This window comes from Ranitomeya imitator, chromosome 2 (assembly GCF_032444005.1).
Source record: "Ranitomeya imitator isolate aRanImi1 chromosome 2, aRanImi1.pri, whole genome shotgun sequence".
Classification (NCBI taxonomy): Eukaryota; Metazoa; Chordata; class Amphibia; order Anura; family Dendrobatidae; genus Ranitomeya; species Ranitomeya imitator.
In genome coordinates, this window is record NC_091283.1 from 34,266,441 (window position 1) to 34,338,006 (window position 71,566).

The 71,566-nt window shown below is 43.7% G+C and overlaps 2 protein-coding genes across 3 annotated transcripts; both read right to left on the reverse strand.

Moving 5' to 3' along the window:
• Positions 1-7,884: 7,884 nt before the first annotated feature.
• On the reverse strand, positions 7,885-22,046 carry LOC138661612 (mucin-22-like). Of its 2 annotated transcripts, none has more exons than XM_069746436.1 (3): positions 18,213-22,046; positions 13,083-13,183; positions 7,885-8,015 (listed from the first exon to the last, which is right to left on the reverse strand). In XM_069746436.1, exons 1-3 carry the CDS (start codon positions 22,006-22,008, stop codon positions 7,962-7,964), a joined length of 3,951 nt encoding a protein of 1,316 aa, XP_069602537.1. In that variant the 5' UTR covers positions 22,009-22,046; the 3' UTR covers positions 7,885-7,961. The 2 variants fall into 2 exon arrangements, with proteins under 2 accessions (XP_069602537.1, XP_069602536.1); XM_069746435.1 differs by having other exon boundaries at positions 17,931-22,046.
• Positions 22,047-22,184: 138 nt separating this feature from the next.
• On the reverse strand, positions 22,185-34,760 carry LOC138666197 (mucin-22-like). The gene is made up of 3 exons (XM_069754437.1): positions 34,570-34,760; positions 22,350-30,287; positions 22,185-22,267 (listed from the first exon to the last, which is right to left on the reverse strand). Exons 1-3 carry the CDS (start codon positions 34,673-34,675, stop codon positions 22,185-22,187), a joined length of 8,127 nt encoding a protein of 2,708 aa, XP_069610538.1. The 5' UTR covers positions 34,676-34,760.
• Between the last annotated feature and the right edge of the window lie 36,806 nt (positions 34,761-71,566).

Sequence of the window (71,566 nt, forward strand, 5' to 3'; positions counted from 1 at the left end):
CCTCTGATTTGGTGCCATTATTTTTCCAGCAAGTGGTTCGTTTACATGGTATCCCGGAGAACATCGTTTCTGACAGAGGTTCCCAGTTTGTTTCAAGGTTTTGGTGATCCTTTTGTGCTAGGATGGGCATTGATTTGTCTTTTTCCTCGGCTTTCCATCCTCAGACAAATGGCCAAACCGAACGAACTAATCAAAATTTGGAAACATATCTGAGATGCTTTGTTTCTGCTGATCATGATGATTGGGTGTCCTTTTTGCCGTTGGCTGAGTTCGCCCTTAATAATCGGGCCAGCTCGGCTACTTTGGTTTCGCCGTTTTTCTGCAATCCTGGTTTCCATCCTCGTTTCTCTTCAGGGCAGGTTGAGTCTTCGGACTGTCCTGGTGTAGATACTGTGGTGGATAGGTTGCAGCAGATCTGGACTCATGTGGTGGACAATTTGACATTGTCCCAGGAGAAGGCTCAACGTTTCGCTAACCGCTGGTGCTGTGTGGGTCCCCGACTTCGTGTTGGGGATTTGGTTTGGTTGTCATCTCGTTATGTTCCTATGAAGGTTTCCTCTCCTAAGTTTAAGCCTCGTTTCATTGGTCCGTATAAGATTTCTGAGGTTATCAATCCTGTGTCATTTCGTTTGGCCCTTCCTGCTTCTTTTGCCATCCATAAAGTGTTCCATAGGTCGTTATTGCAGAGATACGTGGCGCCTGGGGTTCCATCCGTTGATCCTCCTGCCCCGATGTTGGTTGAGGGGGAGTTGGAGTATGTGGTGGAGAAGATTTTGGATTCTCGTGTTTCGAGACGGAAACTCCAGTACCTGGTCAAGTGGAAGGGTTATGGTCAGGAAGATAATTCCTGGGTTTTTGCCTCTGATGTTCATGCTGCCGATCTGGTTCGTGCCTTTCATTTGGCTCATCCTGGTCGGCCTGGGGGCTCTGGTGAGGGTTCGGTGACCCCTCCTCAAGGGGGGGTACTGTTGTGAATTCTGTTGTCGGGCTCCCTCCTGTGGTCATGAATGGTACTTCGGCTGGTTCTGTCCATGGACTTCCTCGGGTGGGTGTTTCTGAGTTTCGTTCCTCAGGTGACGAGGTTAATTCGTTAGCTGGCTGCTCTATTTAACTCCACTTAGATCTTTGCTCCATGCCACCTGTCAATGTTCCAGTATTGGTCTAGTTCACTCCTGGATCGTTCTTGTGACCTGTCTTCCCAGCAGAAGGTAAGTTCCAGCTTGTATTTCTTTGGTTTACTATTTTTCTGTCCAGCTTGCTATTTTATTGTTGTCTTGCTTGCTGGAAGCTCTGGGACGCAGAGGGAGCGCCTCCGCACCGACTCAAGGGTCTTTTTTGCGCCCTCTGCGTGGTCTTTTTGTAGGTTTTTGTGCTGACCGCAAAGTAACCTTTCCTATCCTCGGTCTGTTCAGTTAGTCGGGCCTCACTTTGCTAAATCTATTTCATCTCTGTGTTTGTATTTTCATCTTTACTCACAGTCATTATATGTGGGGGGCTGCCTTTTCCTTTGGGGAATTTCTCTGAGGCAAGGTAGGCTTTATTTTTCTATCTTCAGGGCTAGCTAGTTCCTTAGGCTGTGCCGAGTTGCATAGGGAGCGTTAGGCGCAATCCACGGCTATTTCTAGTGTGTTTGATAGGATTAGGGATTGCGGTCAGCAGAGTTCCCACGTCCCAGAGCTCGTCCTTTATTATCAGTAACTATCAGGTCATTCCGTGTGCTCTTAACCACCAGGTCCATTATTGTCCTGACCACCAGGTCATAACAGGAATCCCCACATATACTTATGCTGGCTATCAAATGTAAATCATTCAGCTGCGGCAATAAAAACTAAATCTCCGAGCACTAAAAAATACTCGGAGGACACCCGAGCATGCTCGAGAAATCTCGAGTAACGAGTATATTCGCTCATCACTAATGGCCACTCCAGAACCGTCACTTTGTTCTGCTGTAGCCAATGACAGGTCGACTTGGCTATGTGTTTTAGATCCCTTTTCTAACAGATAGGGAATTGTAAGGGTACCGTAGGGACAGCCATCATTGAGCGGGAGGAGCCATTTTGCGTTCAAGGTAGGGTGCTAACCTTGCAGTCAGGTAGGAGCACCTTAAGAAAAACAAAGGGTGAAATAGGGCACCCCATTTTTTGGTGATTAGAGTATACCATTGAATTGATTTATGACCTTTCTGTTTGGCCTGGCGTATAATAGGTAGATTGTTTGCTGTGTCACTATTTTTAATAAATTAGAATAAAAGGTGTTTTTTTTTTAAAGGTATTAGTTTTTTGTGTGCCAGGTACCACAGGCTCCCACACACTATAGTGTCTACCACAGGCCTGTATATAAAGTGTGATATCCACCAAAGTCCCCCATACAGCCTGATGTCCCCATAACCATCCCATACATCATGATGGTCACCACAGTCCCCAACATAGTATAATGTACCCCATAAACCTTCAAACAGTATAATTTCCACCACAGCCACTCCACACAGTATGATGTCAACCACAAGGTAAGATGTTCCCCCACAGCCACCCCACCCAGAATGCTAGATCCCCAATACACTATGAAGATACCCTATAGCCACAATACTGTATGACGGTCCCCCCACAGACCCCTATATAATATGATGGTCCACATCACAGGCCCCCTATATAGTATGATTAAACACAACCACAGAGACACCAAAGCACTATATACTTAATACTATAGAAGATCAATATATATCAATAAAATATCATACAAGTGATCAGTGCCCTGTGGACGAAAAGTGTGGACTACAACCACTATTAGAGAACAGAAACACCCACAACCAAGCTATAGATTAGTACCAGGTAAAACGCCAAGCAGAGATTAGATATAAAATGCCTTTATTATTTTATGACTGGCAATAGATATATAAACAATACATGATTGTGCGCACAAAAAACAAAGGAATAAATTAACAAAAATAAAAAAGTATATAATATATAAAACCAATGTACATATAAAAGGTAGAATAATATAGCGGACTGACCCAGGGGATAAACTAATTATGTTTATATACTACCAGGGGTAACCTCTAAAAATAATCCAGTGTCTAAACAGTATATAGCCAAAGATGTAAAAAATGGTCAAAAACCCCTATGCAACAAAAGCCACAGTAAAAATATAAGAATATATAGATATATGTATATAAAAAGTGCTAAAAAATCAAAAGAGGTGTATAAGGAACAATTATCCTACCATGTAAAAATATATAACATACTAAATCTGCTCAAAAAAAATATATATAATGTGCAAATCAAGCAATATTTAAATATAAAAGTGCAAATTTAGCAAAAAAGTGTATATAAAGGGGTGCATAGAACCACATCTAAACCTATTTGGCTCAAAAATACATGGTCAAGTAGCCAGTGATTAACCATGAATATATATACATATATATATATATATATAGTGCAATAGTTTATATAATACTAGGCTTCAAAAGAAGGGGTAAATAACGCAAATATACTATACAGACCAGTGGATAAGAGTACTCCCGTATAATATAAGATGTTAAGCTGAACTAAAAAGAGGCACCTAATGTCTTCCAATGAAACATATGAGGCATATCACTGACAGGCTTCTCTGGAATCACACACACTGCCGCAATAGAGCTCCAACAGGAGTCCCACCATAAGGTGCAGATTAGCATAAATAGTGTGGAAGCGTGCCGTACCTTAATCACGCAGAACACTCTGGGTCAGTCCGGTCCTTTGCTAGAGCGCACCCCGACGCGCGTTTCGGAACAAGTCCTTCGTCAGGGGGTCCTTCCTACAACCCCCTATATAGTATGACGGTCCCCCACGTCCCCTATAAAGTATGATGGTTAACATCACAGCCACCTTATATATTTTGATGGTATCTCCAACAATCCCCCATATAGTAAAATGTTTCACCTCCTAGCCCCCTATATAGTATTATGGTCCATGTCACAGCCCTGTATACAGTATGATGGTCCCTCCTACAACCCCTATATAGTGTGATGGTCCCCTTTAAAGTAAGATAGTACACGACATAGCTCCTTATATATTATGATGGTATCTCCAACAAAACCCCATATAGTATGATGTTTCACCTCACAGCCCCCTATATAGTATGATGGTCCCTCCAACAGTCCCCTATATAGTATGATAGTCCCCCAATTCTCCCCCATATACTACGATCGTACACCCCACAGCTCCTTATATAGTATCACAGTACACCTCACAGCTCCTATGTAGTATGATGTATTATGGTGCACCCAACATCCCCCCATATTATATGATGGTCCACCTCATAGTACCCTACATAGTATGATGATCCACCACTCAGTCCTCACTTTAGTATGATGGTCTTCCCAACAGCACCCTATGTAGTATGATTATCCCCCCAACAGTACACTATATAGCATGATGGTCCTCCCCACAGCCCTTTATATACTATGATGGTCCAACTCACAGCGCCCTACATAGTGTGATGGTCCCCCACAACCTCCAAAAATAAAAAAAATCCCTATACTCATCTATTCCAGACACCTCATACCTCACAGTGTCTGGCTCCTCTTCTATCCTTTCTCCCAGTGGATGCTGGGAGTGTGATGCAGTGATGTAATTGCACTTCCAAAGTCCTCTTTTGGTGATGGCCTTCGTCAGGTCTCAGGCATAAGGGAAACCCATGGCCTGCTGAGGTAATGGGTGGAATCGGCGACTTTGTGCTCCTTCGAAACTGTTAACAGTATGGGCTTCTTGAGGATTCTGATTCTGATAACAATGTAGCAGACAAGGTGACCCATGACCAGACAGGCCCTTCTGGCATTTGCCAGAATTGCCAGATGGACAGTCCGGCCCAGTTTACATTGGACTGTTACCAGAACCAGCTGTAGCTGACCAATGTGGGTGCCGAATGCTGGACTCTCAATGATCTGATATTTATGATCAAAACTAATAGATCATTAATATCATAGTAATGGACAACCCCTTTACATCCTGAACTTCTGTAGACCACCAAAAAGGTTGGAATTAAAATTAACAACTTTATGAACCTACAGTAGATGACCAGGAAAGTTGACATTATCACCTTGATTACTCTAGTCTGCTAGAGTAACATCTTTTCTTTATTTTCACTTGCCATCCAAACCTTGCTCCCCCTTAAAATCCAGTGCATCTTGGTGTATATTCACACAGCACAATGAATAAGGCAGTCATCAGAATCTGGCTTACAAATTCATACATATGATGCAGAAACAAACCCATTTTTTAGGTGTTAAAACTCAAAATGTGCTAAATAGCAAATGAAAACATGTTGATGACTGATGTAATACTGGCGATAAGAATGAAAACGCTACACACGCTTAGAATATCAGACAGCGCATGTCTCCCCCTACTGCCTATACAAGGTGTTGCATAAAACTAATGCACCAACTTTCTTCACTTTTTCATTCTTCGTACTTACACATTGTACATAAATTTGGCATTGCATGAATTACAAGGAAAAGACTGTAACGTTTGTTGCTGCATGAAGGGGTTAAAATATGATTGATTCCATATTTCTATAAAAATTTCCAATCTTGTTCATAGTCAGTAGCAATTACATTAATGTGGCAATACCTCAGATCACTTACACATACCCAGAGCATAAACAATAAGGATTTAAAGTGATACATACAGTATATACAGGGTGGGCCATGTATATGGATACACCTAAATAAAATGGGAAAGGTTGGTGATATCAACTTCCTGTTTGTGGCACATTAGTATATGGGAGGGGGTAAACTTTTCAAGATGGGTGGTGACCATGACGGCCATTTTGAAGTCGGCCATTTTGGATCCAACTTTATAAATGGCCCACCCAGGTGTATCCATATAAATGGCCCACCCTGTACTCTCCCACCACAGTCCGCACCAATCCTCCCATCAGCTCCAGTCTTCCCTCCACCCTGGTTTTCCTCCATGTCCCGACTGTTTTAGTCCTTCTACTCAGACCGATCCTCAAAATGTGATGAAGTCACCTTCATGTCATTTAGGGCTTAGCTAATCAGGTGTAGTCAGTGACAGCTTCATGATGTGTGGGGCAATGTCGTTATGTATTGAGGGCTAGACATATGTAGGGGCCAAACAAGCAGGAATACAGAGAAAGAAGACGACTGTAGACTCAACGGAGCCAAGACAGGAGCAGAGAGGGACTGAGCAGCTGGACAAGTAAGGGCCGAGGTGAGGAGAGTATTTTTTTTTTTCATTTTTACCCAATGCTTAGTATGCTCTGGGATTTGGAGAAATCTCACAGAAGGTTCACACACATTCAGTTCCACGTGAATCGGGTTTCCTGGCCAAATTTGAGCAAAAAAGTTGAGTGGAATTTCATCAAATTTTCTCATCCCTATCAATGAGCAGAGTATAATTCTTTGTTTCCTCTAGGATGTTCACATAGGAACATGCATGTAGAGGAGCAGCGGAGACACCATCACGTGTTTCTCAATGCAGGCAGTGAATAGCCAGGCCTTTCCCCGGGAAGGAACAACCAAGTGAAGGGCAGCATCCAATAAAGGAAAACATCCAATAAAGGAAAACCACCTATGCCAAGCATGGTATCCATCCACAGACAGCTGTTTCGGGGTTTTTGCCCCTCATCAGTGTGGAGTAGGAAACTGGCTATCAGGAGCAGTGCCTAGTAGAAAGTCTATAAAGGCATGGATGATTGACCTCGTGGAGACCAAAACATCCAACACCACGGAGACACCATCACGTGTTTCTCAACGCAGTGATCCAGAACACTGCCCCCAAATTTGGGGGCAGTGTTCTGGATCACTGCGTTGAGAAACACGTGATGGTGTCTCCGCAGTGTTGGATGTTTTGGTCTCCACGAGGTCAATGATCCGTGCCTTTATAGACATGGGAACATGAACATTTCTTGCAGAGCTCCTGAGGATTTGATCACTGATGGTGTCAAAATCTGATGGCTGGTGGTCAGCTCATCTTCAGAAGATCATTTTAATAGATATTGTCCAAAGTGGAAAACACCATTACCAAAGGGGTTTCAATGTTATCTCTTACCTGTAGGATTGGAGACAACTTTCTGATCGCTAAGGGCTGACTGCAGGGGCCTCTAGCAATCCCATGAACAGGACTCTACAGGGCAATGTCTGTTTGCCCAGAGTTTGACCCGAGTTTGACCACCTATCATTCACTGTCCTTGGAACTGCCCAAGAAAGATGAGTATAGTTATATTTCCTAGGGATAGGGGCTAACCTTGAATTTGGGGAAAAAGTATGTTTTGAAAAAAAAATCACTTACGTGAAGGTAGGAAGAACATAATAATTCCATGCAGAGGTTCCCTACTCAGTTTTGGATCCATGTGGCAAAACAACAGAGTTATCTGCCACGCCCCATTATATCACAAGCCATAAATGTCTTACCTTATAATTTCATGAATGACCATATGCAATGAAAAATAAAGGTAAAAATTGCTATCTATCTATATATATATAGACAGAAAAAATTGGAACAGCACAATGCTCACCGGTGGGTGCCAGGCCTCCTAGGTTAGACGGTCCATTCATCCACCCAAGTTACATACCAAAAAGAAGAAAAGAAGGCAGCACTCCAATTCCTTCCAGGAATTGGAGTGCTGCCTTCTTTTCTTCTTTTTGGTATATATATTTGGTATATATATATATATATATATATATATATATATATATATATATATATATACATATATATAGCAGAAATGAGTTTGCCATGTGGACAACTGTGCGGTGATATCAACAAAAATCAGGAATATTCAGTATGACTGAAGTCAAAATTTCAAAAACAAGACAGATAAATGACAAATTCGGTTCTGACACCTCTGTAGACTGTAATACAGGCAAGTAATAAAAAACACTCATAATCATAAACAAAATATTTATTTTTTGGAAGATGTAATATTCAGAAATTTCCTTGTAGTCCTCAGAAATACACCCTTCATGGCTCGTGTACAACATATATGTGGCGAAATCTCTTTTTACGCCGTATACACTGAAAGAAAATGAAAATATAGATTTATAATGTAAAGAAGCATAAATACAGTATATGTTACCATTTATATCACAATCAGGGCTCCTCCAGCAAGAAATAAGCCCTATGCTAACATGTGAGTGCCCATCTAGAAATAAATAATAGACATTCCCAAGTCAATACAAGGTATCTACAAGGGCTCATATGTCATGATGTGTCGCACTCAGATGTCATTCATAGAGATGATCGTACCTTTCAAGGATGGGTTCGGTTCACCAAACAGTTTGACAAATGTACCTGAACCCCATTAAATTCAATGAGAGGCCAAACCAAACGTATATACAACACCTTAAATGGAACCTGTCATCCCTATAATCGAAGGTGAGCTAAGCCCCCCCGGCATCAGGGGCTTATCTACAGCATTCCGGAATGCTGTAGATAAGCCCTCGATGTTACCTGAAAGATGAGAAAAAGAGGTTAGATTATACTCACCCAGGGGCGGTCCCGCTGCAGTCCGGTCCGATGGGCGTTGCGGTCCGGTCCAGCACCTCCCATCTTCTTACGATGACGTCCTCTTCTTGTCTTCACGCTGCGGCTCCGGCGCAGGTGTACTTTGTCTGCCCTGTCGAGGGCAGAGCAAAGTACTGCAGTACACAGGCGTTGTGAAAGGTCAGAGAGGCCCGGCGCCTGCGCATTGCAGTACTTTGCTCTGCCCTCAACAGGGCAGACAAAGTACGCCTAGGTTGGAGCCGAAGCATGAAGACAAGAAGAGGACGTCATCCTATGAAGATGGGAGGCCCCAGACCGGACCGCGGCGCCCATTGGATCGGACGGCCCACCCAGGGGAGTATAATCTAACCTCTTTTTCTCATCTTTCAGGATACATCAGGGGATTATCTACAGCATTCCAGAAATTTGCTAATGCCACAGCAGCAGTCAGCCATGTGCCATACATGAGGTATCAGGGTCTGGGCCAGAATTTACAGCTTTGAATTGAAGTTTAAACTAAGACCTGGTGGTTAAGGGAACGGTGTATGCCTTCTTTGCTGGGAGCCCTGATACCTCATGCAAAAGCTTTAATTTTTTTCCCAGCCACACTAACATAGCACAAACATCAGTTTCATAGACTACTATTGGTAGAAAAATGTAAGGATAGTAACACAGGTGGTTGAGTGAAAGTAGATGAAGTCCTGCCAGTCTGTGAGCCTAATTATACAGGCAACAGACATGATGGAGACCCAACTTGGATTCTCCACATTTCAAAAAATTATTCTCACACATTAATAAAGTGGCATCAATTTCCAGAGTAAAATTAGCATAATTGGCCTCTGACACATCTTCCACTAAAGGCAACACACCAGATGGAGACCCAATTTGGAGTCTCCACATTTCAAAAAAATGTTTGTAAGATCAGCAGCAGTAGCAACATCAGGCACAGAAAGCATGAAAAAGGTGTTACAGACTGCAAAAATGCAAGATTAATGCAGCTCACTAAAAACGACACTATTGCTAAGTCTGCGACTGGTGTGCAAAAGTCCTTGGAGATCCATGTCTTATTCATCTCCTGTACCTTCCCTAATTGTTTGTCTGGTACTATGAGCCCCATTGATAACTGTAATCCACCCTCCCATGGCACCCGACTGTATGACATCAATCTGGGACTTAGAGATATTGTTATTCCTTTGGTATGCTCTTGTGCTTCCACCTCTTCCTCTGGGACCACCCCCTCCTCATGCAGACTATTGAAAGTGTGCTCCAGCATGAAGATGACCGGAATAAAGATGCTCAAAATGACATTATCAGCGCTAACCATCTTACTAGTCATTTCGAAACTGTGCAGAATGGTGCAGAGGTCCTTCATCTGTGCCCACTCAGCAAGCGTGATTTGCACTATGTTTGTACTGCCTTGGCCCAGGCTATGAAAAAGGACATACTGCAACAGGGCTCATCGCTACAGCCACAGTCTCTGCAACATGTGGAGAGTGGAATGTTATGATGTCGGAACATTGCAAATCAAACTGTTAACTGGGAGGTCGAAAGACCTCTGTAGTGAAGCATGTCGATGGGTGCAATAGTCGGAAGTAAGCACACATCGACCGTGCTTTCTGTGGCAGCTCATCCAGGTCTGGGATAATGGTGGAGAAATCGCTGTACCACCAGGTTGAAGATGTGAGCGATGCAAGGCACGTGTGTGAGTTTGCCCTGATGTAGGGCCGCCACCAGGTTTACACTGTTATCGCACAAGGCCTTCCCTGGCTACCTGGATAGCTGTCCACAACTCTTGTGCCTGCGATCTCCAAAGAATATTAATTTGAACACTGCTGATTGACGAGAGCCCTGGCTGTGCAGTATGAAGGTGGGGGATACTCTCTGCACTGTTTGAACATGTGTCCCATTAAAGAAGAGGTTGAGCATGCAGGTGAAAGCCCTAGAGGAGGTTGAGGACCCAGAAGTAGTGGAGGAAGTGTTAGATACAAAAGTTTGTCCCGCAAGCCTTGACCGCCTGTCCCCACGGCCACCTTATTTAACTAGTACCCAGTCAGCGAAATCTAACGTCCCTGCCCATGTTTGCTCGTCCAGGTGTCAGTGGTGAAATGCACCCTGGCAGACATAGATTTTTTTTAGGTGAATGGGTGATTTTATCTGCGACATGCTGGTGTAGCGCAGGCACAGCTTTGTGGGGGACTGCGATGGCCATCAATTTTCAGAAACCATCGGTATCCAGCAGGCAGAAAAGCAGCATTTCTGTGGCCAACAGTTTGGAGATGGTGGGGTTGAAGCTCTTACCTTTGGCATGTGTAGGAGGAAACCCTCTTCTATGTGACCACAACTGCAGGACCGAAGGCTGGCTGCTGTGCTGAGATAAGGTGGAGTAGTGTGATCAGGACAAATTGCTAGACTGAGAGTCTAGTGCAGACATAGACGTTATGGTGGATTGAGAAAGATGTGTTGTGCTAGGTGACACAAAAACAGCAGGCATGTCCACTCTTGTAACAGCTGGTGGTGGGCTCTCATTCACCCAAACTATAGGGGTAAACAAGTGAAGTTTCTGCTGCCAGAGACCTGTGTCAGAACACTTGGCATGGTGATGGAGGAGGAAGAAGCAGCAAATATTTTTGATGGGATGGCTGATGGTTGGTGAGGATTGGTAGTCTACATTATAGGGCAGTAAGATTCCCATGCTTGAGCAGTAAGACATGTTGATCAAGCATGTGGTGGTTCATCCATGTAGTTACTGCAATTTTTAAATCTACTGAGGTTTTTTTTGGCATATGTGGCAGATAACGTGAGTTGGTTTATCCCTTGCAGTCTCAAAAAAGGCCCAAGCTAGGTAACCATTGCCACCCCTGCAAACTTCAGACTTGCCACCGATGCTAGCCTTAGCAAGAGTTGTGACTGAGGATGCAGTTCTTGTCATGGTTTCATCACTCCATGTGTGAGCAGGGAGCCACAATGTAACCTCTTTGTCTTCCTCATCCTCTACCTCCTCTGCTGAGCTACTCAGCTGCGTACCTCTGGGTTCACACTAAGTGGGATCTACAACCTCATCATCTTCCTCTCTGTTCTCCCACTTCTCACCCTGAGAATCACCCTCCTCATCTTCCTGCCCTGACACTGCAGTACAATCTGCTTGTGCCTTTGTTATCTGAGTCTCATCAGGATCACCTCCACCACCGGTGGTTAATGTCTGGTGATCAGGGTCTGGATTCTTCTCTGACTCTACTTCGTCCTGCTCCAGATCCAACATGAAAAAATGTTAGGCATCGGTGCAGATGCTTTCCTCCTCTGAATTCTGTGAATCTTTGGAGCAGACTTCTGATGCCCATGGAATAGATACAGGTGCTTCTCACAAACTCCTATAGTAGGCCTAACGATTTTTAAGAGGAAATGCGTCTTCCTGATTCCTCATTGCAACACAGTTTATTACCAATGATTGAGATTAGCAAATAGGGCCTCCTGGCTGAATCTTTATATTAAGCCTCATGTTTTTCAAGAGGAAATGAGGCCTTTTGATTCCTCAGTGCAAAACAGTTTTATCACATATGATTTGGATTAGCAAATAGGGCTTCCTGGCTGAACCCCTGTATTAGACCAAACGATTTTTCAGAGAAAATGACGCCCCCTGATTCATCACTGCAAAACAGTTTTATCACATGCAATTTGAAGAAGCAAATAGGATCTCCTGGCTGAACACGAAAATTAGGCCTAATGATTTTTAAGAGCTAATGGGGCCTTCTGATTCCTCACTGCAACACAGTTTATACCCAAACAATTTCTATTAGCAAATAGGGACTTCGATAGCCAATCGCAGAAGACTTTGTGTCATTACATTATGGATGGTTTCTGTGCCCTGATAGGCTGCTGGACTGTACACACATTAAGTTATTACAGAACAACAACAAAAAATTATGCTCCTCTGATCTAGACACCACCCTCTCCTCATAAAACACTTCCCCCCACTCTACCCGCTCATCATACAGCACCACTATCCTAGACAAAGTCAAAACAAAAGCATTAGTGGAAACACGAACATTTACTGATCTGTGACCGAATTTTGCTGACTTTGAGGAAAAATGCTCGGAAAACTGAACATGATTCCGATTGTGCTATGTTTGTACCGAAATTGAGATTGGCAACCAATTTCCAAGCAAATTCACTCATCTCTAGTCGTTAAGTCACAAAGATCTTGTGAATGCCAGAGGCGTACCGAATTCCAGTGTCGGCTCAACAATTTTGCAGGACACTGGTCCGACTGTTGCAGAGCACTAGTTCTATATTATAATCCATGCACCACGTGCGCAGATCCGTGCTGTCCCTTGAATACAACTCTTCGCTTTCTCATATAATTCAATAGAGGGACCAGATATTCACCACATGTTTCCTTTAGTGCATCGTATTAAAAAATAACCCACGTAGCCAGTTCACCATACTCGCCTTCTGTGTGTTTGTTTTCACACGATGCAAGAATGAAAACAATGAGGGCTATTTGGAGTCCTGCAAATTATTATGCTCATCTCTAGTATTTAAATGTCTTCTTCATCATCTTACACTATGAAACTCGCCATTGTATAAAAACTTAAGACTTACCCCAAAACAGATAATACAAGCTAATACTGTCCCGCAGGCTGTAGCCAGAGCAATAAGAAGGATACTCCAAGGCATGAGATCTTTTTGTGGATGTGCTTCCTCTAAAAATTAAAAAAAGTGACAAGTCATCTACCAAAACATAAAATGAAAACTCTGACGAAAAAGAGTCTAATTATTTATTAGGTTAATAAATGAAATGAGTGAATCTTTTGAAATTCGACATAGTCATCTTCACAGAATTGTCCCAGGAAATTCAATTTGCTGCAAATCAATTTGTCATCATGAATCAAAAGTACTCTGAAGCTTCCAATTGTTCTGAAAAGAAGTGTTTGGTACTGTTCTCTTCTCCTTAAGGTACCGTCACACTCAGCGACACTGCAGCGATATAGACAACGAGCCGATCGCTGGAGCGTCGCTGTTTAGGTCGCTGTAGAGACGTCAAACACAGCAGCTCCAGAACGATGCAGGAGCGATCCAGTGACGTAACGGCGACTCACTTCTCGTTCTCGCTGGTTGTTAGCTCCATGTCAAACAGCCGGAGTGTACCGATCCGACACACATCTAGGGGCCCTATGCTCGTTGCATTCGTCGTTGCTTTTGATGTCAAACATGACGATACACGCCGACCTGGCGACGAAATAAAGTTCTGGACTTCTAGCTCCGACCAGCGATGTCACAGCGGGATCCAGATCGCTGCTGCGTGTCAAACACAGCGAGATCGCTATCCAGGACGCTGCAACGTCACGGATTGTTGTCGTTCTCTTTGCAAAGTTGCTGAGTGTGACGGTACCTTTACACACTGTTGTGCTGTCACACACTATCTGTATAGTTTCTTTTATGGCTTTGTCTTCCTATCTCTATTGCTCGCTAAAAAATGGCTGCTGCATTTCCTGCTCCTGATTTTATACACGCGATGATAGTCCCTCCCAACTAACTACCACTTGGTGTGATAGACTAACAAAACTACCAAGAATGTGAAGGATATTACAAATGTAAAAAAAAAATCCCCACTAATTAAAAATTAAACTTTTATTTATAACTAGTGATCAGCGAATATACTCGTTACTCGAGATTTCTCGAGCACGCTCGGCAGTCCTCCGAGTATTTTTTAGTGCTGGGAGGTTTAGTTTTTCTTTCCGCAGCTGAATGATTTACAGCTATTAGCCAGCATAAGTACATGTGAGGATTCCCTAGCAACCAGACAACCCCCACATGTACTTATGCTGGATAACAGATGTAAATCATTCAGCTGCGGCAAGAAAAACTAAAACTCCGAGCACTAAAAAATTCTCGGAGGCCCCCAGAGCATGCTCGAGAAATCTCGAGTAATGAGTATTTTCACTCATCACTATTAATAACACTTAAAAGGGAACTCCATAAGCAATTTCCGAAAACAACAACATCTAAATGTAACTATAGTGGCCCAAACAGTTTAGATAACTTATTAGTAAGCCACACAAAACAGGAAGGGCCTAAATACTTTGTCCTAGATAATGCATCCTATCAATAGCCCTACCAGACCTCGGAGGTTGGCACCTTTCGATAAACCATACAAGTTTGGTGACCTGCTCACCATCGTCTTGCCCTCGCTGATCCCAGGGAGTCCTGTCCTGTAATTATTAACACCTGGTATAGATGAAAAAGGATATTATAAGAAAGACAGAAAACCAAAAAGCCTGACTAGCACCAAAATATAGTGTGCATAGGTGCACACTGCAATGACTGCATAACATATACCAATAAGGGGACAAAGCAGCACACTATAAAGACCAATATATATGCAAACACAAGATCTAACATTATTACGAATAAACTGTACTAAAAAATTTTTTTTTAAAGTACTTACAAAAAAATGAAGGTTTTTAGCGCTTAAATTGGCCAATTCATCATGTGTGCCCATCAACCATAGCAAGGTGACACTTCTCTGATGGGTCCTATCATCCAATACATGCCTCTCTTGGGTTCTAAACCTACAGTGTAGTGATGAGCAACTGTACTCGTTGCTCGGGTTTTCCCCGTGGACGCTTGGGTGACCTCCGAGTATTTTTTTTTTTTTTAATTGAAATTTTAATGAAATTTTAAACAGGAAAAACAATAAAACGAATCATTACAAGATCCAGAGCTATACATTACGCCTCTGAGAACACAGCACAAGTGTAGTTGAACGAGGACTTTGGCACATAAAGGCTACAAGAAAAGCAATTGTAGAGATAGGAGAAAAAGAAAGAGAAGAAGAGAAAAAAAAGGGGGGAATGGGGAAGAAGGGGAGTAAGGAGGGGGGGAATGGGGAAGAAGGGGAGTAAGGAGGAGGAAGGGGGGTTAAGAGAGACCCAGCAATGTACACGCCCACGTATTGAGAATTATGAGTGTGTGTGCAGCCAAGTCAGGAACCCTGTGCTCTCCTTGAAGGATTGCCAGAGGAACCAGGTGCGTCCCTGGTCATATGCAGCATCACCATCACCCGCCACCAGCGACTCTAGATGATGTAATCTATCCATTTCAGCTATCCATTCCTCCGTGGAGGGGACCTCAGTGGACCTCCAATGTCGGGGAATAACTGCCCTGGCAGCTGTTAGGCAAAATCTCAGGATCCCCTTTTTAACGGAAGCTATCGAACTGGGTATCAGGGACAGTAGGGTCATTTGGGGGGAGGGCTCGTGGCGGACCCCAGTCATCAAATGAAAGGCATCGAAGACTGAGTTCCAGAAGGGTTGCAGGGGACCACAGGACCACCAAACATGAAGCATAGAGCCCGTGGCGGAGCCACATCTCCAGCAGGCGCCCGAGATCTCCGGGTTAATCCTGTGGAGAAGGGCAGGACACCTATACCAGCGTGTCAGTAATTTATCATTCCTCTCCTGCGCCTGACTGGACATCGTCATCTTATGTGCAAGAGTGAAGATTTTCAGTCTATCCGCCTCAGAAAAGGTGATCCCCAGGTCCCTCTCCGAAGCCTCCATAAATCCAAGCGTAGTAGGGGGAAGTGAATTCAAGACTAGGCCATAGAGCACCGAAACCACGTGGGACGCCCCCTCGGTAGGGAGCATCAGTGACTCAAATGGCGTCAGCTCCCCCATCGGCACACTGGAAAGAAAGCTCCGCAATTGCAGAAACTCTAGCCTCCGAGTATTTATGACTGCTTGGAGATTTAGTTTTCATTGTGGCAGCTGAATGATTTACAGCTATTAGCCAGGCTGATTACATGTGGGGATTCCCTAGTAACCAGACAACCCCCACATGTACTCAGCCTGGCTAGTAGCTGTAAATCATTCAGCTGCCATGATGAAAACTAAATCTCCGAGCATCAAAAATACTCGAGGTCACCTGAGTGTGCTCAGGAAAACCTGAGCAACGAGTATACTCGCTCATCACTGCTACAGTGTGAATAGGCAAACATGGAGGTTGTGGTTGCCTCCTTTCTGACTCTGCCCTCCTCCCATCAGCCCAAGGGTGTTTTTAATTAGCACTGGTTCCTAGAAGCCCATTTAAATTTGAGGTTTGCAACCCAAAAGAGATATGTTTGCCAATTCACACTGTAGGTTTAGAGCCCAAGAGAGGCATGTTTAGGACAATAAGACCCTCAGAGAAGTGTCACCTTGCCATGGTTTATGGGCATACATGAAGTGGCCAATTTATGCGATAAGAAACTTCATTTATTGTAAGTACTTAAAAATATATATTTTTTATTACTGTTTATTCAGCAATAATGTTAGACCTTGTGTTTGCATATACATTGGACTTTGTAGAGTGCTGCTGTATCACCCCTTTTTGGTAAATATAAGGAAGACAGAACATCCAAAAGTCTGGGTACTAAGGTGACTATCCTGGCCAGGAAGATTGGCTATTAAAGACTGTAAATCCCCAAATAATTGGCACCCAAAGAGTTAGAAATTACAAACTTCCTAGGGTCAGCTGGGGAAAGATGACAGTGAGCGGGGCATCAAACTTGAATACTTTATCTAAGGTGCCAACCTCCGAGGTCAGGTAGGGCCATTGATAAGAGGCATTATCTAAGACAAAATATTTAGGCCTTCTCTTCTTTGTTCAACTTAGCAACTTCCTAAAAGTGGCAAAAAATGTTATTTGAATAAACTTAATTCTCAAATGTCTACTTGTGAATAACCGTTTATTTACCTAATAGCAGAAATTGATTTGGCCAAATATGTATAACATGTTCTCATTCATAAAAGCTGTAGGCAGGGGTCCGGGGCAGAGGCGCTGCGGGCAGCAGAGATGAGAAATGGAGGCTGCCTGTTATATCCAGACCTAGTCCTACCCCAGCGCTCTGCTGGTGATCCCCAAACCAGAGTCCCCCAGACCTGGACAGCCAGCACCCTACAAGCTCATAGCTGACCCACTGACCGGAAGAGGCTATATGCGGGGCAGGATCCTGGGCAAGGGGGGATTTGCTCGATGCTATGAAATGACTGCGGTTTCCACTATTAAAACCTACGCTGTGAAAGTCATTCCACACAGCCGTGTGGCCAAACCTCATCAGCGGGAAAAGATTGTGAATGAAATCGACCTTCACCGGCAGCTTTATCACAGACACATTATGACTGGTAGGATTTTTCTAAGACAATATTTTCGCACTCATATTATGACGTCTCTTTTCACGGAAGACTGTCATTGTTACATGAATGTCCTGTATCTAACCAAACCTTTGTTGAAACCCCTACCTGATATTGTCTCAAAAGTTACTATCATGTATAAGTAGAACAATGTGGAATACTACGCTAGACTGTCCTTCAGATTGCAATGGAAACCTGACCACACTATGGCTATCTGAAACCAGCCTTGCCATGCATTCTTGGCACAACCATATTGAGAACAACATTTTCACCATACCTGTGACCTTTGTATCTGTAGGTTTTGTACTTGAAGTATGAATAATTCCTGGACTCTCTAAGGGTTTTTCATGTAAGGGGATGATGCAATCACCTAGTTCTGTACAGTTTTCAATAAAAGAGCTAACAGAAGGATTTAGCGTGAAGTTTATATCTGCTGTGGATTCTCCTTCTGTTGTTCCATCGCTCGTGGATATTGTTACACCATTTGTGCTTGTTGTATCTTTTCTGATTGTTGATGTGATTCCCTTTGTGGTTAGGTTTGTTGTATTTTTGGTCTTACCTTTGGATGTTGATATCGCTGTAGGTCCGGAAGTTGACACTGTTGTGCTTTCTGATATGATTGCTATGGAACCTTCAGAAATTGGTCCTGTTGGACCTATGCTGGAAGCACTGATTTCACTTTGTCTGGTTGTTGAGGGTCCTACATGCACAACTGGATGTTTTTGAGAAGTTATGGTTGTAAAAGTTGATGATGTTTCCTTAGCAGGTTCCATGGTTTGTCCTGTGGTTGGCAATACAGATCCGACTGTAGCAGCTGTTTCGGAATCTTTGCTTATTTTTGCTGTTGTAACAGCTGTAGAGACTATTGCTGGACCGGTTGTAGATGACACCACGTGACTAACTGACTTTGATGACGGTGGTCCTGTTGTAATGTCTTCTCTTGATGTTACTTTTACACCTTCAGTTGTGAATTCTGTCGTACCATCTGTAGTTATTGATTTGGTATCTCCTATACTTGAGGTCTCTCCACGTGTTGACACTACTATGCTTTGTGTTATTGCATAAGTTGTTACTTTTATGCTTTCACTGCTCAATTTTGTGGTTGTGACTTTTGAAGGGTCTTCTAAAATTGAACTTGTGGAGATAGCTGCTGTGGTACCATGTTCGGATACTGTTGTTGATGGTCCTATTCCTACAGTAGGTGACACAGGTAAGTCCTTTGTAGACAATGGATCAGTATGCGCTGTACTAGTCAAAATTGTACCTTCCGAAGAACTTCCCATTGGTTCGGTGCCTCTTTCAGATGATGCAATGGCATTCACACTTGAGGTTGTATCATATGTTGACGAAACTATCAATATTTTTGGATTTGTTGTGGCTGATATTTGTGGGGTATCATTATTCATTGATTTTGTGGTATCCGTATTAATTTCTGTTTTTGGAATTTTGGCAGATATTGTTGTTTTTATACCTTCGGTAAATGTGCTTTCTGTAGTTATGACTGTTGTTAATATTGAGCTTTTATGTGGCACCGTTGACAATAAGGGGGTACCTGTGCTAGATTTTCCTGTGGTACCTATTGAAAGCATTGCTGTACTTTCCATTAATATAGCTGTCGACCCTTTCGCTACTGATGTGGTTGCTATACCTGTAGTTGTTAAACCACCCGTATCTGTTGCAGTTGTACCTGTTTTGGATTGGTCTGTTATACCTCCTGTAGATTTTGGTGAACTTTCTGAAGATTTTGCTGTTACTTCTGCATTTGATGTTATAGTATTTTCTGTAACTGGAGAAATAACGCCACCTGTTGTTGCCTTTTTTATCGTTTCTGTTGCAGGGACTGTTTCTTGTAATTTTGTAGTGGCTGATGTAATAGCGGTTGTTAGAGCTTGTTTAGATTTCGTGACAGTCGTTTCTACTAGAGCTGTTGTTAATTGACCACTTGTGTTTATTAATGTAGATCCACCTGACATAGTGGTTGACGTTATAACTTCTTTTGTGGATGGCACTAATGTACTTTCTATAAATGACTTTGTTGTACCTGCTATTGTCGCCTTTGTTGTGACATCTGAAATCGGTGTTGTTGCACCTTTACTTAGTGTTCCACCTGACGTGAAGGGTACTTTAGTAGCTCTCTCAGATGTTAATGCTGTAGTACCGACTGGTGTTTTACCAGATTTAGTCATTGTTGTAGTAACTCTAGTAGTTTCCAAACTTGTGTTTTCTGTAACACCTATAGTAGAAACCTTTACTGATGGTTCATAAACTGTGGAGCTTCCTTCAGCTGTCATCTTTTTAGTTTCACCTTGTGCAATTTCAGAAACAATTGTTGTAACTATGGTAGTTTCTGCTTTTTTACTTTCAGAAGAAGTGGTTGTACCTCTTTTAGTTGTAACCATTGTAGTTTCTGCTCCTTTACTTTCAGAAGATGTTGTAGTACCTCTTTTAGTTGTAAACTTACTTTCAGAAGACGTCGTTGCAACTCCTTTGTTTGCAACCATTGTGGTTTCCACTCCTGCCCTTTCCAAAGATGACATTGAACCTTCTTTAGTTATCACCGTCATACTTTCCACTGCTGTACTTTTAGAAGATGCTGTTGTTCCTCCTTTACTTGTATCCTTTGTGGTTTCCATTCCTGCATGTTCAAAGAGTGCTGCGGTACCTCCTGTAGTTGTATCCATTGAAGATTCTGCTCCTGTACTTTCAGAAGATTGTGTTAATCCTACTTTATTTGTAAACGTTACTCCTCTAGTACTTTCAGAAGATGCCGTTGTACCTCCTTTACTTGTTGTAACCAATGTAGTTTCTACTCTTTTAATTTCAGATGCTGTTGTACCTCCTTTAGTGGTAACAATTATGGTTTCTACTCCTGTACCTTCAGAAGATGTTTTTGTAGCTCCTTTAGTTGTAATCATTGTAGTTTCTACTCCTTTCCTTTCAGAAGGTGCCGTTATACCTTCTTTAGCTGTAACCATTGTGGTTTCTGCTCCTTTACTTTGAGAAGATGCTGCTGCATCGGATTTAGTTGAAATCATTGTAGTTTCTACTCCTTTACTTTCAAAAGATGCTGTTGTACCTCCCTTAGTTGTAACCATTGTAGTTTTTCCTCCTTTACTTTCAGAAGATGCTGTTGTACCTCCTTTAGTTGTAACCATTGTAGTTTCTACTACTTTACTCTCAGAATATGCCATTGTAACTCCTTTAGATGTAACCATTGTGGATTCTGCTCCATTACTTTCAGAAGATGCTGTTGTACCTTCGTTAGTTATAACCACTGTAGTTTCTACTAATTTGCTTTCAGAAGATGCTGTTGTACCTCCTTTAGTGGAAACCATTGTGGTTTCTGCTCCTTTACTTTCAGAAGATGCTGTTGTACCTCCTTTAGCGGTAACCATTGTGGTTTCGGTTCCTTTACGTTCAGAAGATGCTGTTGTACCTGCTTTAGTTGTATCCATTGTGGTTTCTGCTCCTTTACTTTCAGAAGATGCTGCTGTACCTCCTTTAGTGGTAACCATTGTGGTTTCTGCTCCTTTACTTTCAGAAGATGCTGTTGCAACTCCTTTAGTTGTAACCATTGTGGTTTCTGCTCCTTTACTTTCAGAAGATGCTGTTGTACCTCCTTTAGTGGTAACCATTGTGGTTTCGGTTCGTTTACGTTCAGAAGATGCTGTTGTACCTGCTTTAGTTGTAACCACTGTAGTTTCTGCTCCTTTACTTTCCGAAGATGCTGTTGTACCTCTTTTAGTGGTAATCATTGTGGTTTCTGCTCCTTTACTTTCAGAAGATGCTGTTGTACCTCCTTTAGTGGTAACCATTGTGGTTTCTGCTCCTTTATTTTCAGAAGATGCTGCTGTACCTCCTTTAGTGGTAACCATTGTGGTTTCTGCTGCTTTACTTTCAGAAGATGCTGTTGCAACTCCTTTAGTTGTAACCACTGTCGTTTCTACTCCTTTACTTTCAGAAGATGCTGCTGTACCTCCTTTAGTGGTAATCATTGTTGTTTCTGCTCCTTTACTTTCAGAAGATGCTGTTGTACCTCCTTTAGTTGTAACCATTGTGGTTTCTGCTCCTTTACTTTCAGAAGATGCTGTTGTACCTCCTTTAGTGGTAACCATTGTGGTTTCGGTTCCTTTACGTTCAGAAGATGCTGTTGTACCTGCTTTAGTTGTATCCATTGTGGTTTCTGCTCCTTTACTTTCAGAAGATGCTGTTTTACCTCCTTTAGTTGTTACCATTGTGGTTTCTGCTCCTTTACTTTCAGAAGATGCTGTTGCAACTCCTTTAGTTGTAACCACTGTCGTTTCTACTCCTTTACTTTCCAAAGATGCTGTTGTTCCTCCTTTAGTTGAAACCATTGTGGTTTCTGCTCCTTTACTTTCAGAAGATGCTGTTGTACCTCCTTTAGTGGTAACTATTGTGGTTTCCACTCCTTTACTTTCAGAAGATGTTGTTGTACCTCCTGTAGTTGTAACCATTGTGGTTTCTGCTCCTTTACTTTCAGAAGATTCTGTTGTACCTCCTTTAGTGGTAATCATTGTTGTTTCTGCTCCTTTACTTTCAGAAGACGCTGTTGTACTTCCTTTAGTGGTAACCATTGTGGTTTCTGCTCCTTTACTTTCAGAAGATGCTGTTGTAACTCCTTTAATTGTAACCACTGTAGTTTCTGCTCCTTTACTTTCAGAAGATGCTGTTGTACCTCCTTTAGTGGTAACCATTGTGGCTTCTACTCCTTTACTTTCAGAAGATGCTGTTGCAACTCCTTTAGTTGTAACCACTGTCGTTTCTACTCCTTTACTTTCAGAAGATGCTGTTGTACCTCCTTTAGTGGTAACCATTGTGGTTTCGGTTCCTTTACGTTCAGAAGATGCTGTTGTACCTGCTTTAGTTGTATCCATTGTGGTTTCTGCTCCTTTACTTTCAGAAGATGCTGTTTTACCTCCTTTAGTTGTTACCATTGTGGTTTCTGCTCCTTTACTTTCAGAAGATGCTGTTGCAACTCCTTTAGTTGTAACCACTGTCGTTTCTACTCCTTTACTTTCCAAAGATGCTGTTGTTCCTCCTTTAGTTGAAACCATTGTGGTTTCTGCTCCTTTACTTTCAGAAGATGCTGTTGTACCTCCTTTAGTGGTAACTATTGTGGTTTCCACTCCTTTACTTTCAGAAGATGTTGTTGTACCTCCTGTAGTTGTAACCATTGTGGTTTCTGCTCCTTTACTTTCAGAAGATTCTGTTGTACCTCCTTTAGTGGTAATCATTGTTGTTTCTGCTCCTTTACTTTCAGAAGACGCTGTTGTACTTCCTTTAGTGGTAACCATTGTGGTTTCTGCTCCTTTACTTTCAGAAGATGCTGTTGTAACTCCTTTAATTGTAACCACTGTAGTTTCTGCTCCTTTACTTTCAGAAGATGCTGTTGTACCTCCTTTAGTGGTAACCATTGTGGCTTCTACTCCTTTACTTTCAGAAGATGCTGTTGCAACTCCTTTAGTTGTAACCACTGTCGTTTCTACTCCTTTACTTTCAGAAGATGCTGTTGTACCTTCTTTAGTGGTAATCATTGTTGTTTCTGCTCCTTTACTTTCAGAAGATGCTGTTGTACCTCCTTTAGTTGTAACCATTGTTGTTTCTGCTCCTTTACTTTCAGAAGATGCTGTTGTAACTCCTTTAGTTGTAACCACTGTAGTTTCTGCTCCTTTACTTTCAGAAGATGCTGTTGTACCTCCTTTAGTGGTAACCATTGTGGCTTCTACTCCTTTACTTTCCAAAGATGCTGTTGTTCCTCCTTTAGTTGAAACCATTGTGGTTTCTGCTCCTTTACTTTCAGAAGATGCTGTTGTACCTCCTTTAGTGGTAATCATTGTTGTTTCTGCTCCTTTACTTTCAGAAGATGGAGTTGTACCTTCTTTAGTGGTAACTATTGTGGTTTCCACTCCTTTACTTTCAGAAGATGTTGTTGTACCTCCTGTAGTTGTAACCATTGTGGTTTCTGCTCCTTTACTTTCAGAAGATTCTGTTGTACCTCCTTTAGTGGTAATCATTGTTGTTTCTGCTCCTTTACTTTCAGAAGACGCTGTTGTACTTCCTTTAGTGGTAACCATTGTGGTTTCTGCTCCTTTACTTTCAGAAGATGCTGTTGTAACTCCTTTAGTTGTAACCACTGTAGTTTCTGCTCCTTTACTTTCAGAAGATGCTGTTGTACCTCCTTTAGTGGTAACCATTGTGGCTTCTACTCCTTTACTTTCAGAAGATGCTGTTGCAACTCCTTTAGTTGTAACCACTGTCGTTTCTACTCCTTTACTTTCAGAAGATGCTGTTGTACCTTCTTTAGTGGTAATCATTGTTGTTTCTGCTCCTTTACTTTCAGAAGATGCTGTTGTACCTCCTTTAGTTGTAACCATTGTTGTTTCTGCTCTTTTATTTTCAGAAGATGCTGTTGTTCCTCCTTTAGTGGTAACCATTGTGGTTTCGGTTCCTTTACGTTCAGAAGATGCTGTTGTACCTGCTTTAGTTGTATCCATTGTGGTTTCTGCTCCTTTACTTTCAGAAGATGCTGTTGTACCTCCTTTAGTGGTAACCATTGTGGTTTCTGCTCCTTTACTTTCAGAAGATGCTGTTGCAACTCCTTTAGTTGTAACCACTGTCGTTTCTGCTCCTTTACTTTCAGAAGATGCTGTTGTACCTCCTTTAGTGGTAACTATTGTGGTTTCCACTCCTTTACTTTCAGAAGATGTTGTTGTACCTCCTGTAGTTGTAACCATTGTGGTTTCTGCTCCTTTACTTTCAGAAGATTCTGTTGTACCTCCTTTAGTGGTAATCATTGTTGTTTCTGCTCCTTTACTTTCAGAAGACGCTGTTGTACTTCCTTTAGTGGTAACCATTGTGGTTTCTGCTCCTTTACTTTCAGAAGATGCTGTTGTAACTCCTTTAGTTGTAACCACTGTAGTTTCTGCTCCTTTACTTTCAGAAGATGCTGTTGTACCTCCTTTAGTGGTAACCATTGTGGCTTCTACTCCTTTACTTTCAGAAGATGCTGTTGCAACTCCTTTAGTTGTAACCACTGTCGTTTCTACTCCTTTACTTTCAGAAGATGCTGTTGTACCTTCTTTAGTGGTAATCATTGTTGTTTCTGCTCCTTTACTTTCAGAAGATGCTGTTGTACCTTCTTTAGTGGTAATCATTGTTGTTTCTGCTCCTTTACTTTCAGAAGATTCTGTTGTACCTCCTTTAGTGGTAATCATTGTTGTTTCTGCTCCTTTACTTTCAGAAGACGCTGTTGTTCCTCCTTTAGTGGTAACCATTGTGGTTTCGGTTCCTTTACGTTCAGAAGATGCTGTTGTACCTGCTTTAGTTGTATCCATTGTGGTTTCTGCTCCTTTACTTTCAGAAGATGCTGTTGTACCTCCTTTAGTTGTAACCATTGTGGTTTCTGCTCCTTTACTTTCAGAAGATGCTGTTGCAACTCCTTTAGTTGTAACCACTGTCGTTTCTACTCCTTTACTTTCCAAAGATGCTGTTGTTCCTCCTTTAGTTGAAACCATTGTGGTTTCTGCTCCTTTACTTTCAGAAGATGCTGTTGTACCTCCTTTAGTGGTAATCATTGTTGTTTCTGCTCCTTTACTTTCAGAAGACACTGTTGTACCTCCTTTAGTGGTAAACATTGTGGTTTCTGCTCCTTTACTTTCAGAAGATGCTGTTGTAACTCCTTTAGTTGTAACCACTGTAGTTTCTACTCCTTTACTTTCCGAAGATGCTGTTGTACCTCCTTTAGTGGTAATCATTGTGGTTTCTGCTCCTTTAATTTCAGAAGACGCTGTTTTACCTCCTTTAGTGGTAACCATTGTGGTTTCTGCTCCTTTACTTTCAGAAGATGCTGTTGTAACTCCTTTAGTTGTTACCACTGTAGTTTCTACTCCTTTACTTTCCGAAGATGCTTTTGTTCCTCCTTTAGTTGTAATCATTGTGGTTTCTGCTCCTTTACTTTCAGAAGATGCTGTTGTACCTCCGTTAGAGGTAACCATTGTGGTTTCTGCTCCTTTACTTTCAGAAGATGCTGCTGTACCTCCTTTAGTGGTAACCATTGTGGTTTCTGCTCCTTTACTTTCAGAAGATGCTGTTGCAACTCCGTTAGTTGTAACCATTGTAGTTTCCGCTCCTTTACTTTCAGAAGATGCTGTTGTACCTCCTTTAGTGGTAACCATTGTGGTTTTGGTTCCTTTACGTTCAGAAGATGCTGTTGTACCTGCTTTAGTTGTATCCATTGAGGTTTTTGCTCCTTTACTTTCAGACGATGCTGTTGTAACTCCTTTAGTTGTAACCACTGTAGTTTCTACTCCTTTACTTTCCGAAGATGCTGTTGTACCTCCTTTAGTGGTAATCATTGTGGTTGCGGCTCCTTTACTTTCAGAAGATGATGTTGTACCTCCTTTAGTTGTAACCATTGTGGTTTCTGCTCCTTTACTTTCAGAAGATGCTGTTGTAACTCCTTTAGTGGTAACCATTGTGGTTTCTCCTTCTTTCCTTTCAGAAGACACTGTTGTAACTCCTTTAGTTGTAACCACTGTAGCTTCTACTCCTTTACTTTCCGAAGATGCTGTTGTTCCTCCTTTAGTTGTAATCATTGTGGTTGCTGCTCTTTTACTTTCAGAAGATGCTGTTGTACCTCCATTAGTTGTAACCATTGTGGTTTCTGCTGCTTTACTTTCAGAAGATGCTGTTGCAACTCCTTTAGTTGTAACCACTGTCGTTTCTACTCCTTTACTTTCAGAAGATGCTGTTGTACCTTCTTTAGTGGTAATCATTGTTGTTTCTGCTCCTTTACTTTCAGAAGATGCTGTTGTACCTCCTTTAGTTGTAACCATTGTGGTTTCTGCTCCTTTACTTTCAGAAGATGCTGTTGTACCTCCTTTAGTGGTAACCATTGTGGTTTTGGTTCCTTTACGTTCAGAAGATGCTGTTGTATCTGCTTTAGTTGTATCCATTGAGGTTTTTGCTCCTTTACTTTCAGACGATGCTGTTGTAACTCCTTTAGTTGTAACCACTGTAGTTTCTACTCCTTTACTTTCAGAAGATGCTGTTGTAACTCCTTTAGTGGTAACCATTGTGGTTTCTCCTTCTTTACTTTCAGAAGACACTGTTGTAACTCCTTTAGTTGTAACCACTGTAGCTTCTACTCCTTTACTTTCCGAAGATGCTGTTGTTCCTCCTTTAGTTGTAATCATTGTGGTTTCTGCTCCTTTACTTTCAGATGATGCTGTTGTACCTCCTTTAGTGGTAACCATTGTGGTTTCTCCTCCTTTACTTTCAGAAGATGCTGCTGTACCTCCTTTAGTGATAACCATTGTGGTTTCTGCTGCTTTACTTTCAGAAGATGCTGTTGCAACTCCTTTAGTTGTAACCACTGTCGTTTCTACTCCTTTACTTTCAGAAGATGCTGTTGTACCTTCTTTATTGGTAATCATTGTTGTTTCTGCTCCTTTACTTTCAGAAGATGCTGTTGTACCTCCTTTAGTTGTAACCATTGTGGTTTCTGCTCCTTTACTTTCAGAAGATGCTGTTGTACCTCCTTTAGTGGTAACCATTGTGGTTTCGGTTCCTTTACGTTCAGAAGATGCTGTTGTACCTGCTTTAGTTGTATCCATTGTGGTTTCTGCTCCTTTACTTTCAGGAGATGCTGTTGTACCTCCTTTAGTTGTAACCACTGTAGTTTCTACTCCTTTACTTTCCAAAGATGCTGTTGTTCCTCCTTTAGTTGTAATCATTGTGGTTTCTGCTCCTTTACTTTCAGAAAATGCTGTTGTACCTCCTTTAGTTGTAACCATTGTGGTTTCTGCTCCTTTACTTTCAGAAGATGCTGTTGCAACTCCTTTAGTTGTAACCACTGTCGTTTCTACTACATTACTTTCAGAAGATGCTTTTGTACCTTCTTTAGTGGTAATCATTGTTGTTTCTGCTCCTTTACTTTCAGAAGATGCTGTTGTACCTCCTTTAGTTGTAACCATTGTGGTTTCTGCTCCTTTACTTTCAGAAGATGCTGTTGTACCTCCTTTAGTGGTAACCATTGTGGTTTCGGTTCCTTTACGTTCAGAAGATGCTGTTGTACCTGCTTTAGTTGTATCCATTGTGGTTTCTGCTTTTTTACTTTCAGAAGATGCAGTTGTACCTTCTTTAGTGGTAACTATTGTGGTTTCCACTCCTTTACTTTCAGAAGATGTTGTTGTACCTCCTTTAGTTGTAACCATTGTGGTTTCTGCTCCTTTACTTTCAGAAGATGCTGTTGTACCTCCTTTAGTTGTAACCATTGTGGTTTCTGCTCCTTTACTGTCAGAAGATGCTGTTGTAACTCCTTTAGTTGTAACCACTGTAGCTTCTACTACTTTACTTTCAGAAGATGCAGTTGTACCTTCTTTAGTGGTAACTATTGTGGTTTCCACTCCTTTACTTTCAGAAGATGCTGTTGTACCTCCTTTAGTTGTAACCATTGTGGTTTCTGCTCCTTTACTTTCAGAAGATGCTGTTGTACCTCCTTTAGTTGTAAGTTCCATTGTGGTTTCTGCTCCTTTACTTTCAGAAGATGCTGTTGTACCTTCTTTAGTGGTAACCATTGTGATTTCGGTTCGTTTACTTTCAGAAGATGCTGTTGTTCCTCCTTTAGTTGTAATCATTGCGGCTTCTACTCCTTTACTTTCAGAAGATGCAGTTGTACCTTCTTTAGTGGTAACCATTGTGGTTTCTGTTCCTTTACTTTCAGAAGATGCTGTTGTACCTCCTTTAGTTGTAACCATTGTAGTTTCTACTCCTTTACTTTCAGGAGATGCTGTTGTACTTCCTTTAGTTGTATCCATTGTGGTTTCTGCTCCTTTACTGTCAGAAGATGCTGCTGTACCTCCTTTAGTGGTAACCATTGTGGTTTCTGCTCTTTTACTGTCAGAAGATGTTGTTGTACCTCCTTTAGTTGTAACCATTGTGATTTCTGCTCCTTTACTGTCAGAATATGTTGTTGTACCTCCTTTAGTTGTAATCATTGTGGTTTCTGCTCCTTTACTTTCAGAAGATGCTGTTGTACCTCCTTTAGTGGTAACCATTGTGGTTTCTGCTCCTTTACTTTCAGAAGATGCTGTTGTACCTCCTTTATTTGTAACCATTGTGGTTTCTGCTCCTTTACTTTCAGAAGATGCTGCTGTACCTCCTTTAGTTGTAACCATTGTGATTTCTGCTCCTTTACTGTCAGAATATGTTGCTGTACCTCCTTTAGTGGTAACCATTGTGGTTTCTGCTCCTTTACTTTTAGAAGATGCTGTTGTACCTCCTTTAGTTGTAACCATTGTGGTTTCTGCTCCTTTACTTTCAGAAGATGCTGTTGTACCTCCTTTAGTTGTAACCACTGTCGTTTCTACTCCTTTACTTTCAGAAGATGCTGTTGTACCTTCTTTAGTGGTAATTATTGTGGTTTTGGCTCCTTTATTTTCAGAAGATGCAGTTGTACCTTCTTTAGTGGTAATCATTGTGGTTTTGGCTCCTGTATTTTCAGAAGATGCAGTTGTACCTTCTTTAGTGGTAATCATTGTGGTTTTGGCTCCTGTATTTTCAGAAGATGCTGTTGTACCTTCTTTAGTGGTAATCATTGTGGTTTTGGCTCCTGTATTTTCAGAAGATGCTGTTGTACTTCCTTTAGTGGTAATCATTGTGGTTTCTGCTCCTTTACTGTCAGAAGATGCTGTTGTACCTCCTTTAGTTGTATCCATTGTGGTTTCTGCTCCTTTACTTTCAGAAGATGCGGTTGTACCTCCTTTAGTTGTAAAAACTGTAGCTTCTACTCCTTTACTTTCAGAAGATGCTGTTGTACCTTCTTTAGTTGTAACCATTGTAGTTTCTAATCCTTTACTTTCGGATGCTTCTGTACTTTCTTTATTTGTAATCTTTGTTGTTTCTGCTCCTTTTCTTTCAGAAGATGGAGTTGTACCTCCTTTAACTGTAACCATTGAGGGTTTTGCTTCTTTACTTTCAGAAGGTGCCGTTGTACCTTCTTTTGTTTTAAGCTTTGTAGTTTCTGCTCTTGTACTTTCAGAAAATGCCATTTTACCTTCTTTAGATGTGACCTTTGTGGTTTCCGGTACTGTAATTTTAGAAGATGTCATTGTACCTCCTTTAGCTTTAACTCTTGTAGGTTCTACTCCTTTACTTTCAGAGGATGTCGTTGTGCCTCCTTTATTTGTAGGCTTTGTAGTTTCTACTCCTGGACTTTCAGAAGATGCCAATTTACCTCCTTTAGTTGTACTTTCTGCGCTTGTACTTTTAAAATATGCTGTTGTACCTCTTTTGGTTGTAACCATTGTGGGTTCCGCTACTCTTCTTTTAGGAGATGCTATTTTACTCACTTTAGTTGTAACCATTGCTGTTTCTACTCCTTTACTTTTAGAAGATGATGTTGTACCTCTTTTAGTTGTAGGCTTTGTTGTTTTCCCACCTATACTTTTAGAAGATGCCGTTGTAATTTGTTTAGTTTTAACCTTCATAGTTGTTCTGTCAATTGATGCTCCTGTTGTTATAACTTTTGTAGTCTCTGTTCCTTTACCTTTAGAAGGATATGTCGTCGGTACATTTGTGATGCGTTTGTCAATTTTTGCTGTTTTTAAGCTTTCTGTAAAATAATAACATAAAGTCATGATTAGAGATGCATGAATTTCATATATTTTCTTACCTGCATTTTTCACCTATGTGTTATCGTGTGGTGCTCAATGTAGCATCAAATTACAGATTTTTTTTAATTATTTTTTTCATTTTACTTGTTTATATAGCCCCATTAATTTTGACAACACTTTACAAATATAGTCCTTTCTGTCCCCATTGGTGACAATCTACATGTCTGCTAGTATTTAGGCATTTTATAGAGCATGCTACATTTGTTTTAATAATTCTGAATTTACACAGAACTCAAGAACCATTTTGCCTAACAAGTATGTAAGAGTTACATTCCTCTTAACTTTACATGGCTCTAATGGAGAATAATAACAATTTAAAAAAAACATTATTATTGGCATTTACCAATCACCATAAATAATCTGTTCACTTTATAGTATGGGTTGTTATAATTACAGAAATACCAAATATGTCCATATTATTTACTGATTTGTGACAATTATTTTTAAAAAGTGTATTAAAACATGTATTGATACTATTGTTTTTCAACAATTTTTCATACCTGTTTTTTAAAGAATAAAACTTTTGACTGTGGGTTTAATTCTTAAATACTCTACATGGATGTTTTCTGATATAAAAAGGTGTATTTATTTACCAATACAACATGCCTGTAAAGAAGAAAACTTTTTTAGACCTTTAGGCAGAGAAAATCCTCCTATACTTAGCAGTGTAACCTGTGGCTAAATTCAAAAGATTCTGCCTGCCAAGCTTACACATTGGGAGCTTAAATCCTGGAAAGACAAACTAAAAGAATATCAAATAATTGGTTAACTATATAGGAAGATTGAGCATAGATAGCTGCTGGGTGTCTCTCTCTCAATGACCTTATTGTCAGGAGGAGAATTTACCCAGAGCGAAAACAGATTGATTAGGCTATGTGCACACGTTGCGGATTAGGCTTAGGAACTTCTGGTGTGGATTCTGCCTCTCCTGGCAGAAAACGCACCTGCGGATTTGTCGCGTTTTTTGAGCGGTTCTGCAGCGTTTTTTTGTGCATTTTTGCTGCGTTTTTTTGGGTACAAAAACGCTGCAGATTCACAAAAAAGAAGTGACATGCTACTTCTTTTAAACTGCAGCATTTCCGCAGCGGATTTTCCGCAAAGTGTGCACAGCATTTTTTTTTCTCATTGATTTACAATGTACTGTAAATCAATTGCGGATCTGCAGCGTTTCTGCACCTCAAAAAATGCTGCGGATCTGCAGAGAATCCGCAACGTGTGCACATAGCCTTATAGTAGTGCCCTGGCTGAGATGCATGCAGTGTGGCCACTATTACTTGCTGGGTTCCTCGTCCCCGTGCAGCTGTAGCAGCTTTACCCCTGGGTATTGTTCAGATAGTATAAACATTGAGTCTGCCCTAAATCTTCATTATTCTTATATATGGATACAATATAAAAAGTTGTAAGATCAATCATTTTAGCTTTACTAGATGTCATTCTATGGGCTGTCCGGGTGATATTGCAAAAAATCAAGATGAATTTGGAAATAAATCTGTCCTATAGCCATTCTTGTAAAATGTCCCACAAGGATTAAAAGTCTATATCACCACCTTACGTAAGAGAGAACTGTTGGGTGAATGATGGTTTGGATGATTGTTCGGTCAACAGCGATCCTTCACGTATCCCAATACATTAGAGCACTTATAGTCAAGTGCTCCTGTTTATTTTATAAGAGAACTGCTCCTCTTGCGGAGTCTTATCTCTCAGAGCAAAAGAACTGGCAGTTTGAAATCAGATATGCCGGATCCTTTTCTCAACCATTATTATCTATCAGAGTAGACTCAGGAGGCTCCCATACACTTTGGATTGTTGACAAATCCAGCCAATATCTGTCGTTTGGCGGATGTCAGTCTAATGTGTATGGGGTACTCACATTAGTCTTATATAATCTGCATATGGTACTGGCCTGGAGGTTACCAGAGAAGAAGCAGGGCTAACCTTCCACTATCATCATTTACAGCTCTTATTCTTCATCTATCCCCTGTAGGGGTTTCACTCGCTCGGGTGCGATGGCTGACACTCAGGAGGCACGTTCCATTAAAAGTTCACAGGATTTATTGCTCCATAAACCACATAGCAAAATAACACAAAGCAAATAGCCTTTAGCTCAGGAAAAGAAAAAACAAGTATCCAGTCCTTCAGGCTCAGTCCTGGAGCCTTAACACACTCATAGATAGGCATGGTTATGTCACAGCAACAAGCCACCTATGTGACGCATATCTCCCGTCGACTATACAACCTTTAGCCACGCTACACCCCATAGATAAAACATTTCCATTTCTACCTTCTCAAGATCAGATTTGCAGGTCGAAGGGAATATCACACTAGAGACCAACTCAAAACAATCTTATAATTGCTACGATCTTCTAATTAACTGGTCAAATTTCATGGTCAACCCTCAACAATAATATTAAATAGTGGATTAATGCCTTTTAGTTCCTTTTCTGTAATCCTATAAGATTATGCCATTATCTTAGGAGATGAGTACAACCAGGTAGCTAGCGGCGTAACTACAGTAGGTGCAGGGGTTGCAGGTTTAGAAGGGCTCAAAAGGTCCCTTGACCCATATGGGAGGAGCAATACTGTAAAAGGTCCTTGAATAGAAAAAAAACATAAAAAACATCAAAGAAACAACATAAAAAATAAATAAATGCTCAACCTACACAAAAAAACTAGCACAGCTAAACAGATGGTGTTATAACTAAACTAAAAATGACAGTCATTATAATTTGAAATTTTAAAGCTAATCACAGGGCCATTATAGAGTGTTTATGCAGAAAATGTACAACCCAAGCTTCTAAAAATTCTGACATATTGTCATACAAATGTAATGTGTAGTGGGAGTTCTACAAACAATGAGGAAATAAGAAATACTGGGAATAGTGAGCAACCTGAGCTATAGATTATTGCTGCCATTTTTATTATACATCACATCATAAAATCACCTAAATGGTTTGTCCATTTTGTTTTTCTTTTAACAGATCAGTTGGGGGCATGGTTTGGGATACTTACTAATATATTAATCTTATGGGTTCTCCTCCTTCCTCCACAGTTCTCCTGCTCACTAAATTGCTGTTGGTGGAGGAGCACCTGACCGGACCTGTCCATCAGTGTCCACCAATTGAAAAACACTGTACAGGGTTTTGTTTTCGAAGTTGACTTAGAAAAAAATTGATAGGACCACACCTATGTCAAACAGCTGCTCAGTTCTCGTCATCAGTGAAGATGTTAGCTGCCTGATCCTCCCTGATCAGGAATTGATGGCATATTCAATCAAGTAGAGTGAACATTATGTTGGGGCGTTTCCGTGCCCATAATGGAACCCAAAGGCTTGCCCTGACCATAGGTTTAATGACCCAAACTGACAGTATCGTAGACTCCTAGGATGTTAGTATCCTGCGTGATTCGAGCTGTCATCAGATTGAGACTCGTGGCCATAATTCAAGAGCAGAAATGCAAACACGTGTAACTGGCCTCAAGCATCGTAGTGGACTATGTTCCGTGAAGAGAAAACCTTGTAGAACGCACATCGAAATTAAGGCAATAAAACACCTGGTGGAAGCACAGTAGAGCACCGTAGAGGAACATCTACAACAGCTTATTTACAACAGTCCTTACTGCAATAGGGTACACAGTGAAATTATTAAAAAATAATAATAATAAGGTAAATCCTTGAGGAAAACCATCTGCTATCTTCAAGAGAACTGCAACTTAGCAGCACACCAAAACTAAAGCCAAAAGTACACAATAAAGCATAGAAGTGGAGAATTTGACGTTTTTACTGCTTCAGACCCAAGAGTATCAATGCATACAATGAGATATACTGTATACTAGAGGAAAACCCTCTGCAGTCTACAACAGTGCTGCAACTTAACAGCACACAATAGGAACACCAAATATAAAACTATAATGATTTTTTTAATAGAGGAATTTCTCAAAAACAGCCAGGATAGTGGTCTACGATGGTCAACTCCAGACCTCAACTGAGAATTTCAGCTTGTATGGGAAGTTTTCTGCTCTTTCACAGCACTCAATAAATCTTCAAAACTTTGTAAAGAAGAATGTGGGAAGCTGTAATGTCCACAAAAAACTGTAATTCTGACCAAATAATTAAAAAAGGGGTGGACTCTGAATTTTTTCTCCTTTGAGGACACGTTCAGGGTGTCATTGAGCCCTATCCAAGTTTTCGGTAAATTAATTCACTACAAGCTTCTACCTTCTTACCTGAACACTGTAGGTAAAGCAGGAGAATAAGGGTAATTTTCCATGTAGTGCAACTGGAATGGATGACATTGAGGGCCTGAGTTAAAAATCCATTACAGAATCCCATGATGGAGAGGGCAGCGTAATCCTTCTTGCTGTGCGATGCAGAACATTCACTAGAGCCATTTATGACAGTCCATATGTGTGTATCCCCAGTGCTGCATATATTGGCGGTGTGTCACATTACGTTGTCCCATATAATGTATGGAATGAGGAGATAGCCTGAGGCCGGCATACAAGTATCTATAAGTTCATTGGGACAAGTTGAAACATAAGAAAATGTTAAATGTAAGTTAAACACTAAAAGTTTCTACTTAATGACGAGAGATAATAAAACTTGACATTGCTGCCCCTGTATTCATTATAATTACCGTATATGACGGCTTCTCGTCAATAAACTATCTCCTAGACTACAACAGCAGGACAGGTAGAGAAAAAGCTCACAGCCTACAGGAAGGGAAGAATGGTAGATAGATATATCTAGATATACGTAGATACATATCGATATCTATGATATGATATGATCTATGATAGATACATAGATATCTATTAGATGTGTTGGTCATTGGCGCAACTCATGTTGGGTTTTTGTAATTTTAACCTACTGAATGATCCAAAGTCAATGGATTGAAATAACGGTACATAAACCAGTTAAGGGGATTCTTCTCACTTTCAATTAATGACTTATTCTTAAAATAGCCAATGAATTTTCGATTGATTGGGGTCTGACCACAGGAGCTCCCAACATTCTACATTGTGAAGGGTCCATGATACTTATTCAAGTGCTATGACCCTTTCTTGGGCTAAGCTTATCATCTGCAACAACCACTCATAAGATAGATGTCTTTCTGAAAAATGATGGGGTATGCAGTATTTACCCAAGCACCCAGAGCCCTTTGATACGATGAGACATGAATCCCAAAGGTCATACCTACACTGATTAAATGTTGGTCAATGGCCAGAGGCGTAACTAGAAGGCCCAGAGTACCCCCGCTCATTATCACAGGGGAATTCCTGAAGTTATACCCACCCCAATAGCTTGTGTGCTCACAGAACTGGTAGCAATGCAGGCTCCTGGTGATGGAGAAGGGAACTGTAAGGGCTGTCAGCACTGGAAGAGAGCTCACTGGTGATGAAGAGATAGGGTGGTAGAGCTGGCAGCACTGTAGGAGGGCCCACTGGTGATGGACAGGGGGAGTGTTGGAGTGGGTGGCACTGCAGGAAATCCTACTGGTGATGGAGAGGGGGAGTGTTAAAGTAGGAGGCATTGCAGGAAGGCCTACTGGTGATAGAGAGGGAGAGTGTTGGAGTAGGAGGCATTGCAGGAAGGCCTACTGGTGATAGAGAGGGAGAGTGTTGGAGTAGGAGGCATTGCAGGAAGGCCTACTGGTGATGGAGAGGGAGAGTGTTGGAGTAAGAGGCATTGCAGGAAGACCTACTGGTGATGGACAAGGGGAGTGTTGGAGTGGGTAGCACTGCAGGAAGGCCTACTGGTGATGGAGAGGGGGAGTGTTAGAGTAGGAGGCATTGCAGGAAGGCCTACTGGTGATAGAGAGGGAGAGTGTTGGAGTAGGAGGCATTGCAGGAAGGCCTACTGGGGGTGGAGAGGGAGAGTGTTGGAGTAAGAGGCATTGCAGGAAGTCCTACTGGTGATGGACAAGGGGAGTGTTGGAGTGGGTAGCACTGCAAGAATGCCTACTGGTGATAGAGAGGGGGAGTGTTAGAGTAGGAGGCATTGCAGGAAGGCCTACTGGTGATAGATAGGGAGAGTGTTAGAGTAGGAGGCATTGCAGGAAGGCCTACTGGTGATAGAGAGGGAGAGTGTTGGAGTAGGAGGCATTGCAGGAAGGCTTACTGGTGATAGAGAGGGAGAGTGTTAGAGTAGGAGACATTGCAAGAAGGCCTACTGGTGATGGAGAGATGGAGTGTTGGAGTAGGAGGCATTGCAGGAAGGCCTACTGGTGATAGAGAGGGAGTGTTGGAGTAGGAGGCATTGCAGGAAGGCCCACTGGTGATGGAGAGGGGGAGTGTTAGAGTAGGAGACATTGCAAGAAGGCCTACTGGTGATGGAGAGATGGAGTGTTGGAGTAGGAGGCATTGCAGGAAGGCCTACTGGTGATAGAGAGGGAGTGTTGGAGTAGGAGGCATTGCAGGAAGGCTTACTGGTGATGGAGAGGGGGAGTGTTAGAGTAGGAGGCATTGCAAGAAGGCCTACTGGTGATAGAGAGGGAGAGTGTTGGAGTAGGAGACATTGCAAGAAGGCCTACTGGGGGTGGAGAGGGAGAGTGTTGGAGTAAGAGGCATTGCAGGAAGTCCTACTGGTGATGGACAAGGGGAGTGTTGGAGTGGGTAGCACTGCAGGAAGGCCTACTGGTGATAGAGAGGGGGAGTGTTAGAGTAGGAGGCATTGCAGGAAGGCCTACTGGTGATAGAGAGGGAGAGTGTTGGAGTAGGAGGCATTGCAGGAAGGCCTACTGGTGATGGAGAGATGGAGTGTTGGAGTAGGAGGCATTGCAGGAAGGCCTACTGGTGATAGAGAGGGAGTGTTGGAGTAGGAGGCATTGCAGGAAGGCCCACTGGTGATGGAGAGGGGGAGTGTTAGAGTAGGAGACATTGCAAGAAGGCCTACTGGTGATGGAGAGATGGAGTGTTGGAGTAGGAGGCATTGCAGGAAGGCCTACTGGTGATAGAGAGGGAGTGTTGGAGTAGGAGGCATTGCAGGAAGGCTTACTGGTGATGGAGAAGGGGAGTGTTAGAGTAGGAGGCATTGCAGGAAGGCTTACTGGTGATGGAGAGGGGGAGTGTTAGAGTAGGAGGCATTGCAAGAAGGCCTACTGGTGATAGAGAGGGAGTGTTGGAGTAGGAGGCATTGCAGGAAGGCCCACTGGTGATGGAGAGGGGGAGTGTTAGAGTAGGAGACATTGCAAGAAGGCCTACTGGTGATGGAGAGATGGAGTGTTGGAGTAGGAGGCATTGCAGGAAGGTCTACTGGTGATAGAGAGGGAGTGTTGGAGTAGGAGGCATTGCAGGAAGGCTTACTGGTGATGGAGAGGGGGAGTGTTAGAGTAGGAGGCATTGCAAGAAGGCTTACTGGTGATGGAGAGGGGGAGTGTTAGAGTAGGAGGCATTGCAGGAAGGCCTACTGGTGATAGAGAGGGAGAGTGTTGGAGTAGGAGGCATTGCAGTAAGGCCTACTGGTGATAGAGAGGGAGAGTGTTGGAGTAGGAGGCATTGCAGGAAGGCCTACTGGTGATGGAGAGAGGGAGTGCTAGAGTAGGAGGCATTGCAGGAAGTCCTACTGGTGATGGAGAGAGGGAGTGTTGGAGTAAGAGGCATTGCAGGAAGGCCTACTGGTGATGGAGAGAGGGAGTGTTGGAGTAGGAGGCATTGCAGGAAGGCCTACTATTGATGGAGAGAGGGAGTGCTAGAGTAGGAGGCATTGCAGGAAGTCCTACTGGTGATGGAGAGAGGGAGTGTTCGAGTAAGAGGCATTGCAGGAAGGCCTACTGGTGATGGAGAGAGGGAGTGTTGGAGTAGGAGGCATTGCAGGAAGGCCTACTGGTGATGGAGAGAGGGAGTGCTAGAGTAGGAGGCATTGCAGGAAGGCCTACTGGTGATAGAGAGGGAGAGTGTTGGAGTAGGAGGCTGTTAAGAATTCTGTGGCTGAGTTCACTTCTGTGGTCACAAGTGGTATTGCAGTCTCTGGGCTTCCTCCCTCAGGTGTTTTGGTGAGCTCGTTGGCTGCCTTGCTATTTAGCTCCACCTGAGTCTGTCTTCCTTGCTCCTTGTCAATGTTCCAGTGTTGGATCTGAGCTACTGCATCTTTCCTTGGGCCTGCTGCTCTGCTAGATAAGTGCTTCTAGTTTGTTTTCTGTTTTTTCTGTCCAGCTTGCTATTAACTTTTGCTGGAAGCTCTGAGAAGCAAAGGGGTGCACCGCCGTGCTGTTAGTTCGGCACGGTGGGTCTTTTTGCCCCTTTGCGTGGTTTTCGTTTTAGGGTTTTTTGTAGACTGCATAGTTCTCTTTGCTATCCTCGCTCTGTCTAGAATATCGGGCCTCACTTTGCTGAATCTATTTCATTCCTACGTTTGTCTTTTCATCTTGCTAACAGTCATTATATGTGGGGGGCTGCCTATTCCTTTGGGGTATTTCTCTGAGGTAAGTCAGGCTTGTATTTCTATCTTCAGGCTAGTCAGCTCCTCAGGCAGTGCCGAGTTGCATAGGTAGTGATAGGCGCAATCCACTGCTGCTTATAGTTGTGTGAGGATAGATCAGGTACTGCAGTCTACAGAGATTCCACGTCTCAGAGCTCGTCCTATTGTTTTTGGTTATTGCCAGATCTCTGTATGTGCGCTGATTACTGCACGCTGTGTTGCCTGATTGCCAGCCATAACAGTACAAGGAGCCCCACCAATGATTCCCAATAGAGGGAAAAAAGAAATCCTGACATCATTTTTTTTTCTTAGCTCTGTCTTCAGTCTTTTTTTTCCCCTAGACATTAGAGTGCTTCAGGACACAGCTGTGGACATGGATATTCAGACTCTGTGCTCCTCAATGGATAATCTTGTTGTAAATGTACAAAAGATTCAAGATACTATTGATCAGAAATCGATGCTAGAACCAAGAATTCCGATTCCTGATTTGTTTTTTGGTGACAGAACTAAGTTCCTGAGCTTCAGAAATAATTGTAAGCTATTTTTGGCCTTGAAACCTCATTCTTCTGGTAATCCTATTCAACAGGTTTTGATTATTATTTCTTTTTTGCGCGGCGACCCACAGGACTGGGCGTTTTCTCTTGCACCAGGAGATTCTGCATTGAGTAATGTTAATGCATTTTTCCAGGCGCTGGGATTGCTTTACGATGAGCCTAATTCAGTGGATCAGGCTGAGAAAAATCTGCTGGCTTTATGCCAGGGTCAGGATGATGTAGAAGTATATTGTCAGAAATTTAGGAAGTGGTCAGTACTCACTCTGTGGAATGAATCTGCACTAGCGGCTTTGTTCAGAAAGGGTCTCTCTGAAGCTCTTAAGGATGTAATGGTGGGATTTCCTATGCCTGCTGGTTTGAATGAGTCTATGTCCTTGGCCATTCAGATCGGTCGTCGCTTGCGCGAGCGTAAATCTGTGCACCATCTGGCGGTATTGTCTGAGAGTAAACCTGAGCCTATGCAGTGCGACAGGACTATGACTAAAGTAGAACGGCAAGAACACAGACGTCTGAACAGACTGTGTTTCTATTGTGGTGATTCTACTCATGCTATTTCTAATTGTCCTAAACGCACTAGGCGGTTCGATAGCTCTGCCGTTATTGGTACTGTACAGTCCAAATTCCTTTTGTCCATTACCTTAATGTGCTCTTTGTCATCGTATTCTGTCATGGCGTTTGTGGATTCAGGCGCTGCCCTGAATCTGATGGATTTGGATTATGCTAAACGTTGTGGATTTTTCTTGGAGCCTTTGCGGTGTCCTATTCCGTTGAGAGGAATTGATGCTACACCTTTGGCCAAGAATAAGCCTCAGTACTGGGCCCAGCTGACCATGTGCATGGCTCCTGCACATCAGGAAGTTATTCGCTTTCTGGTACTGCATAATTTGCATGATGTGGTCGTGTTGGGGTTGCCATGGCTACAAACCCATAATCCAGTATTGGATTGGAACTCTATGTCGGTAACCAGCTGGGGTTGTCAGGGAGTTCATGGTGATGTTCCATTTTTGTCTATTTCGTCATCCATTCCTTCTGACATCCCAGAGTTCTTGTCGGACTTTCAGGATGTATTTGAAGAGTCCAAGTCTGATGCCCTACCTCCGCATAGGAATTGTGATTGTGCTATCGATTTGATTCCTGGTAGTAAATTCCCTAAGGGTCGTTTATTTAATTTGTCCGTACCTGAACACACCGCTATGCGCAGTTATGTGAAGGAGTCCCTGGAGAAGGGACATATTCGCCCATCGTCGTCACCATTGGGAGCAGGGTTCTTTTTTGTAGCCAAGAAGGATGGTTCGCTAAGACCGTGTATTGATTACCGCCTTCTTAATAAGATCACTGTTAAGTTTCAGTATCCCTTGCCATTGATTTCTGACTTGTTTGCTCGGATTAAGGGGGCTAGTTGGTTTACTAAGATTGATCTTCGTGGTGCGTATAATCTGGTGAGAATCAGGCAGGGAGATGAATGGAAAACGGCATTTAATACGCCCGAGGGTCATTTTGAGTATCTGGTGATGCCGTTCGGACTTGCCAATGCTCCATCTGTTTTTCAGTCTTTTATGCATGACATTTTCCGTGAGTATCTGGATAAATTCTTGATTGTTTACTTGGATGACATTTTGATCTTCTCAGATGATTGGGAGTCTCATGTGAAGCAAGTCAGAATGGTTTTCCAGGTACTGCGTGCTAATTCCTTGTTCGTGAAGGGATCAAAGTGTCTCTTCGGTGTGCAGAAAGTTTCATTTTTGGGGTTCATCTTTTCCCCTTCTACTATCGAGATGGATCCGGTTAAGGTTCAGGCCATCCAGGATTGGACTCAGCCGACATCTCTAAAAAGTCTGCAGAAATTCCTGGGCTTTGCTAATTTTTATCGTCGCTTCATCTGTAATTTTTCTAGCATTGCCAGACCATTGACCGATTTGACCAAGAAGGGTGCTGATTTGGTTAATTGGTCTTCTGCTGCCATGGAAGCTTTTCAGGAGTTGAAGCGTCGTTTTTGCTGTGCCCCTGTGTTGTGTCAACCTGATGTTTCTCTTCCGTTCCAGGTCGAGGTTGATGCTTCTGAGATTGGTGCAGGGGCGGTTTTGTCACAGAGAGGTTCTGGTTGCTCAGTGTTCAAACCGTGTGCTTTCTTTTCCAGGAAGTTTTCTGCTGCTGAGCGTAATTATGATGTGGGCAACCGAGAGTTGCTGGCCATGAAGTGGGCATTCGAGGAGTGGCGTCATTGGCTTGAGGGTGCTAAGCATCGCGTGGTGGTTTTGACTGATCATAAGAACCTTACTTATCTTGAGTCTGCCAAGCGCTTGAATCCTAGACAGGCCCGTTGGTCGTTATTTTTTGCTCGTTTTGATTTTGTGATTTCATACCTTCCGGGCTCTAAAAATGTGAAGGCGGATGCTCTGTCTAGGAGTTTTGTGCCCGACTCTCCGGGGTTATCTGAGCCGGCGAGTATCCTCAAGGAAGGAGTCATTGTGTCTGCCATCTCCCCTGATTTGCGGAGAGTGTTGCAGAAATTTCAGGCTAATAAACCTGATCGTTGTCCGGCCGAGAAACTGTTCGTCCCTGATAGGTGGACTAGTAAAGTTATCTCTGAACTTCATTGTTCGGTGCTGGCCGGTCATCCAGGAATCTTTGGTACCAGGGAGTTGGTTGCTAGATCCTTCTGGTGGCCGTCTCTGTCACGGGATGTGCGTGCTTTTGTGCAGTCCTGTGGAATTTGTGCTAGGGCTAAGCCCTGCTGTTCACGTGCCAGTGGGTTGCTTTTGCCCTTGCCGGTCCCGAAGAGGCCTTGGACACATATTTCGATGGATTTCATTTCTGACCTTCCCGTTTCTCAAAAAATGTCGGTCATTTGGGTGGTCTGTGATCGCTTTTCTAAAATGGTCCATCTGGTGCCCTTGGTTAAATTGCCTTCCTCCTCTGATTTGGTGCCTTTGTTCTTCCAGCATGTGGTTCGTTTACATGGCATTCCTGAGAATATTGTTTCTGACAGAGGTTCCCAGTTTGTCTCGAGGTTCTGGCGAGCCTTTTGTGGTAGGATGGGCATTGACCTATCTTTCTCCTCGGCCTTCCATCCTCAGACTAATGGCCAGACCGAACGAACCAATCAGACCTTGGAAACATATCTGAGATGTTTTGTTTCCGCTGACCAGGATGATTGGGTGTCATTTTTGCCGTTGGCTGAGTTCGCCCTTAATAATCGGGCCAGCTCGGCTACCTTGGTCTCTCCATTTTTCTGCAATTCTGGGTTCCATCCTCGTTTCTCTTCAGGACAGGTTGAGTCTTCGGACTGTCCTGGTGTGGATTCTGTGGTGGACAGGTTGCAGCAGATCTGGACTCAGGTAGTGGACAATTTGACCTTGTCCCAGGAGAAGGCTCAGCTTTTCGCTAATCGCAGACGCCGTGTGGGACCCCGACTTCGTGTTGGGGATCTGGTTTGGTTATCTTCTCGTCATATTCCTATGAAGGTTTCCTCTCCTAAATTTAAACCTCGTTTTATTGGTCCGTATAGGATTTCTGAGATTCTCAATCCGGTGTCTTTTCGTCTGACCCTCCCAGACTCCTTTTCCATACATAATGTATTCCATAGGTCGTTGTTGAGGAGATACGTGGCACCTATGGTTCCATCTGTGGAGCCTCCTGCCCCTGTTTTGGTGGAGGGGGAATTGGAGTATATTGTGGAGAAGATTTTGGATTCTCGTGTCTCTAGACGGAAACTCCAGTATCTGGTCAAATGGAAGGGTTATGCTCAGGAAGATAATTCCTGGGTTTTTGCCTCTGATGTCCATGCCCCAGATCTTGTTCGTGCCTTTCATGTGGCTCATCCTGGTCGGCCTGGGGGTTCTGGTGAGGGTTCGGTGACCCCTCCTCAAGGGGGGGGTACTGTTGTGAATTCTGTGGCTGAGTTCACTTCTGTGGTCACAAGTGGTATTGCAGTCTCTGGGCTTCCTCCCTCAGGTGTTTTGGTGAGCTCGTTGGCTGCCTTGCTATTTAGCTCCACCTGAGTCTGTCTTCCTTGCTCCTTGTCAATGTTCCAGTGTTGGATCTGAGCTACTGCATCTTTCCTTGGGCCTGCTGCTCTGCTAGATAAGTGCTTCTAGTTTGTTTTCTGTTTTTTCTGTCCAGCTTGCTATTAACTTTTGCTGGAAGCTCTGAGAAGCAAAGGGGTGCACCGCCGTGCTGTTAGTTCGGCACGGTGGGTCTTTTTGCCCCTTTGCGTGGTTTTCGTTTTAGGGTTTTTTGTAGACTGCATAGTTCTCTTTGCTATCCTCGCTCTGTCTAGAATATCGGGCCTCACTTTGCTGAATCTATTTCATTCCTACGTTTGTCTTTTCATCTTGCTAACAGTCATTATATGTGGGGGGCTGCCTATTCCTTTGGGGTATTTCTCTGAGGTAAGTCAGGCTTGTATTTCTATCTTCAGGCTAGTCAGCTCCTCAGGCAGTGCCGAGTTGCATAGGTAGTGATAGGCGCAATCCACTGCTGCTTATAGTTGTGTGAGGATAGATCAGGTACTGCAGTCTACAGAGATTCCACGTCTCAGAGCTCGTCCTATTGTTTTTGGTTATTGCCAGATCTCTGTATGTGCGCTGATTACTGCACGCTGTGTTGCCTGATTGCCAGCCATAACAGGAGGCATTGCAGGAAGGCCTACTGGTGATAGAGAGGGAGAGTATTGGAGTAGGAGGCATTGCAGGAAGGCCTACTGGTGATAGAGAGGGAGAGTGTTGGAGTAGGAGGCATTGCAGGAAGGCCTACTGGTGATGGAGAGATGGAGTGCTAGAGTAGGAGGCATTGCAGGAAGTCCTACTGGTGATGGAGAGAGGGAGTGTTGAAGTAAGAGGCATTGCAGGAAGGCCTACTGGTGATGGAGAGAGGGAGTGTTGGAGTAGGAGGCATTGCAGGAAGGCCTACTGGTGATGGAGAGCGGGAGTGCTAGAGTAGGAGGCATTGCAGGAAGTCCTACTGGTGATGGAGAGAGGGAGTGTTGGAGTAAGAGGCATTGCAGGAAGGCCTACTGGTGATGGAGAGAGGGAGTGTTGGAGTAGGAGGCATTGCAGGAAGGCCTACTGGTGATGGAGAGAGGGAGTGTTGGAGTAGGAGGCATTGCAGGAAGGCCTACTGGTGATGGAGAGAGGGAGTGTTGGAGTAGGAGGCATTGCAGGAAGGCCTACTGGTGATGGAGAGGGAGAGTGTTGGAGTAGGAGGCATTGCAGGAAGGCCTACTGGTGATAGAGAGGGAGAGTGTTGGAGTAGGAGGCATTGCAGGAAGGCCTACTGGTGATAGAGAGGGAGAGTGTTGGAGTAGGAGGCATTGCAGGAAGGCCTACTGGTGATGGAGAGATAGAGTGCTAGAGTAGGAGGCATTGCAGGAAGTCCTACTGGTGATGGAGAGAGGGAGTGTTGGAGTAAGAGGCATTGCAGGAAGGCCTACTGGTGATGGAGAGAGGGAGTGTTGGAGTAGGAGGCATTGCAGGAAGGCCTACTGGTGATGGAGAGAGGGAGTGCTAGAGTAGGAGGCATTGCAGGAAGTCCTACTGGTGATGGAGAGAGGGAGTGTTGGAGTAAGAGGCATTGCAGGAAGGCCTACTGGTGATGGAGAGAGGGAGTGTTGGAGTAGGAGGCATTGCAGGAAGGCCTACTGGTGATGGAGAGAGGGAGTGTTGGAGTAGGAGGCATTGCAGGAAGGCCTACTGGTGATGGAGAGAGGGAGTGTTGGAGTAGGAGGCATTGCAGGAAGGCCTACTGGTGATGGAGAGAGGGAGTGTTGGAGTAGGAGGCATTGCAGGAAGGCCTACTGGTGATGGAGAGAGGGAGTGTTGGAGTAGGAGGCATTGCAGGAAGGCCTACTGGTGATGGAGAGAGGGAGTGCTAGAGTAGGAGGCATTGCAGGAAGTCCTACTGGTGATGGAGAGAGGGAGTGTTGGAGTAGGAGGCATTGCAGGAAGGCCTACTGGTGATGGAGAGAGGGAGTGTTGGAGTAGGAGGCATTGCAGGAAGGCCTACTGGTGATGGAGAGAGGGAGTGTTGGAGTAGGAGGCATTGCAGGAAGGCCTACTGGTGATAGAGAGGGAGAGTGTTAGAATGGGAGGCATTGCATGAGGGCGCACTGATGATGGACAGTGTAGTGATAGAGTGAGAGACACTGCAGTGCAGGATGCCCCACTTGTGATGGACAAGTGAGTGTTTGTGGGAAGCATTGCGGGAAAACCTGCTGATAATCAACAGAGGGAGTGTCAGGACGGCTTTCACTGTAGGATGGCTAAACAGTGATCGGCAGGGCAGTGTCGGAGTGGGCAGTTTGTTATTCCCATCTCAAGCCCCTGTGATTGTGGATCCACAGCTACTTTAGTTGACAACATATTATAGATGCAGATCCACTTTATTATAAGTCAAAATTGCACAAAAACATGAGCTTCAGTGATCAAAATTTTCTAAAAACGGTCACAAACATCTATCAGTGCGGAGAGAGGTCGGTGTGTAGGGCGAGGCAGGGTGCAATTTGTTTTGTGTGATCACGGCTAATAGTCTTGTGGTTGTAATAATCACTCAACAGATCTGCTTTAAAACTTCTTCTTTATGTGGCAGGACATGTGTCAGTGAGAGGAAGGAGTTAACAATCACAAGAACGTACCCCGGGGGCAGCATTTGTGTTCTGCCTGATTCTGTCCTACAGATTACATTTACGGTTATTGTTTCCAAAAGATTTCAAATAGCTTACACGGTGTACGCAGCTCCGATCCTCAGCTTGAAGCTCCACAGCCATTCAATAACTACTGCTCCCAGCATGCCCTAAAATCTGCAAGACTTGTATTCTAGGAGCAGCTGGAGAACCACAACATACAAACTCCTAGTTTATAGGACCAGTATGATACACTAGGGGATTCTCCATGTAATAACAGCATATAATAAGCTAATGCTACAGCTGTTGCAGAGCTAAATCTTGGCTGTTATCTCAGGTACCGTTACAGAATAAGCCATCGCGTGTCCTCATGAATAACACCATTTTAGCCCATTATACATTATTCTCTTATATTCAGCAACGCAAGTTCCATCTTTAATTTTAAGCTTTCTCCAAGATAATGGATAGAGATGAGTGAACCTTATAATATTCAGTTCAGCTGTTCGCTTAAAAGATCGACAGACTGATCCGAACTCAATTGAATTCAATGGAAACCAAGCGCATAGACAACACATTCGAGAAAGCCCAAAAACTGACAAACCATCTCAAATAAAGGACAGACACCAGGAAAAGTGACATCAATTGACCCAAAGTACAAATAGTATAATTTCTCAGCATGGATGCATGGAACAGGGCCTGGACCAGCGTTTCTACCTGAAACATTGATCAGTAACAGGTGGATGAGTAACAGGTGTAGGCCTGGTGCTCTGAGAGCTCTACCAAATTCAGTCAACACGCATGAAGGAGACCCAACCTGGAGTCAAAAAATTTCCAAAAATTAAGGGCAAGCACCAGGAAAAGTGACATCAATTGACCCACGGTAGAGATTTTATAATGGCACACCAATCAGCCGTAGGACATGCATGAGACAGGGTCTGGGGGATCAATTGACCCACAGTTGAAATTTTATAATGGCTCAGCATGGATGAATGGAACAGGGCCTTGCCCAGCATTTCTAGCTTACAAATTGATCAGTAAGAGGTAGATGAGTGACAGATGTAGGCCTGGTGTTCTGAGACCCCTTCCACTACAGGCAATCCACCAGATGGAAAGCCAACTTGGAGTCTCCGAATTTCAAAACAAATATTGGCACACACCACTAAAGTGGCAACTATTTCCCCAGAGTAGATCAAGTATAATAGTGCTCTGAGACCCCCTCCACTACAGGCAACCCACCAGAAGGAAACCCAACTTGTAGTCATTACTAGGGTTGAGCGAAACGGGTCGAACATTTTCAAAAGTCGCCGACTTTTGACAAAGTCGGGTTTCATGAAACCCGATCCGACCCCTGTGCGGGGTCGGCCATGCGGTACGCGACTTTCGCGCCAAAGTCGCGTTTCAATGACGCGAAAAGCGCCATTTCTCAGCCAATGAAGGTAAACGCAGAGTGTGGGCAGCGTGATGACATAGGTCCTGGTCCCCACCATCTTAGAGAAGGGCATTGCAGTGATTGGCTTGCTGTCTGCGGCGTCACAGGGGCTATAAAGGGGAGTTCCCGCCGACCGCCATGTTACTGCTGCTGATCTGAGCCTAGGGAGAGGTTGCTGCCGCTTCGTCAGAAGCAGGGATAGCGTTAGGCAGGGTCCATTAACCACCAAACCGCTTGTGCTGTAGCGATTTCCACTGCCCAACACCACCTTCGGTGTGCAGGGACAGTGGAAGCTACATTTTTTTTTTTTTCCCCTCAGCGCTGTAGCTCATTGGGCTGCCCTAGAAGGCTCCCTGATAGCTGCATTGCTGTGTGTACGCCGCTGTGCAAACCAACTGCTTTTTTCAAAGCACAAATCCTCTTGTTCCTTCCTTTCTGCACAGCTATCTTTTTTGTTTGTCCACACTTTTTATTTAATTTGTGCATCAGTCCACTCCTTATTGCTGCCTGCCATACCTGGCTGAGATTACTGCAGGGAGATAGTAATTGAAGGACAGTTCCTTTTTTTTTTTTTTTTTTGTGGGAGATTAAGATTGGCATTTCTGCTAGAGTGCCATCCCTGTCTGTGTCATCTCTCACTCAGTGGGCCATAGAAAGCCTATTTATTTTTTTGCTTGATTTGGGTTCTAAAATCTACCTGAAAAAATCACTACATCAATCAGTGGGAGAAAAATATTGGCCTCAGGGCTTGTGTGCCACTCCTTACTCCTGTGTGTGCCATCTCTCAGTGGGCCATAGAAAGCCTATTTATTTTTTTGCTTGATTTGGGTTCCAAAATCTACCTGAAAAAATCAATAAATCAATCAGTGGGAGATAAATATTGGCCTTTGGCCTTGTGTGCCAGTCCTAAGCGTGCCATCTCTCTCTCTCAGATAGTGGGCCATAGAAAGCCTATTTATTATTTTTTTTATTGGGTTTATAAATTTTCCCTGGAAAAAAAAAAAAAAAGTGGGAGATTAATATTGGCCTCTGGGCTTGTGTGCCAGTCCTGAGCGTGCCATCTCTCTCACAAATAGTGGGCCATAGAAAGCCTATTTATTTTTTTGGTTGATTTGGGTTCTAAATTCTACCTGAAAAAATCAATAAATCAATCAGTGGGAGATTAATATTGGCCTTTGGGCTTGTGTGCCAGTCCTAAGCGTGCCATCTCTCTCTCTCAGATAGTGGGCCATAGAAAGCCTATTTATTATTTTTTTTATTGGGTTTATAAATTTTCCCTGGAAAAAAAAAAAAAAAGTGGGAGATTAATATTGGCCTCTGGGCTTGTGTGCCAGTCCTGAGCGTGCCATCTCTCTCACAAATAGTGGGCCATAGAAAGCCTATTTATTTTTTTGGTTGATTTGGATTCTAAATTCTACCTGAAAAAATCAATAAATCAATCAGTGGGAGATAAATATTGGCCTCTGGGCTTGCGTGCCACTCCTGACTCCTGTGTGCGTCCTCTCTCACTCAGTGGGCCCTAGAAAGCCTATTTTTTGTTTTATTTGTTTTCTAAATTCTCCCTGAAAAAATCATTTTATTTTATTTGGTTTCTTAATTATTCCTGAAAAAAATCATTTTTTTTGTATTTTTTTTTTCTAAAGTCTCCCTGAAAAAAACAAACAAAAACAAATCAGTGGGAGATTAATATTGCCCTTTCTGATTGTGTGCCAGTCTTGACTCCTGGGTGTGCCATCTCTCTCTCTCCAATTGTGGGCCATAGAAAGCCTATTAATTTTTTTGCTTGATTTGGGTTCCAAAATCTACCTGAAAAAATCACTAAATCAATCAGTGGGAGATAAATATTGGCCTCTGGGCTTGTGTGCCACTCCTGACTCCTGTGTGCGTCCTCTCTCACTCAGTGGGCCCTAGAAAGCCTATTTTTTGTTTTATTTGTTTTCTAAATTCTCCCTGAAAAAATCATTTTATTTTATTTGGTTTCTAAATTCTTCCTGAAAAATTCATTTTTTTGTATTTTTTTTTCTAAAGTCTCCCTGAAAAAAAAAAAAAAATCAAATCAGTGGGAGATTAATATTGCCCTTTCTGCTTGTGTGCCAGTCTTGACTCCTGGATTTGCCATCTCTCTCTCTCCAATTGTGGGCCATAGAAAGCCTATTAATTTTTTTGCTTGATTTGGGTTCCAAAATCTACCTGAAAAAATCACTAAATCAATCAGTGGGAGATAAATATTGGCCTCTGGGCTTGTGTGCCACTCCTGACTCCTGTGTGCGTCCTCTCTCACTCACTGGGCCCTAGAAAGGCTATTTTATGTTTTATTTGTTTTCTAAATTCTCCCTGAAAAAATCATTTCATTTTATTTGGTTTATAAATTCTTCCTTAAAAAATCATTTTTTTTTTTTTTTTCTAAAGTCTCCTTTTAAAAAAAAAAAACACAAATCAGTGGGAGATTAATATTTACATTTGTGCTTCAGTGACAGTCCTGCGTGTGTGGCAACTCTCTCATTTGTTGCCAACAACAACAGAGTGTGTAACATTGTGCCTGATTTTCGTTGTGGTCTCACCCACCTGTAAAGGGGTAGCTAAATCATACTGAAGTTATAGCTCACCGTGTAAGTTGTGTGACTGCAACAAATACCGTTAGTTTGGTAACGTTTTTAAAACAATGAGGAAGTCTGGTGGAAGAGGTCGTGGCCGGGGGCGTTCATTGTCAGCTGGTAATGAGGGTAGTGGTAGTGGTGGAGCATCAGGTGGTCGTGGGAAAAAAAATATTGCACCTAAGTCTGGAGCTGTGGAGCCAGGTTCGTCGTCTGGCTACACAAGGCCTCGAACGCTCCCTTTTCTGGGAGTAGGAAAGCCGCTTTTAAAGCCGGAGCAGCAAGAGCAAGTTTTGGCTTATCTTGCTGACTCAGCCTCTAGCTCTTTTGCCTCCTCTCGTGAAACTGGTAAAAGTAAAAGCAGCGCGTCGTTAGTGGATGTTCACGGTCAGGGACAAGTCGCTTCCTTGTCCTCTTCAGCAAAAACAACAACAGAGAAGAATGCAGCAGGCGACACAACGGGTTACTCCATGGAGCTCTTTACACATACCGTCCCTGGCTTAGAAAGTGAAGCAGTTAACAGGCCATGCCCATTACAAGTTGAATCTGACATGGAGTGCACTGATGCACAGCCACAGCCAGACTACTATGCTGGTCCTTTGACTCAGACCACAACATTGCCCTCGCAGGGTGCTGATCAAGAATCAGACCCTGATGAGACTATGTTGCCCCATCACGAACGCTATACCACCGACCGACACGGTGACACAGACGAAGTTGCAGACGAGCTACAAGAAGAGGTAATAGATGACCCAGTGCAGGCAGCAGTAGTTCTGAAGCGGAGGAGGAGGGGCCGCAGCAGGCATCAACATCAGGTTCCATCTGCCAGGCCCGTATCTTGCCCAAAACGCGTGGCAAAGTCAAAACCTGTTGGAGGACAGCGTGGCCATCCGGTTAAAGCTCAGTCTGCAATGCCTGAAAAGGTATCCGATGCTAGAAAGAGTGCAGTCTGGCATTTTTTTAAACAACATCCAATTGATCAGCGCAAAGTCATCTGTCAAAAATGTTCAACTACCTTAACCCTGCTGTTCTGTTTAGATTTCACATACACTTGTACTGTTCCCGGTCATTTTTGACCGTCCTTATAAAATAATCATTTTTAGCTAATCTAAGTGTTTTTTTAAACAGTTTTTGCACTATTATATTGCTTGTGAAGATGGTTGTTCAAATACCAGAAAAAAAAATAAATACAAAGCTTGTTTTATATTTTTTTTATATCCAAAAGGGAACATGGTATTTTTTCGATTTTTGTAAAAATTGATTATTTTTGCAGATAAAAAAAAAATCTTGATCTAAATGTTAACTATAAGTAATAATATCAAACATTATGTAGATATACTTTTTTCAAAGGCAAAAAAAAAAAAAAAAAGCTTTTTTCTCTATAAAATGGCAAAAAACGTTGTTTTTTATACACTTATACTGTTCCCGGTCATTTTTGACCGGACCTAACAAAGTTGTGATTTGTACCTAATTCAAGTGTTATTTGATTACCTGTTGCATTGTTTTACTGTATGTGAACATGGTTTTCAATAATCAGATGAAAAATTAAATCAAAAACTTTTATTTTTTGAATCAAATAAATTAACATTTTTTGCAATATTTGCTTCATATTGCACATAAAAACTTTTCTTTATTCTAAACTATATACAAACTTTTCAAAAAAAAAAAGTTTTTTTGTCAAAAACAAATGATAAATGCGATCAATGTATTACTTGCATTGATCACATGTATAATTTACATGACGCTTGCACAAGTATTTTGCACATTTGCAACACATAATATTAGATTTATGGTTACTGGACGTTGGACAGAATGAGCATCTTTTTAGCTTGCAGCTGGTTGCGATGGTGGAAGCCGTTTCAGTATCAGTGGTGGTCGAAGCTGTTGGCTCGCCGTCTCCACCATGCTCTCGAATTTGTCGGGCCACTTTTTCTGCACTCTCATTTCTTGGATTTCGTGGCCGTGTTTTTACATATGGATTAGTGAGAGACTTCCCCAATTCCTCAATAAAAAGCCGTCGTTTGTGTAATTTTTTTTCTTGCCATTTGGGGTTTATTTCCCGCCACAATACAAAGGCATTATAGGCAGATACATCGATCAGGTTGTAAAAGAGAATCATAGGCCACCTATTTGTTTTTCTTTTACATGTATACGTGCCTACAAGCTGGTCTAATGTGTCAACAGCACCTTTAGTGGCGTTATAGTGAAGAATCATGTCTGGCTTTCTGTCATCTCTCTCACTTATTTTTGCATCATGGTGCATGGTGCTCATGAGGATAACTTGTTTATTTTTTTTGGGAACGTACGACACTACCGTAGTGTCCTTTGTAAAATAAAACATTGAACTGTGTACGTCTCTCTTATTGAGGATACCCTGTGGAAGTTCAGGTTTATTTTTTCGTACAGTATCCAGCATAGTTATATTGTTTTTTTGTAACATCTGCCCCAATTGGTAGGATGTGAAGAAATTGTCACAGGTAACGTTTCTCCCTTTGAGTCCATGGGTCAAGTCCAAAACTACCCTCATGCCTTGGTTTTTTTCAGGTCTTTCTAGAGGGTTTTTTCCAATATATACTTGAACATTTGCAGCATATGATGTTTTACTGTCACACAGAGTCCAGATTTTTATACCGTATTTTGCTGGTTTACTTGGAATGTATTGCCTGAATGGGCACCTGCCTCTAAATGACACCAGCTGCTCATCAACAGTGACATTTTCTACGGTATTATAACATTTTGGGAGTATCTCGACCCATTTACTCCACAAATCCCTAATTGGGGCAAGTTTATCTGTGCTTCTTCTTTCAGATCTATCCGTTTTGTCATCAAACCGTAGAACTCTGGAAATTTCGTGGAATCTTTCTAAAGACATGGTGGCCCTAAATATATGGCGCCCCGTTTCCGAATTCCACAAACTTTTAGTGGACTCTCCATATGATTTGTATACTCCAGCTAATAGAAGTAACCCGATGTAAGCATTCATAGCCGTCACATCGAAGTTCTTCCATTTATCGCCATAAACCTTTTTTCCCTCAATGTTTGTCATTTGGATAAGTATATTTTGCATGGCTATATTTATGAATAATAGGAATGCCGATTGAATGTCATCAATTCTAGCAATTGCATATCTAGTGGGACCTGGAGTATCTGTGATGACATTTGATGAAGACCTTCTACCAGTCGGAGCAGGAGGCTGCAATTTCCAAACGACATCTTTGTTTTTTGAATTGATTTCTTGCGTCAGACCGGTTGTCGGGGTTTCCACATCAGATTCACCCTCAGAATCCGAGTTCTCGGCAATATCTTCATCCTCACTAATGTTGTCCTCCTCTTCGGAGACATTTTCAGGTGGGACATCCTCGTCTGTATCGGAGTCGTTTATAAACTCCTCCAATTCAGCTTGGGTGAAGTGTCTTCTTCTCATGCTGTAAGGCATCACTGTTGAATGAAAAAATAAAATATATCCATAAACAATGAATGAAAAAAAAAATCAAAACAATTTCGCAACAATACACACAATAATGTCCCGTCACACATTGAGATATGCCCTGTGATTATGGTGCTGGAGCGTCGCAAACAAAAATGAGGCATGCACTCATTCTATCACAGCAGTGAGAATATGTACTCATAAGCAGACATTGAGTCTACACAACCCTAATGCTAACCCCCTATCATCCATTCTATCACAGCAGTGAGAATATGTACTCATAAGCAGACATTGAGTCTACACAACCCTAATGCTAACCCCCTATCATCCATTTTATCACAGCAGTGAGAATATTGAATAATTTTAGAATAAAAGAATAATTTATCTGTAACATACCTGTAAAAATGGGACTTCAGAGCTCTGACGTCTGAACCTCTGCTCACTCTGTGTTGTCTCCAGCTGAACTGAAACTCTACACTGCTATGTTATCTGTCTACAGATAAGATCAGAGCAGACACCACCCTGCAGCAGGAAAAAGCTCACAGTACAACACTTTAGGTGAATTCTGCTTAGGACAGCATTGCACAGTGTAATACTGTACAACCAGCAAACACATGGAAAATCAGAAAATCATGATTTACAATATGAAATGTTGACAACTGAATGGAACTAGATCTATATGAACAGCAGGGTAAATAAAAACCAGTGAAATAAATTGCGCATAGCTATACTGGAAGCGAATCCGTCGGCTGTATCGCAACTTGAAAATGTTGGTATGTGTAAATCTTTTCTGACCAAAAGTAGTCAGATACATTGATAAATAGTAGTAGATGCAATATATAGTTCAAAATGAGGTGATAGAACCTTTATTTTTGTCAAAAATTGTCTGGAGAGCTGAATAAAGGCCTATCGGTCATTTTGGACCGAACAGTACAAGTGTAAAAAAAATTGTACCAAATAAAGTAAACAAAAATTAAAAAAAAAAAAAATTCCCACAGAGAGTACCCCCCTAATGACGAAAAGTCAGGGAGCCTCAAGTCTCAGAATCACACGCTGAATTTTTATAACATTATAGAATTTCAAAAACGGTCATTTTTGACCTAACAGAACAGCAGGGTTAAGCAGAGGGCAGAATCTGAAAAGTCTCAATACAAGTTGCATGCATAGACATTTAACCACCATGCATTTGCAAGCTTGGACTAACTACCAAACGTCCCTTAAGGTTGTAGCACCCTCGGCCAATGAAGCTAGTCATCAACGCAACATCCCTTCCGGCAGTGTAGGGCCACCATTTTCTGCACCACCTGCAGTATCTGTGCAGGTTTCTTTGCCAGGCCAAAGAAGTCAGGGTCAGGGAATCACCAGTTTCGTAGTAGGAAACACTGCATCAAGGGCACCGGCGGCAACAATACCATCTCCCACCGTCTCTCAGTCTGCCATGTCCACCGGCACCCCCGCTAGTTCCACGATCTCCAGCTCTCCAGTCCAGCTCACCCTACATGAGACTATGGTTAGAAAAAGGAAGTACTTAGCCTCGCATCCGCGTACACAGGGTTTGAACGCCCACATAGCTAGACTAATCTCGTTAGAGATGATGCCCTACCGGTTAGTTGAAAGCGAAGCTTTCAAAGCCCTGATGGACTACGCTGTACCACGCTACGAGCTACCCAGTCGACACTTTTTTTCCAGAAAAGCCATCCCAGCCCTCCACCAGCATGTTAAAGAGCGCATCGTCCATGCACTCAGGCAATCTGTGAGCACAAAGGTGCACCTGACAACAGATGCATGGACCAGTAGGCATGGCCAGGGACGTTACGTGTCCATCACGGCACACTGGGTAAATGTGGTGGATGCAGGGTCCACAGGGGACAGCAAGTTTGGGACAGTTCTGCCTAGCCCACGGTCTAGGAAACAGTTGGCTGTAGCCATTCGCACCCCCTCCTCCTCCTCCTCGTCCTCCTGCAGAAGCGAGACCTCGTCCACAGACCGCAGTCGCACAACCACTCCATCGGCAGCTGCCACTGTTGCACACCAGGTCTCCCATTATGGGGCAGCTACTGGCAAACGTCAGCAGGCTGTATTGGCTATGAAGTGTTTGGGCGACAACAGACACACCGCTGAAGTTCTGTCCGAGTTCTTGCAGAAAGAAACGCAGTCGTGGCTGGGCACTGTAGATCTTGAGGCAGGCAAGGTAGTGAGTGATAACGGAAGGAATTTCATGGCTGCCATCTCCATTTCCCAACTGAAACACATTCCTTGCCTGGCTCACACCTTAAACCTGGTGGTGCAGTGCTTCCTGAAAAGTTATCCGGGGTTATCCGACCTGCTCCTCAAAGTGCGTGGACTTTGCTCACATATCCGCCGTTCGCCCGTACACTCCAGCCGTATGCAGACCTATCAGCGTTCTTTGAATCTTCCCCAGCATCGCCTAATCATAGACGTTGCAACAAGGTGGAACTCAACACTGCACATGCTTCAGAGACTGTGTGAACAGAGGCAGGCTGTTATGTTTTTGTGGGAGGATACACATACACGGGCAGAAGACACAAAAGAGAATAGTAAAACCAAAAACACTCAGTTTGAAAAAATGTTGCAGTAATCCGCAAGTGCTAGTAAAAGATGTAAAAAACAGGGTATTTGGTTGATACGTTTTTTGCAAAAAATGTATACTAAGCTGCTCTACCAATCTTCACGGTATACCCTTATCAGAGCAGTCCTAACTAATGTATGCAATCCCTATCTGATGTATTTAAAAACCTGATCATCTGTATATAACCTGTGTGAACAGGGTTCAGAGAGGAAAAATCCATGTGTGCATACAGGGTAGAACAGCTTTTGTGCAGATAGCCCAAGAGGAGTGGTGGAACTCCCCAGTCTTGTAGACACAAGAGAACAAGAGGGTATACCGTGAAGATTGGTAGAGCAGCTTAGTATACATTTTTTGCAAAAAACGTATCAACCAAATACCCTGTTTTTTACATCTTTTACTAGCACTTGCGGATTACTGCAACATTTTTTCAAACTGAGTGTTTTTGGTTTTACTATTCTCTTTTGTGTCTTCAGGTTTCTTGGTGGTGTGTGAACATGATCATACAGACTTGTTCACTGTGCAAGTAGCCCATGTGTTCCTGTTTCCATAATTGTTCTCTTGTGTCTACAAGACTGGGGAGTTCCACCACTCCTCTTGGGCTATCTGCACAAAAGCTGTTCTACCCTGTATGCACACATGGATTTTTCCTCTCTGAACCCTGTTCACACAGGTTATATACAGATGATCAGGTTTTTAAATACATCAGATAGGGATTGCATACATTAGTTAGGACTGCTCTGATAAGGGTATACCGTGAAGATTGGTAGAGCAGCTTAGTATACATTTTTTGCAAAAAACGTATCAACCAAATACCCTGTTTTTTACATCTTTTACTAGCACTTGCGGATTACTGCAACATTTTTTCAAACTGAGTGTTTTTGGTTTTACTGTTCTCTTTTGTGTCTTCAGGTTTCTTGGTGGTGTGTGAACATGATCATACAGACTTGTTCACTGTGCAAGTAGCCCATGTGTTCCTGTTTACATACACGGGCAGGCAGTAGGATGGCAGACATGGAGTTGTCAGGTGTGCAGTGGTCGAAGATTCAAGACATGTGTCAAGTCCTTCAGTGTTTTGAGGAATGCACACGGCTGGTTAGTGCAGACAACGCCATAATAAGCATGAGCATCCCCCTAATGCGTCTGCTGATGCAAAGTTTGACGCACATAAAGGATCAGGCGTCTGCAGCTGAGGAAGAGGAAAGCCTTGATGACAGTCAGCCATTGTCTGGCCAGGGCAGTGTACAGGACGGGGTAGCGGGCGAAGAGGAGGAGGAGGACGAGGAGGATGATGGGGATGATTATATTTTTAATGAGGAAGCTTTTCCGGGGCCAGTGGAAATTGTTGGCGCGGCAAGGCCGGGTTCTGGTTTTTGGAGGGACACAAGTGACGTGGATTTGCCTGAAACTGCCCCTCAACCAAGCACAACCACAGATTTGAGAACTGGAACTTTGGCCCACATGGCGGATTATGCCTTACGTATCCTCAAAAGGGACACACGCATAACAAAAATGATGAACGATGACGATTACTGGTTGGCCTGCCTCCTTGATCCTCGCTATAAAGGCAAATTGCAAAATATAATGCCACATGAGAACTTGGAACTAATATTAGCAACCAAACAATCAACTCTTGTTGACCGTTTGCTTCTGGCATTCCCTGCACACAGCGCCCGTGATCGTTCTAACACGAGCTGCAGGGGCCAGCAGACCAGAGGAGTTAGAGGGGCAGAAATCAGAAGTGGCGTTGGCCAGAGGGGTTTTCTGACCAGGTTGTGGAGTGATTTTGCTATGACCGCAGACAGGACAGGTACTGCAGCATCAATTCAAAGTGACAGGAGACAACATTTGTCCAGTATGGTTACTAACTATTTTTCATCCCTTATCGACGTTCTCCCTCAACCGTCACTCCCGTTTGATTACTGGGCATCAAAATTAGACACCTGGCCAGAATTGGCAGAATATGCATTGCAGGAGCTTGCTTGCCCGGCAGCTAGTGTCCTATCAGAAAGAGTATTCAGTGCTGCAGGTTCAATACTAACAGAAAAAAGGACTCGTCTGGCTACCCAAAATGTAGATGATCTAACCTTCATTAAAATGAACCACAACTGGATTTCGAAATCTTTTGCCCCACCTTGCCCGGCTGACACCTAGCTTTCCTATGTAAAGGTCTTGCCTGTGGACTATTCTGAACGACTTTTCCAATCTCGTAATTTGCAGCACCTGATTGTCCAGCATCCGACATGTTAACACCTCCCTAAATGGCCAAAGTCCCCACACGGGGCCGTGGTATCGCCACTTGGCGCCAGCACCCGTGAGAGTACTGTTTGTCTGAAGAGGTGGGTGTGCCCGCTTTTGGTCGACGGCACTGCCACTAGGTCCCTCATAGTACAATAAAGTGTCTGGCGGTGGTGGTGCGCACCCAACGTCAGACACACCGTTGTAATATGAGGGGCCCTGGGCCTGTACCGCCGGCCACAAGACAGTCCCCCCCCCCAGGTCAAACAGTGCTCTACCACTTGCAAAATTTTCTCTCACAGCTCCACCAATGTTCAGTCTATGCGCTGACATCCTTCAATGCCTGGCACTGTCAATACCATTGTATTGACATTTTTCTTATGTTAGGCCTTCGAAGCCTGTCTGCGGTCACTCCTTCCACTAGGCCTCCACTGACCTGTCTACTGCTGCCCGGGTTCCCCTGGAACCAATTTTAAATTGCCTACAGCCAGCCCAATTTATTATGTTAGGGCTTCGAAGCCTGTCTGCGGTCCCTCCTTCCACTAGGCCTCCACTGACCTGTCTACTGCTGCCCGGGTTCCCCTGGAACCAATTTTAAATTGCCTACAGCCAGCCCAATTTATTATGTTAGGGCTTCGAAGCCTGTCTGCGGTCCCTCCTTCCACTAGGCCTCCACTGACCTGTCTACTGCTGCCCGGGTTCCCCTGGAACCAATTTTAAATTGCCTACAGCCAGCCCAATTTATTATGTTAGGGCTTCGAAGCCTGTCTGCGGTCCCTCCTTCCACTAGGCCTCCACTGACCTGTCTACTGCCGCCCGTGTTCCCCTGGAACCAATTGTAAATTGCCTACAGCCAGGCCAATTTATTATGTTAGGGCTTCGAAGCCTGTCTGCGGTCCCTCCTTCCACTAGGCCTCCACTGACCTGTCTACTGCTGCCCGGGTTCCCCTGGAACCAATTTTAAATTGCCTACAGCCAGCCCAATTTATTATGTTAGGGCTTCGAAGCCTGTCTGCGGTCCCTCCTTCCACTAGGCCTCCACTGACCTGTCTACTGCTGCCCGGGTTCCCCTGGAACCAATTTTAAATTGCCTACAGCCAGCCCAATTTATTATGTTAGGGCTTCGAAGCCTGTCTGCGGTCCCTCCTTCCACTAGGCCTCCACTGACCTGTCTACTGCTGCCCGGGTTCCCCTGGAACCAATTTTAAATTGCCTACAGCCAGCCCAATTTATTATGTTAGGGCTTCGAAGCCTGTCTGCGGTCCCTCCTTCCACTAGGCCTCCACTGACCTGTCTACTGCCGCCCGTGTTCCCCTGGAACCAATTGTAAATTGCCTACAGCCAGGCCAATTTATTATGTTAGGGCTTCGAAGCCTGTCTGCGGTCCCTCCTTCCACTAGGCCTCCACTGACCTGTCTACTGCTGCCCGGGTTCCCCTGGAACCAATTTTAAATTGCCTACAGCCAGCCCAATTTATTATGTTAGGGCTTCGAAGCCTGTCTGCGGTCCCTCCTTCCACTAGGCCTCCACTGACCTGTCTACTGCTGCCCGGGTTCCCCTGGAACCAATTTTAAATTGCCTACAGCCAGCCCAATTTATTATGTTAGGGCTTCGAAGCCTGTCTGCGGTCCCTCCTTCCACTAGGCCTCCACTGACCTGTCTACTGCCGCCCGTGTTCCCCTGGAACCAATTGTAAATTGCCTACAGCCAGGCCAATTTATTATGTTAGGGCTTCGAAGCCTGTCTGCGGTCCCTCCTTCCACTAGGCCTCCACTGACCTGTCTACTGCTGCCCGGGTTCCCCTGGAACCAATTTTAAATTGCCTACAGCCAGCCCAATTTATTATGTTAGGGCTTCGAAGCCTGTCTGCGGTCCCTCCTTCCACTAGGCCTCCACTGACCTGTCTACTGCTGCCCGGGTTCCCCTGGAACCAATTTTAAATTGCCTACAGCCAGCCCAATTTATTATGTTAGGGCTTCGAAGCCTGTCTGCGGTCCCTCCTTCCACTAGGCCTCCACTGACCTGTCTACTGCTGCCCGGGTTCCCCTGGAACCAATTTTAAATTGCCTACAGCCAGCCCAATTTATTATGTTAGGGCTTCGAAGCCTGTCTGCGGTCCCTCCTTCCACTAGGCCTCCACTGACCTGTCTACTGCTGCCCGGGTTCCCCTGGAACCAATTTTAAATTGCCTACAGCCAGCCCAATTTATTATGTTAGGGCTTCGAAGCCTGTCTGCGGTCCCTCCTTCCACTAGGCCTCCACTGACCTGTCTACTGCTGCCCGTGTACCCCTTGAACCAACATCAGAAAATATAAAAATAAGTATTTTGCTTATAAAAAAGAAAATACTGGAGAGATATCAAATGCAGACATTTTAACATTAAAAACAAACACATACAACAAAAATCTGGTACAGTACTAAAAATGGCCACCAGCTACAATAACTTTCTCCTGCAAGTAGTTAACTGAAAGTTTTTTTCAATTTAAAACACAGATATGGCATCCACCGAGTGTTGTCCTGTCGCGTCTTCTTTATATTATTGCCAAGAAGATGCAAAACAATGAAAATAATAAAATCATTATTTACCAAAAAAATAGAGTAAGTCAAAACCACATTGCAAATAAACATTCATTACAAATAAAGAAGCAGGGCGCGTCCGAGGGTGAGTATATACCTAATAAGAATATAATCACCCTCGGACGCGCCCTGCTTCTTTCCGACAGCCTTCCTTCCTAAGAATCAGCCCTTCCGTGGTGTAGAGAGAGGGTGTGTTACACTCCAAGGTGTTCCCCAGGTTGCCTTTCCTGAGCTTCGATCTTCATGCTCTCGTTTAGTAGTTGTCGGAAAGTAGGCTGCATTAGGCCTACAAAATGGGTATGGGGTGGAGAGAGATGGTGTGTTGCACTCCAAGGTGTTCTCCAGGTTTCCTCGCCATTGCTTCGATCTTCCGACTCTCGTTTAGTAGTTGTAGAAAACTACACTGCATTAGGCCTACATAATGGGTATCGGGTGGAGAGAGATGGTGTGTTACACTCCAAAGTGTTCCCCAGGTTGCCTTGCCATTGCTTCGGTCTTCCGACTCTCGTTTAGTAGTTGTAGAAAACTACACTGCATTAGGCCTACAAAATGGGTATCGGGTGGAGAGAGATGGTGTGTTACACTCCAAGGTGTTCCCCAGGTTGCCTTGCCATTGCTTCGGTCTTCCGACTCTCGTTTAGTAGTTGTAGAAAACTACACAGCATTAGGCCTACAAAATGGGTATGGGGTGGAGAGAGATGGTGTGTTCCACTCCAAGGTGTTCTCCAGGTTGCCTTTCCTGAGCTTCTATCTTCAGGCTCTCGTTAAATTGTGGTTAAATGGAACAACTGCATTTGGCGTACTAGTTGGTTTGGGGCCTACTAACAGTGTCTGCCGCTCCTTGCTGTTCTCCTGGTTTCCTGTCCTGAAATTCCGTTTTCAGGCGCTCGTTAAGTAGTTGTTAATGTTAGACTGCATTTGGCCTACTAGTTGGGTTGGGGCCTACTATCGGTGTCTGCCACTCCTTGCTGTTCTCCTCCACTGAACAAAGCTGTGCCGCCTGTTTACTACGGTTGCCAATTTTGAACTGCATTTCGACTACTTACTGATTTGGGCCTACTCTCTGTGTCAGCCTCTCATTCCAGTTGTCCTCCACTGCAATGCCCCCTGGTTATTCCTGTGTTACCAATTTTGAACTGCATTTAGCCAACTTTATTCTTTGGGCCTATATCTGTGTTTCCTCCTCATCCTGCCCATTGCCCAGCCAGTGATAGATGAGTCTGCTGGTACATTGACCCATAACGCAACATTCCCCGTGCACGCTACACAACAACATTGTGACCCTGCTGAAAGTCAGGTCCCCCTTCCCGCATACCATACCACCTTACACGGGGACAAACAGGAAGGTGCAGATGAAAGTGCAGGTTCCTTCATCAGGTGGGGGGAGGAATACTAGTTGGCGACGTCACTGGCACAGGGCCTCTCATAGTACGCAAAAGTGTTGCTGCCGGTGGGAGGCGCCCCCGCCGTGCAAACACACCGCTGTACTTTGAGGGGCCCTGTGCCAGTGCCAATGCCAACGAGTGGGCCCCCCCTGCTTGCTCAGGTTCACAGCACTTGCAAAGTTGAAATACTTACCTCTCCCTGCTCCACTGCCGTGACGTGGTCCAGATTTCCTGGGCCCACTAATTACTTGAACCAGCCCTACCCACCACAACTTTAGCCAAATGACCCCCAATTTCAAATGCCTTCCAATTATTATAAGGTAAATTACGCTTGACAAGCTTCATTAAGAAGAATGGATGGTTTTGACATTAAAATGGGCACTCTAGGTGTTTTCCTGGCCCCCACTCACTGCCGACTATGCTGCCCCATTGACTTGCATTGGGTTTCGTGTTTCGGTCGATCCAGACTTTACGTCATAATCGGCCGATTTCACTCGACCCGACTTTGGACATAGTCGGGTTTCGCAAAACCCGGCTCGACTCTAAAAAGGTCAAGGTCGCTCAACTCTAGTCATTACATTTCAAAAAATGATCTAGAATGCATAGCTCTGTGGAGAAATGGAGTTGAATAGCCCCTCCAGTAATAAAAGTTGTCATTTGTCTTTGGATAGGATGAGCCAGTGTTTGTTCAGTAGAGCTTTCAGTAACATGACCATCTACCCCACGTACACCTCGAACACCATGCCTATTCTCCTTACAACCATGACCTCACTTTATTCCACTCATGTTGGATGTACCCTTCTCCTCTTTCAACCAGCTGTTTCACAACCCTGGGCACAGACCCGTCAGTCACCTGTCACTAAATTAACAATCAGCATTTATTTGCTGAGATAGTGTGGCTGGACACAGAGAATTAGTACAAAAAAAAATGTATATGCTGAAATGTGGACTGGTGGCTTGACCACAAAATTAGGACAAAGTGTTTAGATGCTGAAATGTGGACTGGTGGCTGGACCATACAATTAGCACATAGGATTTATATGCTGAAGTGGCGACTGATCGCTATACCACAGAATCAGCAGCACTCCAGATTTATATACTGGAAGGTTGACTTAGTACAGAATCCTATCTATCTGAACTAGCTGAGAATAAACCATCTAGGTAACTATCTAACTACTTGCAGTAGAAGCAGCGTCACTACGCTGTTAAACTTACAAAATAGCGCCAAAGCCACATGTCTACTTTTTATAAGGAGAGGGACATATGCCTCCGGCAGCCAATAACAAAAGCCCTTGTGTCTGGATGTTGTGGATGGTTTCTGTGCCCTGATTGACTACTGGAACCTCCACACATTAAGTTAATTTAAAAAAAGAATAACAGTCTGCCACTTCTCTGACCTAACCTGCCTCCTCCCCTCATCAAATACATCCTCATCATACAGCACCACTATCCTAGCCGAAGCCCTAACACAAGCATTAGTGGAAACTCACTCATTTACTGAATTTTGGCCGAATTTTGCCAATTTTGAGAAACATTCTTGGAAACCGAACACGAATCCGAATGTGCACGGTTCATGCTAAATTTGATATTGACCAACCTTTTCCAAACAAGTTTGCTCATCTCTAATAATGGATGAAGGCTAGTTCTCATACCTAGCATGCACAGACATGAGGAGATTCCACCCTCCAGATGGGGACAGGAGTAGGGTGTAGCTATAAGGAAGCCCCCCATGACTGCGATTGGCCCGGGAGGTTTTTAAAAGTAAAAGGAGGACGTGATAGGTGGATGGTCGTGGGGGAGGAGTTTTAAGGAGGTGGGGGTCAAGGGGATTAGGAAAAAAGTGCGGGAAAACCATCATTCTACTTTAGTAAGCCAGAGCAGGCCGACGCATACCTGGTGGAGTTGGCAGAAGCTTTGATGGCCAGGCTGCAGCAAGTAGCTCGCTCCAGGAGGGGAGGATGGCTTGAAGCCCAGCTGTCCTCTCTCCTCGGGGCTGCAGATCAATCCAGCCTGAGTACAAGGGGCAGGAGGACCAGGCCCCCAGAGATGCTTTCCCCTGAAGTGGTTGCGCGCAGCAGGCGCAGGCTCCGGAGCCCCTCCAGGGACAGTGCGGCGGTGCAGTCCACCCGCCATGCCTGATCTGGCAGGAATCCACCTACCCTGCCTGTGGGTACTGGTCGGTGAGGAACAAGCCCTGTGGTGGAAGTGAGGATTGCACCGGAAGTGCGGCCTGCTCAAGAAACGCAGCTGACATTGAGGGCCCCCGTGGAGTCTGGGAAGTGCAGCAGCTCCCAAGCGAGCCAGGGGCAGTCAGCAGCAAGAAGGAGAGGGGCACAGGAGGAACCGGAGGCAACGACAAGGAGGAGTATAGAGACAGCACATGCGGCAGGTACCTCGGCGATGTTCCTGTCGGGGTGCCTGCCCATCAGAGCGCTAGGCAGCGAGCGTCAGCAGGCAGGCAGCAGCAGGAAAAACACCTGCTGCCTGGCTCAAGTTGTCAGCAAGGGGAAGAAGGAGAGGCAGACAGCATTGTTGAGCTCTCTGGCAGTCCGCGAGGGAGCGATGCGGACCGGGCTGGCGGGTGTGGGTCTGAAAATCGAGCTTGGTCTCGATCAATGATAAGGTCTGTAGTGTGGCGAGCTTCATGCGCTCGGGTCCCCCCTGGTGATGAGGAGGTCAGGGGCGCGGGCCTGGGGCAGAGGAGGTTGACGGTGCGGCGGTCTTAATGCGCTCGGGTCCCCCTGGTGACGAGGAGGCCAGGGGAGCGGGCCTGGGGCAGCAGAGTGATGCGGAGGAGTCTGCGTCCAGCAGCGAACATCATGGAGGAACAGAGCGTCAGGGATCCGGAGGTCCTGCTGGAGTATAATTCTTTGTCTTGTTTGTTGCCCACAGGAGCCATGTTGCAAAAGGCTGGGGGGAGCCAGGTAGTAAGGAGTGCGGAGCGAAGGTTGGAAGGGCCTAGTGGGGCAGAAGTTCCGGGCCTTTGGGATATTTTGCATAGTATGTTGCAAATTCTGAGGAGATTAGAGGGCAGGGCAGCGAGTGGGGCTGTTGCATTGCCGGTGGGTGCATGGCAGAGGTGGCATCTTTGGGTATATCAGTTTCAGTTCAGACAGAAAAGGAGAAAGGGAATGCAGTAAAGCTGGATGATAGAGCAAAAGGGGAAGTTTATGAGTGCTTTGAAGGGCCTTTGGGGGCTCATTTGAAAAAAGAGATGAAAGAGATTTGGCAGGATGAGTATGTTGAGATTTTTTCCTTTCTCCCCTTGGAAAAGTTTAATTTGGATAAGGGGAAGAAAGATGATAGCAAGAAGGAGGAGGAGGAAAAGCGGAGGTGGCGATTGATTCCGCAGACATTTGTAAATTGGTTACAGGCATTTGTGATATTGGCGAGCGTTATTGGGGAGAAGTTTGCTGAGAATTGCTCGGGATTGGTTTGTTATTTAGACGCGATATGGGAAGCACACCGTACCTATGGGGGTCAGACATGGCTAAGGTATGATGAGCAGTTTAGACAGATGAAGGCGGTGCGGCTGGAAATTAAGTGGGATCAGAAAGATATCAGGCTTTGGCTGAAGGTTATGGCTCCAGCCAGGTACGGGCAGTCTTTTCATGGGAGAGGAGGTAGCGGCAACCAGAAGGCAGGACACGGAAACAGAAGTCAGGGGGCGCAGGGAGCAAAGGAAAAATCTGGAATGTGCTGGCAGTTTAACAATGGCCAGTTCAAATACGGGAACAGCTGTAAGTTTAAACATGTGTGTTCCCATTTTAACGGAAACTCACATGGGGCTTCGAAGTGTTTCAAAAAAGGGAAGGGAAAGCAATCGGTGGGTGCCGGTCAAGGGGGAGAGCCCGGTGAGACTTCCAGAGATGGCTCCCTTTCTAAGTAGGTACCGAGATCAAGTGAAGGCTGGCGTTATTTTTAATGGTTTTGCTTATGGTTTTAAGATTCCCCCTCTGAGTCATAAGGTTCCTTTTTCGGTTAAGAATTTGCAGTCGGCTATGTTGCATTCTGAGGTTTTTTTTATGTTAAACTTGAAAAAGAAGTGGAGATGGGTAGGATGGCAGGTGCGTTTTTTAACCCACCGACTGAAGGGGTGGTTATTTCCCATTTGGGGCTGGCGCCGAAAAAAGAGCCGAATAAGTTTTGGTTGATTCAGCATTTGTCGTACCCAAAAGAGCTGTCCATGAATTATGGTATCGCCCAGGAGTTGTGTTCTGTGGAATATACATCGTTCGATGCAGCGGTACAGTGGGTGCGGAGGTACGGATCAGGAGCTTTGTTAGCAAAAACGGACATTGAATCGGCCTCCAGATTACAGTACACCCGGACAGTATTCCCTTCTTAGGTTGTTTTTGGAATGGAGGTTACTATTTGGATAGATGTTTGCCGATGGGTTGCGCAATTTCTTGTTCATTGTTTGAGACGTTTAGTACCTTCTTGGAGTGGGTGGATAGGGATGTTGCAGGCATTCTATCGGTTATTCATTACCTGGATGACTTTTTGTTTAATGGTCCTCCTGATTCAGTGTCGTGCAGGAACACATTAGCGGCCATGGTTTGGGTTGCAGGGAGTTTTGGTGTGGACCTTTTAACAGCAAAAAAAAAAGACGGAAGGTCCTAGTACTGTTTTAAGTTTTCTGGGTACTCTAATTGCTTCAGAGAGGATGGAGAGTCGGTTACCAGAGGAAAAATTGGCCCTGCTGAAGCAAGAAGTGGATAGAACTAGGAAGGTGCAGAAGATGACATTGAAGGAGTTGCAGTCATTGTGGGGCAGGTTGAATTTTGCCTGCAGGATCATGCCCATGGGTAGAATATCTTGTCGCAGGTTGTCTGGCGTGACAGCAGGGGTGAAGGCGCCTCACCATTTCATTCGTTTGAATAAGGAGCACAGGGATGATTTGATAGTGTGGCAGCATTTTTTGGAAAATTACAACTGGCGGTCATTAATTCAGCAGGAGATATTGAGCAATTTTGACTGCGAGTTCTACACAGATGCAGTGGGTGTGGCTGGTTATGGGGCCTATTGCAAGGGAAGGTGGAGTGTTGGAAGATGGCTGGAGCCTTGGAAAAAGTTGGACCTTACAAAAAACCTTGCCTTGTTAGAATTGTTCCCAATCACCGTGGCGGTTTCAATTTGGGGAGGGATGTTTGCGAACAAGAGAGTGACATTGTGACAATATGAGCGTGGTGTCAGTGATTAACAGTTTATCAGCTTCATCTCCCTCTGTGATTAAGTTGGTGAGGCAACTGGTTCTCTGGTGTCTGGAACTGAATGCTTGTATTTCTGCTGTACATGTGCCAGGTGTGCAAAATTCAATAGCAGATTCATTGTCTTGTTTCCAGTGGGAGAGTTTTCGGTAATTGGCGCCGGACGCTGAGATCTCCAGAGTGGAATGCCCTTTGCATTATGGCACGTGATTATGGACGAGCACAAAGGTTGATTCAGGAGTCAGTTACGAGCCAGACCTGGTCATCATATGAAGCTTCATGGCGGGTATGGCAAAGCTGGGTGTCATGTTGAGGCAAGTTGGCGTCTGAGGAAGATAAGACATTGGCGGTGGTATTTTTAGTTGGGAGGGCGGCGGAGGTAGGTTGGTCAATTTCTAAAGTCAATAAATTCATGGCTGGACTTGCTTTTGCCTTTAAGTTGCAGGGGTCAGCGGATGTTACAAATACATTTTTGGTTAGACAGGCATTAAGAGGTTTTAGAAGAGGCAATCGGACTCTTGATAGGCGTCGACCAATTTCGTTCAGCCTCTTGGAGCATTTGGGTGGAGTTTTGAAAGAGATTTATTGTTCTAATTTTGAATTGGCATTGTTTTGGCTAGCGCTCTATTTAGCCTTTTTTGGGGCAATGCGAATAGGCGAGCTTGTGTCACGCAGCAGGAACAGAGTAGGTGGTTTGTTGGCAAAGGATATGGAAATTTGGGCATTGTTTTTTGTATCCGGCATTCGAAGACTGATCAGTTTGGTAGAGGTAGACATGGTGTTGGGGAGAGTTGATGGGTAGTTGATGTGCCTGCACGGGTGTTCGGAAGCATACTGGCATTTGTGGTCACTAAGGGCGGGCCCATTGCTGTGTCATGTGGAAAGGGCATTTTTGTCTCGTTTCCAGTTTATTGCGGTATTAAAAAGGGGTTTGCAGGAGTTGGACCTTACCCCGGGTATGGATTGGTCGCATTCCTTCAGGATCGGGGCTGCATCAGAGGCCAATAGTCTTGGTTTAGGTGCTGATGCAATAAGGAGAATTGGCAGGTGGACTTCGGACCGCTACTTAACGCATGTGCATCATTAATTACTGCAGTAGAATGTCAGGGAATTGTTTTGAAATTGATTGACTTTATGTATTTTTTCAGGTGGCACCCCTTGTATAGCCTGGATCTTTGGACATTCGTTCGTGCATTGGGGGACGATGTGGGCCGAAGTAAGGATGGACGGTAGGCAAATGAGTTTTAGTAGGGAGGAAGTGGTCATTCGATGGTTAGGATTTAGAGGGATGGTTTGGAGCAGGGTCCTTTCTGAGTTTTCCAGGGTCATTCGTTTGGATAGACCACCTGACATTTTGGTGGTGCATATGGGTGGAAATGATTTGGGGGTAAGGTCTGTTAGGGAATTAATTAGGGGTATATGTTTTGACTTCTTGAGGTTGTGGACATCGTTTCCGGGCGTGTTGACCGTGTGGTCAGATATTGTGCCTAGGAAACAGTGGAGGATGGCTAGATCTTTGAAGGGGATTAATAGAGCCAGGGTTTTGTGTCCAGAAATGGGGGTATTAGTGTCAGGCATTTTGAACTGGAATCGGGGTTGGAAATAACTGGTTGGAGGATGGAGTTGATTTAAATGCGATTGGTATTGATTTGTGAACATTGGCGTCACAAGAAGGGGTGGAGAGAGCATTGGTGGTATTGGGGCACTCACTAGCCTGAGGTGGTCAGGGCTGTTTGTGGTTGGGGGGTTGGGGTTCTTGGAGTTGATGCTGATTGGTCGGGGGGAGGAATTGTAACCTAATTACAGGCAATTGGAAATTGTGTGGGGTTTGATCTAGCAGTTGATTTTGGGCTCTGGACAGGTTTTTACCCTAGGAGCTTTTGGTGGTTTGTCTTCCCAGAACGGGATGTACGGTGCCCTCGAGCTGGTTATGTACGGCTGAGGGTAACATGGTGGTTGATGTTCAATTTGGTGTTTTTGCAGACATAAGCCAGATCTTTTAGCTCCAAGAACCCTCCCCTCATATTTACATACTGATTGTATTACTGTTTTATGTTATTCTTTGTTAATAGAAGTTGGCCGCTGTGGCCAAAATTTATCCAAAGAACATGAATAGTAGTGTTTTTACTTAAGGAATGGGTTGGAACAGCGGTGAGGGTGTTTTTAGGATTAGGTTACCACCCAAGAAACCGTATTCGGTATACGCGGTCATGTCTCTAATTAGTACATATTCAGTAGCAGCAGCAGCAGCAGCTGCATGGAGGACATTATTCAGCAATAATGAGCAGTGTAGCTGTGAATCCAGCACAAGTGAGACAAAATCACTTGCTAGAAGATGCTGCACGATCTCTGTGTCAGTACCTCACCCCTTCTCCACCTTTTTCCTCACTCTCATTTCATCATAGATTTAGTAGGAGCTGTAACCTGATACTTCAATGAGCAGGTAGTGTGTTTTGATTTTACCAAGACAAATTTGAGCTGTTTTTCAGACTGAACAATGAGGATTTGTAGGATGTAGGAGGAGAGAAAATAGTGGTTCTAAATCTTACAATAAGATATTTCCTCTTATAAAGTATTAGAAAGTTTCCTATATTCACTTGTATTATTGAATTGTATAAATTTTGTTGAAACTACGGCAACTCGCCTCAGTTTTTCATTGATTTAAAGCACATGATGTTAAGACATGAAGTCAACTTTTAGGTGAAGACGTTTTTCAGGCTTAATATAGAAAAAGTTAGACTACTGTTGAAGATACTGGAAGAGACCAGGAGAATATCCGTAGAAGAGACGAAAGGAGACCACAAGAACTTTTGTACTGGAGCGAAGTCGATGTTGATCTTACCAATGGGACCCAGAAAGAACTTTGGAGTGTTGGTTGGAATTCTTTATCAAATTATTGGGTATTTTGACCAATTCCGCCAAGAGCACCTCACACTAGAGCTTTATTGTAAAGATAGATGCAGTTCCCATTGGTGAGATCCACATCGACAATGCATTTACAGTGCACCATGTGGATTATTATTTATTTTTAAAACACCATTGGTTCCATCATTTTGTACATGTGAAAAGGGTTTACATATGAAAAACATATATAAATTTCAATGAACAAACAAAAATAATATTTTTATATTTACAGTTACATATATATATATATATATATATATATATATATATATATATATATAGTTCTGGCAAAAATTAAGAGACCACTGCAAAATGCTCAGTTTGTCTGATTTTTCTCTTTATATGTATATTTTTGAGTAAACTGTAAATTGTTCTTTTATTCTATAAACTTCTGACAACATGTCTCCGAAGTTCCAAGCAATACATTTTGTATTCTTTTTCTGACAAACAAAACTGGTCAAAATGTAAAAAAACATAATAAAATAATGCAAAGAAAACAAGTTCATAATCATTTAGAAACAACAATACTAATCTTTTAACTCAGGAAGAGTTCAGAGATCAATATTTTGTGGAATAACCATGATTTTTCATCCCAGCTTTCATGCGTCTTGGCATGCTTTCTACCAGTCTTTCACACGGTTTCTGGTGCAAAAATGTAAGCAGTTCTTCTTTGTTTGATGGCTTGTGACTATCCATCATCCTCTTGATTACATTCCAGAGGTTTTCAATGGGGTTCAGGTCTGGAGATTGGGCTGCCCATGACAGGGTTTTGATGTGGTGGTCTCCTAATTTTTGTCAGAGCTGTATATATACACAAGTGTATTAATTCAGGCCATGGACTAGTTACTTCTCTCAAACTGAAATGATTAATAAATGTTTCTGTAATTACTATTTCCACCATTAGGTCGCAGTGCAAAGTAGTACATGCGCGTTGTTTGAACATGTTACTACTAGAAACAATAACAAACGAGAAGAAGCAGAAAGAAATAGCTTCAAGGTTGAGTATCAGAGAGTTTATACAATGGGCTTGTGCACACTGTACTATTTGCTATTGGAAGATGCTTGAGCAAATGCCGACAGTGTTTTTCAGGGGATGTACTTTGTGACATCTTTTTGCGCCATTTTTACCACCGGCCAGGTGGTCGCTTTTTTTCCCGGTTTCAGTTTTCAATCACATTTCGTCCAGGACCTAAGAATGTTAAGACCGATGCATTGTCTCGGAGCTTGGATCTGGTTTCCCTGTCCCGATCCTCCATCCTCCATTCTTCAAGCTGGGGTGGT

Coding starts and splice junctions, on each gene's coding strand:
- LOC138661612 (XM_069746435.1), bottom strand. CDS start 22,008: ATGGTTTCAACTAAAGGAGGAACAACAGCATCTTTGGAAAGTAAAGGA. Junction 13,184..17,930: donor TACAGATACAAAGGTCACAG/GTATGGTGAAAA, acceptor TTTAATTTTTAG/AGGAAGCACATCCACAAAAA. Junction 8,016..13,082: donor CTTGTATTATCTGTTTTGGG/GTAAGTCTTAAG, acceptor ATTTTCTTTCAG/TGTATACGGCGTAAAAAGAG.
- LOC138666197 (XM_069754437.1), bottom strand. CDS start 34,675: ATGGGATTCTGTAATGGATTTTTAACTCAGGCCCTCAATGTCATCCAT. Junction 30,288..34,569: donor GCTTTACCTACAGTGTTCAG/GTAAGAAGGTAG, acceptor ATTATTTTACAG/AAAGCTTAAAAACAGCAAAA. Junction 22,268..22,349: donor AATGGTTACCACTAAAGGAG/GTACAACAGCAT, acceptor ATCTTCTGAAAG/TAAAGGAGCAGAAACCACAA.